We start from the raw sequence: 72,089 nt of genomic DNA, 5'->3' as shown, positions 1-72,089 counted from the left end.
ACCCGCGGATGGATCTCATCAGGTCCCGTGGACTTGTGCACCTTCAGGTTCGTCACATGTTCCCGAACCTGCTCTTCAAGTACAGTGGGCAGTTCTTCATCCTCGCAGTCCCTGCTTGTGCCTTCCACAGCTTGGGTGGCGAGACAAGAGCCCTTATCAGTGAAGACTGAGGCAAAAATGTCATTGAGTACTTCAGCCTTCTCCATGGCCTGGGTAACCAGGACACCAATTTCATTCCGGAGGGGGCCTACATTCTCCTTGGACTTTCTTTTGTCTCCTACATACCTACAGAAGCTTTTCTTGTTGCTTTTTATATCCCTGGCCAGATTCAATTCTGCCAGGGCTTTAGCCTTCCTTACCTTATCCCTGGCCACTTGCACAGCCTCTTTGTAGTCCTCCCAGGCTACCTGTCCCCACTTCCACCCTCTATAGGCTTTCTTCTTCACCTTCAGTTGGTCCAGGAGCTCCTTGCTCATCCACGCCGGCCTCCTGGCCTTTTTGCCTGACTTGTTCTTCATCGGGATGCACCTCTGCTGAGCTTGGAGGAGGTGCTCCTTGAATGTGGACCAACTTTCTTGGGCCCCTCTTCCCTCCAGGGCCATCTCCCAAGGCACTTTGCCTATCAGGTCCCTGAAGAGGCTGAAGTCCACCTTCTTGAAATCTACGGCTGAGAGCTTGCCGTGTATTTTCCTTGCTGCCCCATGGATCTTGAACTCCACTGTGTCATGGTCTCTGCAGCCAAGGCTGTCCTTTAGTTTCACATCCCTCACCAGTCCCTCCCTGTTGGTGAGCACAAGGTCAAGCATGGCACCCCTCCTTGTCGGCTCCTCTATCGCCTGCAGGAGGAAGTTATTGTCCACGCATTCCAGGAACCTCCTGGACTGCCTGTGCCCTGCCGTGTTGTCTCTCCAACAGATGTCAGGGTGGTTGAAGTCCCCCATGAGGAACAGGGCTTGTGACCGCGAGGCTGCTCCTATCCAGCTATAGAGCGCTTCATCTGCTCTGTCCTCCTAGCCAGGCAGCCTGTAACAGACCCCCACTGTAACATCCCCTGTCTGTCCCTGTCCTCTGGTCTTGACCCATAAGGTCTCTGTCAGCTCCTCCTCCATCCCCAGGCGAAGCTCCACACACTCCAGCCGGTTGCTGATGTAGATAGTGACATTCCATGTTTTCATGACTTTTTTTTTTAATACAAGGTCTAATTATGCACAGTTTGAATTCCAGTTTGGGAAAGGCTCTTTCTTCCTTTCATAGAAAAATCATGGTGTAATTTTTTTAATATCTTCCTGTCTCTACGGCTACTGGGATTCAATCTTGCTAGTCTGAAGAGGTCATTATTTTCTCAGTTAAATAGTTCCTTTTTTTTTTGGTATGTGTATTGAAAAACAGAACCATTATTATGTGGTCTGTGATTTAGGTATTTCACATTTAGAAGCAGACACTAACAATGTAGAAGAGAATGCTTAATGCACTCCACTTTTGTACTGCTTTATTCCAAAAAGTTACTGTGGGATAAAATGTCACTTTTTATTTGGAGCAAGTTGCAATCCAGTGCAAGACATATTACTGCCCATGTGGCAATAGGAAAAGGGATGTAGGAACTTATCATTTCCAACATCTGTTTGGCATGGAGCTTGGTGCTTCTGTCTAGTTTGATGAAGGGACTGTGTGAGCTTATTTGACTGTATCATCTAGCTAATAAAAGATGCTGTGTCTCCCAAAAAGCTTGGCTTTTTGCAATAGATATGCACAATGGAAGACCTTGCATTGCATGTAAAGTTGTCTTGATGAGTCCTTTACTTCATGGACAATAGAATGAGGCTTCATAAAAGCAAAAGCTTTCTACTCTGCAACTGCATTTTTGTTTCAGTCACTGGAGTAATAGCAGAAGCTTATATACCATTTACAAAGCAAAGAAAACAGAAGATAACCAAGAGTTGTTTCAATTGTATACTTCAGCTGTGGGCATTAATGAAGTTATGGCCACAACAAGGTCCACCAAAAGACAGGGAGCCCAATACACTCGTTCATCATGTTAAGGATCCCTTGTCTCTTGGAATTGCCTCCCAAGGGAATGTATGTCCATATTCAAGACAAAAAGCACGGTTTCCAGAGATACAATTAGTTTTTCTTGCAGCAACATACTTTCAAGACTCTCCCTGCACTACCTTCTCTGGTGAAAGGGAGTGGAGCTTTGTTACTGTTTGCTATAGAATCATAGAATCATAGACTTGTTTGAGTTGGAAGGGACCTTCAAAGGTCATCTAGTCCAATCGCCCCTGCAAGAAGCAGGGACATCTCCAACCAGATCAGGTTGCTCAGAGCCCCATCCAACTTGGCCTTGAATGTTTCCAGGGATGGGGCATCCACCACCTCTCTGGACAACCTGTTCCAGTGTTCTGCAACCCTCAGTGTAAACAATTTCTTCCTTATATCAAGTCTGAATCTGCATCCTTCTATTTTAAAACCATTACCCCTCATCCTATCACAACAGGCCCTGCTGAAGAGTCTCTCCCCATCTTTCTTGTAGGCCCCCTCGAGGTACTGGAAGACCGCTATTGGAGCCTCCCCTTCTCCAGGCTGAACAGCCCCAACTCTCTTAGCCTGTCCTCATAGGAGAGGTGCTCCAGCTCTCTCCTATTGTTCTGCTGATAATAATTCTGTGAGGAACTGAGAGGAGCAAAACATTTAAAGGACTGCTTTACTCCGACTTCTTGGCATCACAGGGAATTAGGTTTAGGGTTAAAAGTTACAAAAATTCTTGGGACTAGGGACTGCTCCATTAGCCCATTTTATTGCTTTCACATGTACTCTTCTTTTTCTTTATCTTATCTGGATCTCCTGGGAGAAACGGAAGGGACCTTTGCCTGGGCTGTATGATGACTTTACTAAGGGAGTCCTTTGTACAGGTATACACTTAGAGTTCATGTTTCCTGTCTGAAGGGTTCTTGAGAAATTTTTAGCTTTGATCCTATTTGAACCATTAACTTTTACCAAACTGTTATCTTTATCTGATACTTCCAATCTCTTAAGCAAGTCTGGGGAATCAGTATGACAGAGCACAGTGATTGCATGATATATTAATTTGGGAATGTGAAGATTATCTCAGAGATGAAAGCACAGAAATGCAATGCCCGTGCTTACATTCTGTACATCTGCTTTACTCTCAATAAACAGCTGCAATGATTCACACAGTGGTGCACTCTTGCATAATTGCCTTTGAGCTGCTGGACTTTTAGAAAGTGCTTTTTCTTCACATTCTCCTCAAATCCACTTTCTTTGTACGTTTCCCAACTTTGATTCTGAGCTTCGCATAACAAATCTGAGAGGAAAAAAAAAAATCATATGGGCATCACTGGAAATGACTATAATTCATTACTTGCAGCTGTTGTGTTCTTGGACATCTGCATTTGGGCAGGACTCAACACAAGGCTTTCTAACAGCATCTGAATTCCCTGAATGCAATTATTCTCCCTGTAAAGCTGAATCAAAATTGTTCCCTAAGGCTGTATCCTGTCACATCTAGGATTCCCTTAGGAACCCTGGACTCCCCTGGGACCATGCAAGTCTGGTTGACACCAAAGATTCAACAGTAACTGAGAGTCTTGTTGACAATATCAGCAGTAATACATTGAAAACTGAATACCTGGGAATGGTTTTGTTGAATGAGAGTTGAAGTCTATTGATGTGGAAGCTGCTGACTTGTGTTTCTATCTAGGGAATGAGAGGTACACTGCCTCTTCTGAGGGGATAGCTAAAAGACAGCATATTTCATATTCACTACCTTTACCTGTTTAAAAATATTTAGGCTAGCTAGGCCCTAGTTCTGTCCAATTTAAAGTGAGCTAAGACCATCATGCTGCAGTGACTTCTTTTTCTTAGCAACATGCACATTTTGATCACCTAGGTTGTATCTGAACCACTGGCTGAACTGACAGGTTCTGAGCTCTGTTCGCCAGCTAACCAAGAAATAATGTCCCCTCCACAAACATCTTTATTAGACCAAGTTGTTCATAAAAAGTTTTATTCGAAATTCCTGGCTTCTGATAAGTCTAGCTTTCTGACCTGGTCTGAGAGAGTGAAGACTGGCTTTTGTTCAGCAAAACCAGTGATAAGCACTCCTTCCTTCACTGCTTCTGACTGATATTGTGCTCCTGAAAGCTACTTTGTTTCTTAAGATCCAAAGCAAAAAAAAAAAAACAAAAAACAAAACCCTAGATCACAAGCTGATGTTAAATGTAAGTGTTCCACAGAAGTTCAGACATCCATTCTTTGGTGGATGTAATTTAATGGAGTGAAAGAAGGAGAAAAAATATCAGAATTTAAGCAAGAATATAGATGTTGGCAATTGTGTGTCACTATGTGATAGAAGATTGGCAAAAGCATACCAGAAGAGCCAGATGGGCTCTTCTGCCCTTGACTACATTTCCAGTAACAATTAAATGATCCAGAACTCCTTTATGGAAGATCTCATTGCCAGCTTCTTTTACGCAGGGTTATAAAATTAGCTTCAAAAGGAGGGACTTTCCTATAGATGTGTGGAGTCCCTCATAAATTTTTTACTGAGATCTGTGATCAAAGAAGTGTGACATGCAAAGTAGTAAATTATTGAATTTCACTGAAGGTGAGGGAGAAAGAGTTGGCAGTTCTGCAGTGCCCCAAAATTTAAAGCCTAATGGGGTATTCTCCAGCAAGGATTCATGATGTCCATGCTGGATTCAAGGCTCTGTTGCCTAAGCTGACATTCTGCTTTGGCAGCAATCCCACTGCAATCTAAAACCTTTTGCAGAGAAATTGTTTCCACTGAATAATGGATCAGGCAGTACCATGTTAGTATTGCAGATAAGAGCATGAACTAGCAATACATTTTACAGACCACTGCTCCGTTTCTCCTCAGATACTTTTTATGAACTGTGAGGAAAAAAAAACCAAGCACAAAAAGACCATCAACCTCACTGCAATAGTTCAAGCAAGTAAGAGAAGTTGCCCTCCTTGGTCTGCCTACTGATAGAGTTTACTGTATGCTGCTACATACAGTAAGCTGTATCAGTAGGAATTCAACAACAGCTCTGGGACAATGGTCTTTGAAAGTTAGATGACCTCTTGCAATGTCCTGTTGTTTCAGGGGAGTCACGTATAATAATGAAATAAGATGGGGAGTGAGGGGCCTGGCAGCAGGTAACAATGCCACTAACCTCTGATTTGCATCAAGTGTTGGTAAAGCACAATGAGACAAACTCCCAGCACAACTGCTGCATACAGAAAGTAAATGATGTATTTGTATCTGCTGGAAGACAAATTCAATGGCAGAAGTGTGTCATTTGACCCTTATTCAAAGAAATAGTCTCCACACCACAGAGAAGATTTGAACAGACTGGAGTGATGTAGGTCTTGGTTGTGCTAGCATGAGCCTCACACTCAGGTCCTGCAGTAAGGGTCTACCCTAAGTCTAACAAGATCAAGATAGTTTTCCTCTGTGTCATATTGTTCATCCTTAGGACTTCTCATTTTCATTAATTATCCAGTTCAAACCCACTGTCCTAAATTTGCAGATGGTTTCACAGTATTGGATGCCAGCAAAGTGTCTTCTGATTTGGTTGAAGTCATCTTTCTATATTTTCTTAGATACTCAATTATTTCATTAAAGATAGGGACTCTCTATAATACATCTCTGTGTTGGAAAGAGTCCTAGCAGCTCCAGAGGTCACAGATCCAGTATGATTTTTCCCTCCTGAATCAAAAGTAGAGGGAGGGGAGTAGACAAAGTGAGGTATACTTCCCAATGCAGCAGTTGGCAGGTGTCTCCTGTGGTCTAACCCACATTTGGGCCCTCGACTAGAAAGAGATTGAAGGTGCTGTTATTAACTCCCTGTCAGCCACCTCACTCTGCCAAAAGACAGCGGGAGCTAGACGCCACAGACAATCTGATACCTTGTCTGCTAGACTTCAGAGGGCAGGCTTCCAATGAGCGAATTAACACTCAGCTAAAGTTTCAGGTGAGCAAAACTGTTCCAATAGCAATTTTGGCTGCATGAAGCCCTGCAACTGGTCTTCTGAAAAAAGCATGCAGTACTGCATTTATAGGCACAGTTCCCCCAGGCTGTGAAATCTGCCTGTGGCGTTTCAGGACTAGCGGTTGTTGCTGGGGAGGTGAAAGAGACTGCTACTTCCAGGGCAGAGATGGAGGTTTCCATCACAGCTGCCAACATGGCTGCTTGCTTATGGTAGCCCAGCTCTTTCACCCTTTGTATTATTTGAGTTATGAATCCAGTTGTTTCTTTTTGCATGAGCAAACAAGACGCAAATATTCATCAGCATGCACTGTTGTGTTGTATTAATTTCATCCGCTGTTTCCTCCTTACCAAAAGGTCAGTGAAATTTGGCATATGCCCCTTCCAGAAATCAATTGTACAGAAGCCTTTTGCAGCAGAAGGAGAATGAGCTGGGAGAGCAGGATGCTGCCTGCCCAGCCTTGCATGGAGACCTTCCTTTCCCACCTCATTTTTTCTCCCCAGTCCCTACACTCACATATTCAGGATTCCCCCTGTATTTAACTGCAATCTTCGTACAAGTGACTTTCACGAACACACAAAAATATGCAATCGGACCTGAATGTTGATGAAGGGATATTAAGAAGGGTGCAGGGTGGTGGTGTGCTACTAAGCTGCATTTCTCTTAGTAACATTTCTCCCCCTTTGCTCGGCTGTCATGAGACCCATCTGGAGTACTGCGTCCAGCTCTGGAGCCCCCAACAAAAGAAGGACTTGAACCTGTTGGAGTGGGTCCAGAGGAGGGTCACAAAGATGATGAGAGGGCTGGAGCACCTCTCCTATGAGGACAGGCTGACAGAGCTGGGTAATGGTTTTAAAACAGAAGAAGGTATATTTAGACTAGATATAAAGAAGACATTTTCCACAATGACAGTAGTGAGGCACTGGAAGAGGTTGCCCAGAGAGGTGGTTGATGCCCCATCCCTGGAAACATTCAAGGCCAGGCTGGACGGGGCTGTGAGCAACCTGATCTGGTTGAAGATGTCTCTGCTCCTTGTAGGGAGGTTGCACTAGATGATCTTTGACATCCCTTCCAACCCAAATAATTCTGTGATTTTGTGACAAGAGCACGTAAAAGAAGCTAATGGATAATTCACATTCTCTGTACCCTCAGGGCAGCTTAATAAGGAAAAGTGCATTTTAATTCTTAGAATGTGGTCTGCATTACACTACTGCAAGACACTCACTTTGCACTATTTTTTAAATGCAGATCTAAAGGTGGTTTCATTCTGTTGGTGTTAGTCCTTTTGGGAACACCAAGATCCAGCTGGTTGCATCTCTACTGGTTCTGCTAATACAGTAGCAGAGGAAGGTCTCTTTTACCTTAATTTCTTCCCGTTACAATGTTTTTAGGTGTTCTTGAAATGATAAATCTGTCTGAATTTTGATATGCAATGTTCTGTGGTCACTTGTCAAGGAGGTTCAGATCTAATCTGACAAAGATACTAGACAGAAAGGCTAAAGATATTTCTATATTAAAGTAAAGCCAGTTTGAGGTTAATTACTTGATGGTTTGCAATAACTCTACTGATTAAACCTTACTCCTCACGAACATATTTTAATCATTTTTGTTTTTAAGAATACTTAATTTTCCCACAAGGAAAATTAGCTCAGTGATCCAGGGCCTCAATCTTCATCTTTCTCGGGGAATGTCTTCAATTTACCAGTGAACACTGAAAATGAAATGCTACTCTGTAACAGCACTGACCCAGGAGAAACAGGGAATACTTACGATTCCATTTCTGAAAGCCAGTCACATCCAGTAGCCATTACTCAATGTTTTACTTCACCTATACTCAGAGTTCAGTGTTTCTTCCCTTTGGCATTTCTCCCTTCTTTCCATAAATGCTATGCTGAAAGGCCAAACTGCTACTGATGTTGCAGAGACCAGCCCACATAACTGCAAAGAGATCTATCACACCAGATTTCAAATACCAATTAAAAAAAAAATCTTTTAAAAAGTCCAGTATGTAATGACCAAATTCCACATTTTGGCTGTAGCCTTCATGCTCCTAAGCCAGAGTGAGATAAATAATCAGATTCTGTGTTGCAATATCATTTTGCCTCCAAATCTGATAGCAAATAAAGACTACTGTACATCAAAGTACCTTGTATAACAGGGCTGTCACTGAACTGGAATGAGGGCAAGCTGCCATGCTTTATTAATGTTGTTTCTGAAACAAAAATAGAAGTATAAAAGCCAGAATCTACCCTGTGTGCGCAGTCTGCGCTGGCAAGCAACACACCAGAAGGGTTGTTCAGCCTATGGGTTCTGCTGCTGGAGGAATATTTAAAATTCAGCATCTTCTTCTCCAGATGATACTGCAGTAGAAGCATGAGAAGATAGCAGGATGGGAAGGCCATTTTGGCTTTCACACAGACCATGCTGGAGGCTGAAGACTGCAGATGGCTTATGTGTCCATTGGCCTACATGGAGCAGATTTTCTTCTGTATGTGTGTTTCATGTATTTTATTTTATACAACTAAGGCTGAATGAGAATTTAGCTCACAGGTAAGAATGCCACACATTCCAATTCCAGTGTGTGACATCTATGGCATGGTAGTCCAGCCTGGAAGTGTGTTCATCACAGCCCTTGGTAGCCCTCAGACGAGGTATAGACAGCTACAACCACCATGCAGTTTTGTATGTTTAAGACAAAGTTAACCATGCAAATCTATAACATACTACAGTAACAGCTGTAGCTAAATAATGAGCAAAAACTGGTTTCTGCTTCCAATTACATTTGCACAGCATGTCTTTTCTTTCCCAGGATTTGTTAGGCTACAGCTGAAACAAGAATCTGACCCCAAGATCTGCACTGTGGAAGATTTGCAGCTCTCTGTGTTAGAGCAGAAATAGAAAGTATATCTGAAATATATAATCAAGTAGCATCTACATCAAGTACTCTTTTACTACTTCGACTAGCGAATGCATGACATTTTATGTTTTTACAGTTTGCTTGACCAAGTTTCCAACTGAGAATTGTTTTTTCAAGCTAAGCACAACCAAGGCATAGATGAGCAACTGTAAAACGTTTACGGAAATAAGATGTCAGTCTCCAAAAACTACTTAAAATGCTTTGTGCCTATGCTCAAGATTGTCAGTAAAAACATATAGACAGGCCAAATCCTTGTCCCACTGAAATAAAGTCCTGTTATACTGGTAAAAAGTGGTGTTGCCTGTGACTTTTATCAGACAATTTTATCAATGTTTACTTGATCAAACTATACAACAGAGAAATTTTCAAGGCATCCAGAACTCCCTTCTTCCTTCCATTAGGCCACTTAGCCTAGTTGCTGATGTGGTGGTTCTTCCTAGACAGGATTTGGCAAAATGAAAGCAGTAGTGAGTGCCCCAAGAAGAATAAAAATAGCAAGTGTACAACAGTATACCAGAGAATCAGCAAAGCCAAATAAAATGCTAGCTTGAAAATTCTTTGCAAATACTACAAAACTCTGTCCATATGGAGGACCATGAAATGGAAATGATACTGCAAAAAATAGAAATGATCACTTTTTTTCTAGACAGAAGAGTTAAAGCAGGGTGTTGGTTTTTTTTTTTCTTTTTAACGTTGTCTGTTTTTAACGTTGTGAAGTTTTTAGGACATTGACTTTTTTGGCAATTACAACAATGAATCAAGGAAAAAAATGTTCTGCTTTGCTGTAGAACTTTGCAATGTGTTTGATTTCCATGATTTCTAATAAGAAATTTTTAATAGGATTTTGTTTTTCCTGTTACACTCTGTAAATTTTTTGTCTGGATATATCTTTTCAGCAAATGTAATGTCCTTTGTAAAGAGTGCAGTGATTGCCATTGCATTTACTTTACTATGCAATTAAATGTATAGTACAGTGGTAGTAGTATTAATCCTCATGAAGAACAGCAGCCATTTAAATTCCTGTTTCACATTATATGAAAAAAAAATTATTTATTAATTGCTATCACATACAAACACTATCTAACACTCCTTTATCAGTCCAGTTCAGCATTACATATGTGTAATATTCTAAAGCTAAAGTTTAAATCCAGTATGAATCCAGTACTTCTAGTCCATAGAGGTGATGGTATCAGAGCACAGGCACTGTCACCCACAGGCAGCTCTACTGCATGTCTGGCAGCCTCACATTGGAAGTAGCTGACAGTAGGCCAAAAGTCACCTTTGGACATCTGGACATAATTTCTAGTCAGAAAAAAACAATAAACTTTCTGGAGCATCCACAAGTATAACAGACGTCATTCTTCTGGTATTTGAAGAATACCATCTGCACTTCTTGCCAAAGAGGGGGAAGTATCCTGGTAGTTCAGTTTGTCTCAGAAATGGAAGTGATGATGAGCATTAAACATGATGCTTCATTCACAGAAAAATCGTATTCCGCCAGTAAGTTACATCCTCTACTAAACACAGATGGTAATTTTCCTAGGGGCAACACTAACACTGAGATTAAATCCTTACTCATATACAATCCCTTCTCCATTATATCAATTATCAGCATTCATCTGGCTTCGTCTGGCTTCCTGATGGAGAATATTAAGCTCTTACAAGTAATGCTTCAGCTTAGGCACTCAATGTCTCGAGAAGCTATTTTGTTCTCCCGAGGGTGTTTAAACAAAGGAAACTCAAGAAGTTTAAGCAGAAGGTATTGTGCCTATTCTCTCTGGTAACTGCTGGGACTAAGATGACAGGACCCTGCACACAGATGCCTAGCAACAGTAGCCCCATATATGCTACTGCTCTCATTAAGCCTGTCATGGGCTTAACTGCAACCACAAAGCAAAATAACATTGGGTTTCAGAGAATTCAAGCATTTTCAAAAAGCTACAGGTAATTAGTTTGGCTGCATCAGAGTGACTTACACCAGGCAGATACTCTCATTTTAAGACTTTGGTAGACCATTAAGTAGATAAAAGATTTTCCTGACACCAAGGCATTAGATTTGTTAGTATTGCAAAATAAACAGATTGCCAATGCTCAACGTACAGTGACACTTAATCTGGCATAGTGCTGTTGCAATGTAAAAATAATGGGGATTTTTTGGGTGGGAAAGGTCCATATAATGTAATTATATACATCAGTAAAAGTCATGCCATGTTGCACACTGTAGCATAGCGAATTCAAGTGAAAAGGACTTGTTTTTCAAGATATTTAGCAAGAGAGACTGTAGTGATATTTTTGAACTATAAAATACAATGTGTAGGTATTTTGCTTACCATTTATTCATATTTATGGAATGAAATGTGTTACAATATCCCCTTTTGGAATGACCAAATGCTTCAATGTGAATGATGCTGAGCCACGCACACGTAAGTGTATAGCATAACTCCGCAAATGTTCAAGTGGGATACCAACAAGCCACATACAAACACATGATGTGATCTTCTGAGCATGACTGGCCCTTTCCGTCTATGCTCTCAATCTACCCAATGTGTTTCAGAAAGTGCAAATTGCATCTCCTTGCCCTATACAGAGAGTGTGTCAAATAAGAGGGATGCAGTGGTGGGAGCTAGTGGCTAGTGTTTCCACCAGGAGAGTATTTTCTCATGGATTCGGTCACAGTCTGTCTAGACAAGGTGGCATTGGGAATGTGCTGCATATGTATCTCTACCAACAATCTTAACTGTCTTCTCTTCAAAGGGAGAAGCTCGCTTTTTGAACAGTTCTGGCAACCAGTTAGCCCCACAACACACAAGAAGTGTGTTGGCATCACAGCCAGCTGCAGGAGCCATCTCTGGCTTTTCCTGTGACGAGCCTCTTTGCCAGCAGGTATCATCCCTGAATTGATTCTGGACACTTCTGTATTTCTCTGTCACCTAGTGCCAGCCAGAAGGTTGATGCCTGCCAATGTACACTGCAATGATTTTTCTCTTTGTAAAAAAAAAGAAAATGTAAGTATTGGAGACAGAGTTTTTTATCTGCTGGTATACTCACTAATTGTAGCTGAATATGGAGCTTATATGTTGGCTGGGTTTGTATGTACTTTTCTGCTATCTTTAACTCACAATAAGGGCACAATTAGGGACTGAATATGAAAAAAAAAAAACCCTAGTTAAGAGATAACGATTAAAAATCCAGGTGTTTAGTCCCACAGACACGTCTGCCTGGAAACTGTGCTTCACTTCCAGAGTATTTCCAAGGATGCTACTAAGTGTTACATGCAGCTCCTGGTGCCGTACACCTTTCATATTTTGGGTATTCATCATAGGAACCCTTGCATGGTATTTATCTATCACGTGTGAGCAACAAAATTATATCTTGTCCATCTAGGAGTATGAGGCTCATTGGCTAGGCAGTACAAATAATTAGGTGCTTTTTAGTTCAGGAAAAATTAAGACTGACTCCTCCGACTTCATTTTTATTGCTGTTCTCCCCTGCCTTATCACTGTTCTTGCCCCCTAATATGTTTGTTTAGTTTAGATTTGAATTAAGTGTTCTGTTTTTCAGCCTTCTACAGAAAATAATAGATAGGACTAAAGGGTTAGATTCATGCTGTTGCTTCCCACTTTCAGTAGGGGAAAGCTACTTCAACTCTTGTCTCTGTCAGGGGTATTTTACCCTCTGCCTTCCAGGAGAACATCTCAACATTCATTTGTTATGGTTCAGTGAGTATTTGCTTGCATCATGCACAGTGGGAACAGGAGAGGGGGAAGAATGCCTGCTCAGATGTTGGTTGAGGGGAGGCTTAGGTTGGTCAATGTCTGGATGTCGGCTGGACCTGCTCTAGTCTGTGTTTACTGACTGAATTAAGGACAGCTTCAAAAAATACAGCATCTCCAAACATGCCACAGCATGCTGTTTGAGGCATTTTCTGGTACAGGGAAGACCAGAAAATCAAGTCTATGTCTCCCATATCCTAACTTACCATCAGGCTGTGCCCTCTTTCACTGTGAAGATAACACTGAAAATACAGGTTTCTTCTATTGCATGGGAAGTACTTGCTGAGATGGGCATATATTTGTAGGAGTTTTAGGGTGACTGAAGTGCCATATTTTGGTGAATAAGCTCTGGTTACCTGGGCTGCACCCAGCTGAAGTTGTGCAGTTCTCTTGGTCTACACAGACTCAGTTGCTCCACTGCCTGTGAGGACACTGTCCCCTTCCATGGGGGCCTCCCGTGATGGGGAGGTGGACAGTGCTGGGTTGCTTTATTCTGTTTTCCCCAAGATCCAACGAGCATATCTGAATCAGAACTAAGACCTTCGTCAGGCTCTTGCTAGGATCTGCTGACCTTGGTCCATCCCAGACACATCACGCTTCTCTACAGGAACTGTGAAATGGACTTCTGCCCCTGAGAGATACCACTGCTCCTGAAGGAGCCCACAGACGGTGGTGGTCCTTACTCAGGTCAATTAGAAATACATTTGGCATTATTTCATGTACTTCTATAAATCTGTGTGTCCTTAGTGAGGAACACATTTTAACACTGCATCCCAGGAAAGGCCACCAGCATGAAAAAGTCTCATGTAAAGTGTGGTGACTTCTGAAATGCTTTTACTCTTCTTCTACTCATTCCTTTTCTGCTGCACTCCTTACCTCCACTACACCTTCTGCACACCTGGCTGTTAAAACCAGACACACATAACTGCAGATATGTTTAATGCTGTCTAGACAACACCCTATTAAGCTGGACTGGGGCAGCAGTTGCCATAGCGATGAACAAATAAGATCTTTTAGCTGAAAACGAGGCAGCGGGAGATTCGTAGTTTCCTCACAATATAGTGGCGATGTCAGAGTGAATTTACAGTATGGGAAATGGTAACTGCGTGTTAATTATCAGCAGAAAAGCCATAAATAGAGAGTGATACAGTTGGCTAAGGACTAGACCTTGCTATTTCACAATGAAGGTGTAAAATCTGAGTTTCAAAACAACATCCTCAAAACTGCTCTGAATGGAAAGAGGACTAAGTTTGCAGTATTATGGTTTCTGTCGTGCATAAAGCATAACTTTATATCATATACTGCTTTTACTTCAACATATGAAGTTTATGGTGACGTTTTAGCTTAACAGGTCATCGTTTTTCACGGTTAGAGGGGCCCACAAAGCCCTTTCCAGTTTTCACACCATTTCTGACTGGAACAGCAGTGCCAGGAATTGCTGGGGCAGGCTCCAAGAGAAACCATGAGATTTTTCTCACTGCAACAAAGATTCAAGTGAAAAATCTTTCTCCTTTTCACTGTATTGCGTAATACAAAGACAAAAACACCTCTCATTTCTCATGGAAGAAGTTAAGCTACAGCAATCTGTTTGTGGGCTGCCAAGAGGAAGGGAAAGCAGCCTCAAAGCAGGAGCATGTCACGCCATCTCCAGCTCCCCAGCCACCCCCGCTGTGGTGGTCCCTGGGAGATGGCACTGCGGTAGCCCCTCCATGGCTCACACCTCCCTCTTGCCCCATGCATGCACCTCCCATGCCCCATGGGTGGGGTCCATGATAAAACCTTTTTGGCTGTAAAAGAAACCAAGCACAACGTTTGCATGGCATGTTTCCTACACAAACTGTTATTATTTTAATCCTAAATTCCTGAAATATGCTTCATTGAAGAGAAAAATATTACAACCTAATTGTGCTCAGAGGTAATAAAGCAAGGAAGTAGCATTTCAGATGGTATTATGGCATCCTTATGAGATCCTTTTCTTTTTATCCCTTTTGCATAATTTTTATGTCAGACTGTTACATGTAGCTAAGCTGTATATTTTAATATATATTTTAATGTACACAAGCCTGTGAGCTGTAAGAGAAAATATTTTCCTAATAGAAAAAGTTGAAACAAATATTAAATTACTACACTTAGTCGTAGTCTCAAATTTTTCACCTATAGAGTGGAATTCATTTCAGAGACAGATAGACGTGGGATCACAGATTTCAGAAGCAAAAATACACATAGAAGCCCAGATATCTTAAAGGGCTCTTGCAGAGGTGTATGCTTGACCTCAGTGCTGCTTGTTTACTTCAAAGGGATGTGAATAAGCTGACCATTTCTGGAAGTTTCACTTCAAAAGGGGAATCATAGGGATTATAAATCACCTAAAATTCCAGGGTATGGACTGACAATTAGCTATATTGGGCTAGACAATTCAGTTGTAATTATACTTTCAAATATTTTAGAACTACAAGATTAAAAATTAGCTAAAGTAGTAAAGATGCTTATTAGTACATATGGATAAAATACCCATGTTTTCCCAACCATAAGTCTAGTTTTATTCATGCCTGGTTGCTGACTGGGATGAAATGCATACTCTTAGAGATTGCTGTTTCCACTCATTTCTCTTGTTAACTTCTGACCAGTGTGAAAAGTTTGCTGGTTTTGGTGTACATCTGAGAAGGCTTGTTCATAGAGCAAGATATGCAGCAAGCATTACAGCTGATTGCAGCAAATGCAGTATTTTTTGCCAGTATATCCTAAACCAGGTCCCTAAGGAGTACAACTTGTATCTGAAAAAACTGAAAAAACTTTGGCAACAGGATAACTGAATTTGTAAAATCTTTCTGTCACCACAGCACTGTTGATGAGGCATGTATGGTTTCCTGGCGCCTTGCCAGTGTAGTTACGTGGCTAAAACTTGCTGGTGTGGCCTGCATCTCAAGACTGGATACGTACAGAGAGAACTGAGAGCTGGCACTCCTGCTCAGACACACTGCTACAGGGTCAGGCAAACTTGGAAGTGAATGAAATTTTCCTCAGGGGTATGTTAAATAAATTATTGTTGGATTTTCTACTGAAGTATAAATACTCAGGTTAGAAACTTCATGACGTATGTGGGCATTTTGCTGTTACTGAGGATGTATCATCTCTGCAAGAATGAACATCTTACACACTACAACATCTACCACTGTTATTTCCAATAAATGCCTCTGTTCAAAGATTAACTCCATCATTATGAATAGACCCCACTGGGCAGGGGACACTTCTGGATTATGTATTTACAGTATGTATTAAAACGTTATTTTCAGGGCCCCAGAGACCGTGATTTTTGAATCTGTTCACAAGCTGATTTTGTGCAAAATGAGAAACAACGCCTCAGTTTTGACCTGTGCTAAGGATTTTCCAAACTCCTAAAAATTGCTAGGTCCTTATGCATACCCCTGATTTCAACATGTTACTAAATCTGAACAATTTTTGACACAGTAGTATTTCAGGTACAGTTGTTTGGTCAATATATTTATACATCTCTTTCTCAGTAGATGTGCATTTACCAGAGTACTTCTGGTTTGTCAGTGTGTTTGACTTACCTTCACTAGAATTCATAGTCTTTTCAATGATCCTTCTTTGGTTTCTAAGATTCTGTTTCTAATTTATTATAGCTTAACCTTTCTAACTTGATTTGAACCTTTTCTCAGCAGAAGTGGAAATAGAAGCAATACATTTTGATTAGCCTTTCAAAACACAATTACAAAAGCTTCTACATATTTTTTACCAAGTTCCTAGAAAGCCTGTCTTCAAAAATATTATTGAGAAAAGAATCATTATTTTCCCCAACCTACACTATTTCCAGGTAAGTTTTTAATCTGCTTGGATAATCTATTTTGGAAATCAGTTTATTTTGCTTGCAATTCTATAAAAGAAAAGAAGAGCTCTCTCAGGCATGTAAAATTTAATGATTGCTCAAAGTTTCATCCCAAGTTATTGAAGTCAACTAGACTCTGGTGAGGTTAAATGAGTTTCAGATTAGGTTCAAGGTGAAATGTAAATGATTCACTAACTGAAGAGGTCCACAGTTTTACTGAGTACCTTCATGTGTGCACCTGCAGAAGGTGCCATAGTTCCTGCGTATTCCTACAGTACTAGCTAGTTTATCCCAATGTCAATACTACTGCCAGAAATGGTATGCAATAAGCTCTTAAGTTTTTCTCGATTGTTTCACTTAGCCCTGATTGGTTCTCAGAGGAGAGGAAAAGAAATAGGAATTTACTTCAGGGGAACACAAGTATAATATGCACTTCCAAATATATAGGATGGCTTCATGTAAATCAATTATTATGTCTGAAACCTTATATGCTTCCTAAAAACTGATGTGCCTTGTTTTAAACAGAACTCCTTATATATCTTTTAATTGGCTTTCTAGAAAAAGTCTATTCCATCTGTGATTTTTGTCCTTTACTCCAGTGCACAGCTGGAAATGTATTCAACCTTCTGTTCACCACCCATTTGAGTCCAACCTGTGAGGCTTCCCTGTCCCTCTGTCATTGCATTCTGGAAAGAACAACCCGGAAAGAGAGTAGTGGAGAGACTGACACATTGTGAAAACTTCTCTTTCTGTTCTGGAAGGAAGGCAGTCCATGCAACAGTGGATGCCTCAAAAAAAACACTTGCTAGCTGTGGCATCCTGCTCATTTTCTACAGGATGCTTTCCCACTGTCTTATGGTTTTCTGTCCCACCCTTAAATATCTCTGTGAGTTGATAATACGAAACAGAGAAATAATCAGTGTTCCAGTTGCCTGAAAAGTTTAAGAGAAGTAATGAAGAGAGAAACTGGGAGAAGAAGAAGCAGAGGAAAATGGCAGAGAAATTAAGCTGCAAGGGATACTGAGTCTAGCCTGTAGCTGTGACAGGTATCACAACATATAATCTCTTTCAGAAATATATCAAATTCTGTATTAAATATTGATGATGCTCTTTACTCCCACCACTTCTGTGGAAGACGTTATTGAAGAAACTCATGTTCATTCCTAGCATATCTCTGGCTACATCTTCTCCAGCTTGCCATTTGCCATCCCAGAGAGTGTCCCAAGCAGACCAGCTGGGAGCAGCACTTCTCTACTGGAGTGAAAATGCCACCCTTTGATGCAATGGCCTCCTGTCTTCCGCTCTCTCTGTCTCTGCAACCTTGATCTCCAGTCCTGGCTCATTCTGAAGGTGAGCTGTCCCATTAGTAGCCACTTCCTCTCTGGAGTCACAACAGTTAGCTTTTCCAAAAATATATTTAACCTGTAGAAACAACTCTGAAAATTGTCTTTCTCTACAACCTGCTTAGAAATGACTAATGCTATCTGTTGTGATTAACAATGGTTCTAGCAGGATTCTATTTTTTATTTTTTATCTAGAGAAGCTCCAAAAAGAGCAGTTCTCTCTTCTCACATTAAAACTAATGTCTGTCTCTTCTGCAGTGTGATGTGTTTGTTGTTGAACTCCACAGTCTTGGGATAACACAAATAAATGAAAGTCCTGCTTCAGAAGCGTACAGATCACATAGCCTTAAGATAACATGAGTTAGTATGAGCTCAGTAGTAAAATTTATGGCATATGTTATAATACTACTTCACAAAATATTTTTTCATTTATCAGCTGATAGAAGTGTGAGTTCTCCTGCTGCTGTCATACCAGAATTATGATTCTGATGTTGTTGCTTTCCTTTGCCCATTGTAAAATGTATATGAGGTTTTAGCCTGAGTAAACAATCAAGAAGATGGAGCCAGCTTCTTCCCAGTGGTGTACAGGAAGAGAATAAGAGACAATGGGCATGAGTTGAAATGAGTGTTTCAGACTGGATTTTAAGAAAAGCTTTTTTTTTCCCCATAAGGACAGTCAAGCAGTGGCTGAGCTTGCCCAGAGAGGCTGTGTAGTCTCTGTCCTTGGAGATTTTCAAGCCCTGACTGGACAAGGCCCTGAGCGACCCTATCTGACCTCAGATGCTGACCCTGCTTTGAGCAGTTCAGAGTAGAGACCTGCTGAGATCCCTTCCAGCCTGAATTACTTCGCAATTATGTGATGTGACATAAAAAAACACAGAGGTTGCCACAATTTCATGGCTATGAAATAATCACCTGCTACCAGGAAACAGATCATCTTTCCCTGCCAGGCTGGTAAGATAAGTGTTTAATTAGAGGTGCCTCACATCACGCCCTGATGGATACATTATGAAGATGCCATCCAGATATGAACTAAAGAAGTTTGCATGGCACTATCATTCTGTTATGAACATACACACAGTCTGCTTGTGGATATTTCTCTTCTAGGTGAAGAGAGCAAACACATCTTGGTCATCATCCTACAAGCAAGAAACTCACAGGTATGGAATAGTTTCTGAAGGAAGCAAAACTTACAGAAATTCAGATCTTGCAGAAATTCAGACTTCTGTATTATAATACAGAGGAAGAAATACAGGCCACTGAATCTAAGAAGCAGTGAAACCCAGAAGTCCACTCCAGGCAAGAGGTGAGCTGCTGTGGTAAACACTGTCTGAAGCCTTCAGTACTTTTCAAAACCTAATTAGTGGCAAAACACATTGTGGTCCAATGAGACAGAGCTGCAGAAGTGCACTAAGTGACCATTTCTGGATAAGGCAGTCTCTTGGCTCATAAATACAGTGAAGCATTTAAAGTCACCATGGTTACCTTCAAATTTAAGCTATAGTTATTATTTCGGTAAAATCCGGGGTCTGCAAACCACTCTGAGATAAGAATAATGAGCCCTTCATTAGCTGGGCAGATATACACCACTCTACCTATCAGGTTGCGTGACTTCCATTTTATATGGGGGTAAATTTGAGCTAAGCAGCTTGCAGCCGAGCACCTGTCATTCTCAGGCAGTTGGAAACCAGAGACCTCGAGTTGTTTTGCTGAAGATGAGACTAAGGTCTTGATTGAAAGCACCACTGAGTTCAGCTGATGCTGACAGGAGTGTCACCATAATGAAAGTACTGTAGGGCAAACCACCCAGTACTTTTTCCCCAGCCATACATTTAAATCCAGATTAAATTAGGAATATGAGGGGTGAATCTGTGACAAATCAGTCTGAACTTAACCAGTAGGAACTGTGATGTATTTTGGAAAAAAAAATATGCTCTTGCAACACGTTACCTTATATAGTTAAAACCTGTAAGGAGACAAATCAGATGGAAAATCTAAGAGTTCGGTTATTTTGTTTAAACACAAAAGTATTAAGATACTATTCACTATTAATTTTTTCACACTTCACTTCCTTAGATGCAGAACGTTTCAAATCAAAATGGATGGGTTTTTTTTTTCAAATACAGTTTTGCCAAGCAACTTTGAAAAATATTACTCAGAACCTCTGAGCAATCCTGGAAAGAACCTGACTTTCAGAAAAATATAACTATACTGTTACTACTTTCAAGCTGACCTTTGACAAATTGCAACTGACATTTAACTTGGGATTTAAAGTAATTAAATAATAATTTATAAATAGTGATGGGTTTGAAGTCTGGATATTCCTTATAAATCTAGGACTTAACACATTTTTTTTCTTGGTCATCCTAAAGATGTTTAACAGGGAAAGCATGGTTGTTAAATACACAAAGTGAGATTTTAAGCTACATAATCTACCTTTAGATTGCTGTTGTGTGGGAGTACAAAGTCTGAACTTTATCATTAGCCATTCCCAGGGCAACAGACTGTGATGATGTAAACTCAGGATTAAGACTTCACCATAGGATCAAGCAACAGAATCTGAACAGTTACGGTAAGCACTTATTTAAAAACAAATATTAGCAGTAAAAGTGAAAGGAAAACATACAATAGTATGTGTTCTCTGTTTAATTTAAAGTTTGTAAACAATGCCTTTATTGTGATAATATAACATTTCATTACATATCGTAGAGTAACAGAAGAGGACAATGAGATGGTCATGATCCCATGTGAAAGACAAGAAAAAAGCAAAAGGCACATGGTTACATGTCCCTCCATACTCCTGACGGACTGTCACAGCACTGACCTGAAGGGACTTTCTCAGTTTGTCTGCACTGCTTTTTAGTCCATCACATTCTTACTGTATCAGGAAGTGAGAATGCCAGTTACTCCTGACTGCGAGGACTGAGTGAAATAATATAAATTAGGAGCTAAGCTGATCTACCACGCCTTTCACACACGGTTGTTCACTTTGTGTCAGATGACAGTCTGGCTAGGTTCAAGAAGAGTAATGTACTGAAGACCTCCGTGACCTATGGTTGAATACTGGACTTCACTGCTTGGTTGATTTTTTCCTTCCTTCTCTCTCTTCACCTTCTTTGCCTTTCAAATTTCCTTTTTTTTTTTTTTTTTTCCCCAGGAGCACAAAATTTCCTTTAAAATGTGACACTTTGGCTTTAGATACAAACATGACCAAATGCAGATGAACAGTTAATTTCTCATAGGTCAAGCAAAGCGAGACTTGTACATTCTTATCAATCTGTACTGATTTGCAGACCTATACCAAATTAACAGTGCCAGACATCACGTGGATAAATGGAGTCATTATCTACACCAGTTTTCAGGTGAGATAGAAAAGTATACAGTTAAATTAACATAGAACACTTTAATCATATAAAAGGTATTGAAACAACTCACAATATTCAGTAGCAGCTCTTCAATATAATCTTTGTGTTCTGTCTTACTGCAATATATAACAGAATGACATCAGGGATATCCCCAAGGATAAAGACTCCACAGCCTCTCTGGGCAACCTGTGCAGTGCTTGGTCATCCTCACAGTGAAAAAAAATGTTTCCTGCTGTTCAGAGAGAAGCTCCTGTGTTTCAGTTTGTGCCCATTGCCTCTGGTCCTGTCACTGGGCACCACTGAAAAAAGCTGGCTCTGTCCTCTTTGCACCCTCTCTGCAGGTATTTGTGTACATTGATGAGATCCCTCTGAGCCTTCTCTTCTCCAGGTTCCCAGTCCCAGTTCTCTCAGCCTTTCCTCCTAGGAGAGATGCTCCAGTCCCTTCAGCATTTTGGTGACCCTTGGCTGGACTCTCTCCAATATGTCCATGTCTGTCTTGTACTGGGGAGCCCAGCACTGAACCCAGCACTCGAGATGTAGCCTTACCAGTTCTGGGTAGAGCAGAGGATCACCTCCCTCAACCTGCTGGCAACCCTCCTCCTAATGCAGCAGAGGATACCATCGGCCTTCGCTGCAATGGCACATTGCTGGGTCATGTTCAACATGGACAAAAATCCATCTCTGCCAAGCTCCTTTCCAGCCAGACAGGCCCCAGCCTGTACTGGTGCCAAGGGTTGTTCCTGCCCACCTGCAGGACTTTGTGCTTTCCCACGCTGAACTTCCTGACATTCCTGTCAGCCCATTTCTCCAGCATGTCCAGGTCCCTCTGGATGGCAGCATGACCCTCTGCCCTATCAGCCCCTCCTCCCAGTTTGGTGTCATCTGCAAACTTGCTGAGGGTGCATTCTGTCCCATCATCCAGATAATTAATGAAGGTACAAAACAGTATAATATTACAGAGCAACGTAATACTATGTGATACTATAAATAAGTGTGATTGAATGTAACCCTCCAAACCTCAGCTTCGCCTATTCACTTTAGCAGTCACCAGCCATTCTTTACCCCAGTAAAGGCACTGAGCCAAAATTCTTCAGATTCAATTCTATTGTGTCATAAAAATTGCTTCATAAAAAGATCAACTTGACCAATTTGAAATGCTTTTCAAAGTATTTCAGCAGTGAGTTATGTTACCAGATGCTGTCTCTGAAGAACCTAATGAAAGCGCACTGTTAGACATCACAAGGCAAAACACGGTACTCTAAGGGACAGAATAATTTCACAGTTATGTCATTACATTACTACAGTAGGGCATGACCACAGCGCCAGAACTGCACCCTTACAATAAACTGCATTACCGATATAATTACAGAGAAAACTGAAGAGCGCTACTTTTTTTTTAGAAACAAACATGTAAAGATTTTTTTCAATATTATATTAACATCTTAGTCTTCACATTATTTCTGATACTTCTGCATCGTAGTGTCAATGAAGAGCACATCAAATAAAAATCTTCCTTATTTTGACAGGTGGATGTCAGATTTTAAAACAGAAGGGGAACAAACAAAAATCAGCAAGTAAGAAAAAGATGTGACAAGGTCCTTACTAAGTAGCTAGCTCAGTATTAAGTTATAAAGTGGATTCTTCAAGATTATATACGGCATTCCAAGGTCCTAAAATCAATAAACAGTTGAGCATGGAATCACTTGGTGCCCTAGGGACAAAAGCAAAATTATATGAAGATTGGTTTAAAGGAGCAAAATACAATAGCAGCAGAAAGAACTATTATGATCAACCACCTGAACTTCCAATATCACACCGATTATAAGGACTTGACTGAATTAGCGCCACATTTACATTCATAACTAGACTCCTGGACTATAGCAACTTGCACATCAGATGCTGGGACTGGGTTTGGTTAGCCACTCTGCTGTAAGGGAGGATGGCCTTACTGGTCACATAAGGAGAGGTAAGTGGTGCTTCTTCCCCTACTCGTCCAGGTTTCCTTGACTTCCCTCTCTTCAGTGTGACAGGACAGCCTCGTGGAAAGCTGCATTCTCTTTCCTTCAGCACTTGTGTGTTGTGGAAATCATAATGAAATTGGCAAACCCACCAACACCGCCTTGCTCACCTGTGCCCCAAGTTTTCTGCTTCCAGCAAGCATTGTAAGAGTAGATGGGGAGCTTCTCTGTGTAACCAAGGTCTGTCGGTAGCTGAGTTCTCTGAGGTAAAGTCTCTTACATCAGCCCACACTAATATTTAAAGAGAATACTCTCCCATTCCTTGGTTGCCAACATCTTACTTGAGACTCCCCTGACTAAGGCTTAGACAAAGCAGTGACCACCATCAAAGTGGCTTAATCCTGTATCTGTTTGTCAACTAGAGATATAACATTGGGGAATGATGAGGTGCAGCACTGATCACTCTGTTTGACTGACGCTTCCCTTGAATTATGCACTATGCACCACTCCCTGCAAACTTTAACAGCAGCTCTTCTCATTCTAGAAACAAAATCTCTGATCTATGCTCAGCAGTGAAAGGCCAACAGCCACATCGTCTTTCAGTACCTGCTGATTTATTTGTGCATAATTACATTTTGATTGCTAGCAGTTAGCTGGGATTTCATCCAGGCCACGGGGATTTTGAATTTCTTTCACTTTGCAATCAAAACATTATGAGAGCCAAGTCACATGCCAAACAGAAGTCATTGCACCAATTTTATTTGCTTTATCAGCCAAACTTGTACTCTCCGTCAAACAACTATATCAAGTTACTGTATGCAAGATAACAGTTCACCTTTCTGGCATTGCAAATAGACCTTGCAGTAAGTGTCAGTCAAGTCTGCTTTAGAAATCCATAAAATGCCAACTGTTAAATAGAATCAGGATCTTAAATTCTTCATCAGGCACAATTGGGTCAAGATGTGCACCAGTTTTCAAAGACAGAAAAAACCAGTAGTTTTTAATGAAGTAAAGAAGGATGGTATGTGTTCACTGCCTTTACAAATCAAGTCACTTCGTAGGTATACAACTTCAGACTCTCCCATTGTTTTCTTCACTGGTTACTTTGCTTAAAAAAATTGCTTTTCAGTCTAATCAGCTGGTCCCATGTTGGCTTCTTAGCAGAGGAGCTTGTCCTGCTCTGCACAGTCCTTCAAGGAGAGGTTGGTGGCAGCCATGCCCATTGCCTCTGGCAGTTCTCCACTGCTTCAAGTCCCCATGTGCTGCCTGTGTCCCCTTTGGCAGCAGCACGGAATCAAGAAAGAGCCTTTGGATACCACAGGAAAATCCCTAATGAAAAACTTCCACTCTTAATTGCCAGCCTGCATCTCTAGGGCCCTGCCTTTGTTTTTTAAAATATAAATTATGATTAAAACTAGCCATTTACAAAACCACAGAACTGAAGGGAAGCACAGCTTCATGGAGTTCACAGCTGGACTGAAAATTCTGCAAAGTCTTAGCAGAGATGCGTAATTATTCTTCATTGCAAACCTGATGTTGACTACATTACCTTTTAAAAAATTTCCTTGTTCTTGCTTCTCATGTGCAGTGTCTGACCCAAAGTGCATTTCCCCACATAAGGCTAGAAATAAATTTGACAAGATGTTTTTGAGATTTAGGACTGTGAAAGGAAGTCTGTTTTTCATTTGGGAGAAAGTCTAATATTTTTAAAGTTTTTTTTTAAAGGGCTTACAGTTTTCAAATGTGTTTCTTATTAGTTCTTCATAGAAATAACACTCAAAATAACTAAAATTCTGGAACCCTACACTATTGCTGCTGGAGAGAGTTCTGCTTTGAGAGTAAACATTTTTGCAAATTATGTAAACTGTGTGATGTTATCATAGTGTGTTCACAAAGACAAAACACTTGTCAGGCATGCTATGAAGGAATGATTCAGAGGGGCCAAAGGAGGAAATTTAACATCATTAACATCCAACCTTTAATTTGAATCTGTACTACTGCTCGTCAAATGTTATTCCACAGTTACAAGGCTGTTCTTTCCATGCTAAACTTTCTCATAAAGGTGTGGGGTTTTTTTAAGGTAGAAATTCCCCTCAGCTGTGTACACTTTTTTTTCATAGTGGTAAATAATAAGCTTCAAGCACTCATCAGAGATTAGATTTGCTTCTAGAACAGCTCTATATAATGACAAAGTACTCTTGCTGAGTTAAAAAAAAAAAGACAACACCAAAAGGATGATCATGAACAAAGGTCTTTTTAAGTAGTGCCAGATACAACTCAAGAAAGCTTCCACCAAAAGCCACTTGAAATGCATTATTGACTTATTAACAGCAAGTAACCATTGCCATCTGCAGAGGTGACTACACTCTGGATTGTAACATGCAGCTGCCTAGGCATAAAATGACTTCCTGCCCCCAGTCTTCCATCTCTTGCAATTGGTTTAAATACTTCAGTTGCAGCTGTTCAAGAGGAGGAAGTGCTAGTTTAAGAAGAACTAACCACGATTATCCTTGATAAAAATCTTATGCAGTTAAAAATAAGCCACTAGATTGAAGGAAGCAGCACACTGTATTTTTATGGCTCTGTTACAATGTAAGAATGAAAGAGTGATTGAAGTCTTTTGGTGTCAGATCAGAAGTCTATTTAACCCAGCACTAATTATGACAATGGCAAAACAGGCATGTAGGGAAGACAACACATGTATAAGAAAAGTATGTCTGATATTCTACATAAGATATCTGGCAGATGGCAGGTGGGGTAATTACCTCTCCAGGACCAGAACAGTGTAAAATATGATGTAACTGAACTCATCTGGTATATCTAGGAAGGATTTTGCCATTAGGATTTTTTTTTTTGGTTAAAAATGCATCATTTCTTTTTATAACATGCTGGGATTGCTGAATCCCAGGCTTCATCAAAGTGGTAAAATAGAAAGACAGAGTTCTGCAAACACCCATACACGTACACACATGCGCATGTGCTTTCACACACACACACATGTGTCTTTAAGGAAGCAGCTCTGTTCACCAATTTAAAAGGGATCTTTTAACTTTTTCTTCTGACTTTAATCTTTTACTGCCTGTTTCTTTGGTCATTATTATATGAAATGTCAGGAAAGAGAGAGAATTATTAGATGAAGGATAACAGACTGAAACTCACTCTCTTCAAAATGAATGGAAGATGTGGTGTTGGTGAACAGTGTTGTGACTCTTTCCTGCAAAGTAAAACTATATGGCTTTAAGAGAAGTTCCAGATAAACCCTGCAAGCATTTAAAAGAGGAAGAAAGTAAACAATGATACAGTTAGTGACAGGAGGCATAGCGCAACGCTTTGGAAAAAAAAATTAAAAAAGGAGAACTGTGAGGCAATCAAATTCTGACCGTCTCTTTCTCTAGTGAGAAAGTTGCAAATCATTATGGTTAAAGGGAAAATTCAAGTTTTGGTTTTAAGCCTATCAAGCTAGCCAAAAAGAAGTAATTCATTCCATACCCATCACTTCCACAGCTTCACATTTTCTTGATACAAGTCCTGAAGCACTCTACAGGAAATGTTACGGCCTACAATATAGCATTAAGGGTCCCCTGAGCTGTAGCAATTTCACTTATTCCCTAGGTACAGGTACACTGGCTGATTTTTTTTTCCCATTCTGTATTTCCCAAACACAAATATTTATGTTTGTGTCTGACTTGAACTGTGTTCTCTCTTATGATTACTTTTATAGACCTTGCTTTCCATGTCTGGGTGCAGAAATTTCAAGGATATGTAATTGTTTTCTAATGTAATCACAATGCTGTTCTTGTAGTACAGTGAGGCCAGATCCTCAAAACTGTCAGCATGATTGGCAGTGGTGAACCTGAGTGTTTTGTACTTTTGTAGGACTGAATATATTTACTTCCACTGTAGTGAGAAAAAAAAAAATCCACACATTTGAAAACAAGCTGACAGAACTGATTCAAATCAAACTCCTATCTTTTAATCCTGCTTTTCAAGAATTGGCGAACTAGCAACAACTGATCCTCTGTTCTTGCATTCCACTCAAATTAAATTTAATCTTAAACTCAGCTTTATCGCTAAACTTAAATTGGGCTTACATTCATCAAGTGTTGACCAAGATAATCTTGCAGGTTCTCACTCAATTGCTGAGAATAATTGAATGCATTGCCCATAACAGAAAAAAAACTGTAGCTTGCATTTTTAATTAAGTGAATTATAATGAATTTAAATTAAGCATACTGTGTTTATTTAATTGAATTGAATAGAAAGACTCATCTCTCGAACCATTAGCTGGAACAGCATTTAACACGCTGTCCTCAGTGCAATGACTAGTGTGAATAAATGCTACTTTAGAACTGAGAGTTACAGAGTTACGCTTCAACTCAGGTCTCTTAAACAATGCAGGTATGACAATATTGCAAGTACATAAATCAGAATGACATTCACAGAGTGTCAGCATATGTTACGAAAGGTCTCATGCTGGTTTGAGCAAAGTGCACACATGTACTGCTCAAACTGCTCCCTGCTTCATATGTGATTTAGTTGGCTACTTACCAACAACATACTCTGTAATAGGCATTTTAACTTTTCTTCTGAAGTTGATAACATCTGAGACTTTCTCAACTGTCTCCCTTTTCTGCTCTTGGCCTCTCCTTCCAGCAAAGATATCCTAATTCTTTATCCTAGTTGGCAGAACTAGCACTTTCCAGTCACTCTTAATCAGAATTACACGTTTTGCCACTGTACCTGAGTTTGCAATGAGTCAAACCTAAGCTGTAAATTATTTTCCAAGTTTCTGAATCTTTCTGTCTTGTTCAAGTAATTTATTGTAATTTCCTTACAAGAAAATTCGGCCATGAAGTACACATCATACCATGCTCCACAGAACTTCGGTTAATGGTGTCTCTGTAACATTCAGACACTAAAATGGCAGTGTCATACAACAAATAAAGCTTGAGTGACCACACATAAGGGTCTTCTTTTGAACTCAGGAGATTCCATGTTCCCTGCATACAGATATTGCTTTGAATATTTTGTCAATCCAGCTGTACTTACTTAGCAGGGCTTACTGATTTTATAGGAAAACACAAGCTCAAGGTCAATGTCAAGCGAAGTTTCAAATATTTAGTCACGCAATTCTTGGTTAGTATGCAAAGTTTCTTCAAAATTTAACCCACTAGTCATGAATATGTCTTTTGATCTATCAATGTTTAGTATTTTGGTACAAATATTTGTATGAATGGAGCTGATAACAAATAAATCAAAGTGCCCCAGAAGTAAAATGCACATGCTCTGCAAAGATAAATTAGACAGACCAACAGGTTCTAGGTTTTGTTACATGATTCACTAATTCAGGTAATTGTCCATGTCTGCATTTTGAGTTTGACTCTACAACAGAAACCCTAACTTCCTCTAAAAGCTGCAGGAATTGTGAACCCTGATTAGAGAATAATTATTCTGTTTTAATCAAACACAAGAATGAGAAGATAATGAATGGACTTGCCAGGTAGAAGATATAGATGAGACACAGCCTTTTTTTTTTTTTTTTTTTTTTTTCACACAGCAGAAACAGCCACAATCTTTAAGAGCCAGCCTGATAACTGCTATAGTTTAAACATGACTAGGGCTTGCTGGACTTAACCAGATCACAGAGGCAGTATGTTTCAAAGGAGCACCCTTTAATTAGGATCCAGGAAGAGCAGCTGCAGCGGAAAAGTGGCAGGCAAGCAAGCCACTGTAGTCCCTTTTTTCTGCTCCTTGTTCCGCAAGTGCAAAGCATGACTTTACATGAACTCTTAGGCCCATACTGGTACTGTGGCGACTGTTTTCCAAGTGCATGACTGCAAAGCTGGAAATCATTGCTACTGACTGAAAGGAACTGATCACAGTCAGTACTGGTATCTTTTTATTCCCTTCTACAGCAGCTCTGTTCACCGCTCACTGTCGCTTTTGGAGCTCTGCTCACTTCACCATGTCTCTGTGCTGAAATTTGCTCAATTTTTACTTTTTTTTTCCCCTCCATAGCCACAAATCATGATCAAATCATACTGTTTTTTCTTCTACAATATTCTGAAATTATTTGTCTGTCTGGTCTAAGGGAAAAAACACTTTATCCCAGTCCATAGCAAAATTGCCAAGATTTTTTTGTGGATCTAGAATTTCACTTTAACTTTGATACACTTAACCTCAGCAAGGTGCTTAACTATATAAATGGATGTAGCTTCATTGACCTCAAGGGAACTAAGCTACACTGCACAGGCCTTGCCATGATTTCCCTTCCTTTGGTTTACTTTTCAAGTATTCTGCATATTTTACATCTTCCTGTCAAATGTCAGTTGTTATTGCAGAGGAACTACAATAGAAGAACCAAGAATCCATTCTGGAAGTGTGAGGAATTTCAGCTTGTTGAAAGTGAACACGTTCATGCAGCAGCTGATGCGTAGTTCTTCAATCCAAGCTGTCCTCTCTGGGAGCACTAGTGAAAAATCCTTAACATTTGGTTCATTTAATGACAAACTAATCTTAATTGGAAATCTTCCAGGCAACTCAGTTTCATCAGTTATTTATGCATAGCCTATTTTGTTTGGTAACAAAAATAAATGAAAACAAAATTCTCATAGATTCGGAGATAAGCAGGAAAAAAAAAAAAAACCCTTTGAATCCAGCCCCCAGAAAACTAAACTGGAAATAGAGCCTACAGTTTATATCTTCTTAAAAAGTCAGCTGATGAATAGCCTTCCTCTGTAACTTCAATCTAGCTCCCACAAAAACGTCACACACAATTTCTGATAGCTAGTTTATAATCTACATTGCCCCCTTTATGGCTATGAAATTTTGTTCAAGTCTTTTTTTGGCAGTAAGGCAATTACCCACTTTCTTTCTTGAATCAATTTATTGATGAATAGAACTTAAAAGCAGGAATAGCACAAGAGGCAAAAGAATCCATAGGAAAGGAAAGCTTTCATTAGATGCTGTATCTTTATATCTGCATGGTGAGTTTCTTTTTAGTGCTATGTGGTGCTTTTAGGATATATGCATGGAAGTGCTGCAGTGGTGCAGGTATCATTAACGGAAGCTGCATATTCACAAAACCTGCAAACAAGTATGAGCAAATTTGGGGTTTTGGACAGTTTTACGAGTTGCATGCATGACCTGGCTTCAGTTGCCAAATCACCAGCTTCACCCAGCTTCTCATGTGCCTCCCTCCTGCTTTTTCGTTTCAGGTGCTGCAGGTAATCCACAACCAATTCATTACATTACACCTTGAATCCAACCCCTTTCCAGACCAGAGTCTTACTAGTTTTGGATGTTGTGCACAATGCTGCAATTGGATGGCTGAAAGATGGAGGTGAGAAAATGAGTGGGAATTGTGGACCACAGTGTAGAAAACAGCTTCTCTGCTGAGTGTTAAAACTGGGAAGAACAACTTCAGAGTGATTCTCTGGTGACTATTTTATACCTATTCATTGCAAGCAGTGGAGTTTCCCAGCTGCTGATTTATTAACAGTACATCCTTGTAGCTTCTGCTGCTTTTACCTTCCCCTCAGCCAGAAGGGCCTGTTCTACTCTGTCTGCTTTGCATTTTAGGCTATTTGTATCATCATAATACTTTGTAGGTCAGGGCTTTATACATTTTAGGGTTAATAAGTCAGGCCGAAGAAATAAAGGGAAAAGGAATCAAAGGAAATGATAACAGATGAGAGGCAGTAAAAGAAACAAACTTTTCCTCCTCATCTACAATCAACTGCAGAACAAAATCAGACTAGTTTAGGTAACCACAGGGTATAAAAATCAGGCTTAGGGTTAAACCTGTTCTCCGGAAGACAGCAGGACAATTTACCTGAATGTCACATTTTTAATAATAATGTTTTATATGAGTGATTAGAGACTAAAAGAGGGAAGGCTGGACTCACAGTCAGGCTGAAGGTCTCAGGTGCAGGTACAAAAAGATTTCAATTTCCTCACAACATAGCATTTTAGAAAGGGCAATATTTTTCCGTAATAGGCTGGTCACCTAATGGTGTTTCTCAGCACCCTAATGCTCTTTACCTCTTTAACAAAGACATGATCAAAAACTGTATTTCTTTTGATGTATTTCTTTCCTAATAATTTCAGTAAAGTGTTTTTCAAGGATATTTTCAGTTCACTCTTAACACTTGGCATGAATTGGTTCTTAACCTGTCTCTGTTTCCACTTCATTGTTTGGGGCCAACATCCTCCATGTTAAGCTTTTGTCTCATAAACCTCCACTCATACAAACCTTGGACATGTTATTACATTTCTAGAACCAGGAGTGGCAGAACCTCTCCTGTCCCATGGTTGGGCCAGACTGCCTCTTTCTACTGCCTCCTTCTCTTCTCCCATGTAAGCTTTTGCCCTCTTACTCCTGTTACCTTTGTTTCCTAGTTTCCATTAGAGCTGCTAATGGCAGCTGGCTAAGGGAAAGGAAATTCAAGACACTGCAGCCAAACTAAACAGTGCAGACTCTGAGCAGATCCTAGCAACTTAGCTTGCCACAGGCAACAAACAGGTAGGACTTTCCAGATACAGTCAAGTACAAACAGCACAGCAACCCAGGTTGCCTACCTGGGGTAAGAAACCAAGTCACTGGGAAGAAAATGAAGGCTGTAAGGGCTCAGATGGAGGTTTACATCTGTCCACAACCAGTTCTTGGTGGCTGCAGTAGGAAATTCAGGGTGTGAGTAAGTTTTCATATGGGGTGTGGGGAAGGAAGGGGTATATATGGAGAAAGGACTACAGGAGCTAGGCACACAGGGTTTTGAGGCAGCAGAGGAGGGAGAAAGATACTACAGACTGAGCTGGGAGCTCGTTTCTCCCCTCCCCACAGCTTCTCAGGAAATGCCACGTCACGTCCAATGTACTTTACACTAGCTTTGGCATGTTCAGTCCACTTCAGCACTTGTGACCGGTACCTCCTTGTGCTGGTTTTGGCTGAGGTAGAGTTAATTTTCTTCACAGCACCTAGTATGGGGCTACATTTTACATTTGTGCCGAAAATAACTGTTGACAACACAGAGATGTTTCAGTTCTTGCTGAGCAGTGCTTACACAGAGTTAGGGCCTTTTCTGCCTCTTGCACCACCCCACCAGTGAGCAGGCTGGGGGTGCACAAGAAGTTGGGAGGTGACACAGCTGGGACAGCTGACCCCAGCTAACCCACACGGATATTGCATACCATATGCCATCATGTTCAGCATACAAAGCTGGGGAAAGAAGGAGGAAGGGAGAGACGTTCAGAGTTACGGCATTTGCCTTCCCAAGTAACCGTTATGCATGACGGAGTCCTGCCTTCCTGGAGATGGCTGAACACCTGCCTGCCAATGGGAAGCAGTGAGTGAATTCCTTGCTTTCCTTTGCTTGCATGCATGGCTTTTGCTTTACCTATTAAACTGTCTTTATCTCAGCCCATGAGTTTTCTCACTTTTACCTTTCTGATTCTCTCCCCCATCCCACCAGGGGGGAGTGAGTGAGTGGCTGTGCAGGGATTACTTGCTGGCTGGGGTTAAACCATGACAACCCTGCTCCTGACCCCTGGTACTGAGGTTAGCATAACTAACACCATTTTATAAGGCAAGAGGTCATTCTCTGTGACCACACAGGTCACATATTCATTTCCTTTCCCTCATTATCAGGCCCTGAAGGTCCTGTGCATGAAGTAGACAAACCAAAGAGATTCTTCTTCCCCCCCCTACCAGCCTCAAGGTTCCTGGGCACCAGGCCGATTACTCCTTCCTTACCAGCCTTGAGGGTCCCAGGCACCCAGCCAACAGAGTGGTGGTGGTGACAGCCCCACCACAGAACAGGGAAGCATAACAGCACCCAGAACACTTTCCATAAAACCATGCAGCTACGAGTCCTGAGTGAGGAACCTGGGCTGTAGCTGCTGCTGGACAGTGAGACCTGGGACCCACCGGTGGCCAGGGACACCTCCACTGGCATCTGCTTCCTCCGTGGACTGAGTGAGTGCTTCCTATTCTTTTACATGATTTTTGAGTCTAGGTTATGACTGTTACATTGATACAGCAAACCATGTATTAAGACCTGACCCGATCAGCAGAAGTCATAAGCTGAGTTAGGATCTAGGTGATGAGAAATTATAAGTTAAGTTGTATTATAAATTCTGTATTACGCTACTTACAGATTGTACCATATTCATTCTGCATGGAGAAATCTTGTGCCATTCTAATAATAATATCTGTGCTATACTAATCATAATATCCTGTTAAGAATACAAAGCTTTAATTGTAACTGTGATTTAGTGCCATCATCATTCTGCCAAGGATCACTAAAAGAACCAGTCTGTCCCCTTGGTGTCGGGTGACAGCATTGTCCCCTTCAGCTTCTTAGGGGCTTCATTAATGCAAGTTTCCCACCTCCTGCACAGTTATGTCTTTGTATCTAGCTTCATTCCGCAGCGTCAATCTCTGGTGAACCTCTGACACTTCAGCAGCTAGGGCACGTACTCCCCAGGTCAGTAGATGCACCTAAGCCAAAGGGAACCCACTGTTCTTACCTGAGTGAAGGGCTATCTTAGTGAAGGGTTTCTAGCCACACTCGGATAGTATTTGTTATTCAGCAAAATTTTACATTTACATTTACAAAATTTTACTTCATTATCTCAAGATAAAGTTTAAATGTGCAACCTCTAATACACTTCAGTCCTAATGTGCTTCAACCTAATAGCTGATTGGTGAGAACCTGCAGGAGAACAGACACCACAGTAGTGACCGTGTATTTCTCAGGTTAATGATCTGATCCTAATGCACTGAAGCCAGAATTACTATCACAGCTTGCCAGGGGTTTTAGTATCAGGGGCTGCTTATGTCTCACATTTTTCCCTTCCAGCAGCCGAATTTTCCTAAAGCAGACAGGCCTTCCCAGCGGTGTAGCAGCTGGTCAGGAAGGTGCAGAGAGACACACTAGCAAGCAGATTCCACTCAACAAATGGAAGTCGTATGTGGCCCACGGAAGAATGGGGTTTCATGGGGAGTTAAACAGAAGTGGATGTGAAACACAAGGTTAGTTGCTCAAAACCTAGGCCTAATAGAGACGGTTTAATCTTCTACTAACCTGCAGTGAGTATTATTTCATACCATTTTAACCACTCTTGCCTCAGATATTTTAACCTTGAGAAAGGTAACTACACATGCTGCAGGGTAACAGGCAATTTTGCTTCCTGCCACTTGTTTCTCTATTTTTCGGCCATATAACCCTATATAGCATTTTAGGGAGAGACACCATGCAGCAACGTGCCGTCCCTGCTGCTCTCCATCAATGTGTTCCCTTTCCCCCGGTACCTGTGCAGCAGCACCCTTCACGTAGGCTCTCCTGTCGCGACTCTGCCCTTCACTTGGCTGTTTCCCTCCCTCGTCCCACGCCCGTAGCTACGCTCAGAACTGGGGCCGGTTATGATAACGTACGAACCGACCCCTCCCCGACAGACCGTGCTTGAGCCAGCACACACCGCCCGCGGGATTCCGCTGCGCGCTGCCGGGGAGAGGCTGCCCTCGCAGTGCCCGTCTGTGCCCGCACTGCGGGACAAGCCCCCGCTCCCTCCACCCCGCGTCACCGCCTCCTGTCCCCGCAGGCGGGGCCTGAGCCAGCCCTGCTGCGGAGGCCGCCGGTACCCGCGGGGCCGGGGTTGCGGCCCCGGCCGCTCTCCCCTCGCGTCTCCCCGCACGGGGCGCCCCCCACGGCCCGACGCTCCCGCGGCGGGCAGGTGGCCGGGGGAGCGTGCCCCGCGCGGCACCCTCCGCGCCCGCCCTCGCCGCCGGGGGCCGCTCCGCACCGCGGCCCCCGGCTGCCCTGTCACGGCGCGGCGCCCCCTCCTCTCCGCCCACCATTTTCTCCCCTCCCAGACCGGCGCAGGCGAGGCGAAGCGGCGGGCGGATGCCTCTCTCTCTCTCTTTCCCCTTCTCCTCAGATGCCCTTTGCCGCCGCTGCAGGGTTATTATTACAGTACGTGGCGGCTCCCTCCCCCACCCCTCCGCCCCGCTCCGCGCCGCTGGCCGGGCGCCGCCGCTGTGCAGCGCCTTGGCCCCGCTCCGCGCCTGGCCGCCGCCCAGGCCCGCGCCGCGCTGCCTGCGAGGGGGGCGCCGGGCCCCGCGGGGCGGCGCGGGGACACCAACGGCCGCCCGCCAACGGCTACTAACGGCTACCAACGGCTCACTGATCAACGGCTGTAACGGCTCCCCCGCCGCCCACGCCCCCCCCCGGTTCTTCCCTCAGCGCTTCGGGGGGCGCCGCCGCCGCCACCGCCGCCCCCCCGCCCGCGGCGCTGCCCGGTGGAGCGCGGCCGGCGGCGGGGCGGCCGCTGTCCTGGCTGCCAGACAGAGGGGGGACGCGGGGCTGCGGATTATTGCAGACTAAGCAGTCTGGCGCTGCAGCAGCGGGCGGGGGGGAGGCGGGCGGGAGCGAGCGGGTAGGGGGAGTGTGTATGTGTAAGGAGGGGACGGGAGGGAAGGCGGGGGGGTGGGGAAGGGGGGAAGAGCTGGCAGCCAGCCAGCTGCCATCAGAATTAGCTCATTGTTCGATATAACCAGCACTGGCAACCAAAATCCAGCCTGAGAGAGAGGGGGAGAGCGAGAGAGACTTTCCCCCAGCCACCCCCACCCCTTTTTCTTTTTTCTCCAAGGCTGCACTTTGGAAGAGGTGCAGTCATTCTTCCCCACACCCCCTACCCTCTCTCCACTCCCCCAACTATAAATTCCCTTCTGTAGCATGCTGCCCTTTTTTAATCCACATTTGTGTTTCAGATCATGTAGAAAGGACAGAAAGTGAGCAGGGAGCGGGGGCTTTTGTCTGTAAGTATATGCAATTCCAATCCACAGAATTTATTTCTTCTTTTTTTTTATTAATCCTTTTTCTCTCTCTTTCTTTGTTTCTTTTCATTTCCTTTTGTCCTTAGCTGGACTTTGCTGCAGCTTGCCTTTCCCCATCTCGGTGCACATTTCCAAACAGGCTTTCTTAAGAAGATGAGAAAACGTGCAGTATATGTATTTAACTCTTTGTCTTTATGCTTTAAAGGTGAATTTCTAGGATGGGGATTTTTCTGCACACATGCAAGGGGAGATGAGAAGTGATTTTCTAAAACAGTTTCCTTTTTTTCGCTTTTGCACTCCACAAATACCAAAATGCATTTTTGAACCTAATGCACTTAGCTTTTTTAGCATGCATGCAAGGCGCTAGGATTGGTTTCTCGTCTCTTTTCTTCTCCCTTGTAAAACGAATCTCCCTCTTCTCCGCCCTGACACTGGATTCCTCTCAGGCTGCTGGGGTTTATTTTTAGAAAGCAGTCATTCTTGCAACAGCCTTCTGCATTTTTGCATGTGCAGCAGTTAAATTTTGGGTGGTTCTTTTGAGAAAAAAAAAAAACCAAAACAAAACCGAACCAAACTTATATTGGTAAACGTTTAGTGATGTGCTTTCTTTCAAACGTTTCTGTGTACATTTATAGATATATGAGTTTGCAGTTTTAAATCAAATATGTATGTGTGTGTTTGTGTGTAAACATATGACTCATACCTAATTACATTTTATATATACACACTATAGGTAAGAAATATATAATCAATAGAAAAGAATTTTTATTTTTGTCACTATATGAAATCTGATAAAGGAGGTATGCTACAAACCCAATCAATTAATAAAGTGGTAATTTAAGGTACCATTTCAATGAGGTGGGACCTACTCTCTTTTTTTATCTCCCTGTTTAAAATAGGGGGGTGTGTGGAGTAGAGCGAGAGAGAAAATGAGGTTATGTAATGCAGTGCCGTTTCCAAAAATACTTACTCTCTGGGCCATTACATTGTGAAAGCCTGACACTGTTATACTTGTTTCTTGATTGCAAAAAACACACTTTGTCGTATGCCTGGGAACAATGGACCACCTTTACAGTAAGCATATGGTGACAGTTTTTTGTCCTCTTCAGTGATTTTTATCTGTATTAACCACTAGGTATAGTGCTCTTCAGGGATGTACCAAGTGCTAAGAATAGCTTAGGGCTCTGTAAATCCAGGTACCAGGGATTCCTTTGTCCTATATTTAAGCCTACAGACCACTGAAATGCAGACATGCATGATATATAAGCATACATGTGGCTAGAATAATTTGCATGACTTTAATCTAAACCACTGAAGCTTATACTTGGCTTACCCACTGTTACACTGGCAAAAAAAAAATCCTATTAAATATTGTGACAGTTGGAATTCTTTTTTTTTTTTCATTTTTTATTTTTTAAATTGTTTTCAGGTTGTTCTCCTTGTGCTACTTGAGAGAAACTGCAAGCCCAAGACTTAACAGAATCTAAAAATGGTAAGAATTAGTTGCTTTAGCAAAGAATAAATAATTTTTTGTATAAATGCAAACCTTCTTTCCCCTTCCCCGTTACTAATTTATAAATATGACCTTTATAAGCATACTTTTTGAGGCTCGGGAAGCCATATAATGATTGATGTACTCTGAAAACCTTCGTATGTTGGATCTTTGATTTTCTTGCATTTTTTGAATAAAAATCTGAAATCCCTCTTTGTGCAGTAAGGCTTATTTAATTGGAACAAGAAGTGTTTAGGTTACTATGAAAAATACACATCATAACACGTGTAGGAATACATGCAGACAAAGCAATATCAAATGATTTCAGCCCTGCCACCTTCTTCCGAAAAAGAAGAAATAGGTCATTGCACTTAGTAAGTGAAGCACATTTAATGTTAGTCTGTCAGGGAAGTACGTAAGATGCAAACTAAATTTTCTTATTATTCAGTAATTTTTTCAGAAGGTAAGCCTTTCTTTGTGACACGAGTCCATTCCGGAAAAAATATCTAGGCCTCAGCCTAACTGAATTTACAGGCATTTAGCTGAAATACATTTCTTGAGCAATATTCAACAATGACCCATTTCCTTCAGTGTTGTGTTTATATTTTTACTGATTAAAGCCCATTTGTTGTAATCTCAAATACTACTGCTGACAAATACCTAATTTTACAAATGAAATGTTATACATCTAAAGATTCTCTAAATGTAGTGCTCTCTGAGAAGGACTGTCTCAGAATCAGCAAGAAAAAAGAAGAAAGTACATAAAGTAGGCAGAATTAGTTTAGATGCTGTGTGGTCATATAGCATTCTTGATTGAAGATGCAGCTTTCACTGAAGCGTATCTGAATACATGTACTGACATAAATGTGATATATTTTGGGTGCTACATAATAATATCATGGTCAAAAAGCTCTTAATTTGTATGGGGCAAATTTTCTGAAGTAGTGTCGCATAGGGTGTGCATTAGCATAGAATATTTTCCAAAGGTTCTCAGGGACATATTCTTATTAAGATTGGGTTAAATTAAGAATGGATTAAATTATATTATTCTTGTCTGGTTCTTTGGGGTTGTTTTGATTGAGGGGAGGAGGACTGATCAAAGTATGTTTAAAATAAGCAAGTATGTAATCTGCTATGAAGGCTTTTTTTTCTTTTTGGCTCCTTGTTTTATATCATTCCTATCTGCAAAAATAAACTTGCAAATTCTGGAGTTTTAGTCTATTCTGGAACCTACTTCCATCAAAGTACTTTGCTCATCTGTGTATAAATGAATAGTTGGGGGTGGGGAATTAAAAGGGAAATGATTCACTTAAGCTGTGAATAGAAATAATGTTAAAATACATTTTGTTCACACAACTGTGGAATATTGAATAAGGCAACTGTTTTCCTACCAACACCAAGGTGACAATCAGCCCACATTTTTAGATGGTGTGCAGGCTGTTATGTGCCATATATGCCTATCTATGGAACAAAAGATTATTTTAAGTTTAGTTAAGCATAAAATAGCCACTGATTTTTAGCAGCAGATGGTTCTGTACATCTAGCAAAGTTCCTGTAGTAGTCAATGAAATAACTTTTGTAAAGCCAGAACATAAAATACAACTCAGAACTATCCAAATGCAGTAAATAAAATGTAGTTACCCACTTGTCTAGTCCTATTGTTTGTTTTGCAGTGTAACATAAACAAGCATCTAATTTGGCTGGTTTTGAAAAGTTATTTGTTATGAAAAGGCCTAATTCCACTTTTTTTGTCACTGTTGATCAGAATTTCAGTGTAAGAAAGACTATGTTTTACCCGCTTGCAAGGTTGCTTGAGAATCTTTTTCCTTACCACCACCCTTTTTTCCCCCTTTCTTTTACTTTTGGCACAGTAACACCAAATGTAATTTTAAGTCAGGCCACTGACATACTTTCCTTGCAGTAGTGGATGCACTTGTCTTTGGCATATTTCTTGTATTTGTTGCAAGTGCCTTAAATGATTTCCTCAGATTAGCCATTCTAATTTGCAGGAAAAATTCTTCTTTACATATCAACACTTTCTACTCTGATATACACGATTGTGAAAGTGCTTACTTTGGTTTTAGTATAACAGCATATGCAAAGGCTCTATTCTGCTCTCATTGATCAGTGAAAATTTAGCTGTTACATTTCACCAGTCTGAACTAAATCTTAAAAAATGGGGGGAAATGGCCTGCTCATTCCTTTGATAAACTGAAAGTTCATTAATTATTTAGTTAAGTTTACAGTAAAATTAAGAGTGATTAGAATAAACATATTGAGTGAGAAGAAATGAATTCTTGGTTTAACTTCACCATCTTACCTTCTTAGTTTCTTAATGTTCTTATTCCATAAAATGCTTCTTAAACTGCTTATAAGTAAAAGCAAATAACTTAGCAGGTTAGTTTTCAATGCTGCTTCTCCTTTTCCTAGACTTGGAATTGTGATTTCCTCATACCTGGTTAATTAATCTTTCTTGCGGCTGTATAATAGTAACATCATCAATAATTTAAAATAAGTAGAAAGGCAGAAAATTGTACTTTCGATTCTTCTTATAGTTTTAACTCATGGACATTTTGAGCCATTTTACAAGGTGGCCAAGATCACCTGCCGTTCAAGGATCTGTCCTTACTTGTGTATAATGTATTTCCTTAAGTGGTCCTCTAAAGGAAGAAAGAACTTATTGTATTTATTTGCAATGTATAAAGTTCTCAGGTGATTTTAATTCCTATTTTTATTTGAAAAAAGCTATAATTTCTGTATACCATCTTGATGGAAAATGCTATGTGTCATAAATTACAAATTTAGATTTTAGAGCTAATTAAGGGGCAAAAAAGAGTTCTAAATAAAAAGGAAAAAAAAATGTTTTTAAAATTTATTTGGCCTGTGTGATCTAGTCATTGAAATAAAGGATCTTGTCAGAAGAGTGACAGTAAGGAAGTCTTAATTCCAGTTTTCGTTGGCCTCAAAGAAGACTTTTAGCAAAACCAGGAAAGGCTTTTTTTTTAAATGGTAAATATTTGTTTTTAAAGAAAGAACTCAATCAGGCATTTTAGACACTTGAGAAAATGGTCTGCTTGCTTCTAAAGCACCCAGGTGTGTCCTTTTCCCCTGCTCTTACTGCAGTTAGTTTCTGGAATTCAGTTCTGAGAGTTTGCAGTGCAAATGCTAAAGAATTTAGTAACACTAATAAGTGTATATTAGTAAACAGATATATCCTTAATAATTTAATTTTGACCTACATGAAAATAAGCAAAAGATATTATAGAGCAGCTGATTAATTTACTTCTGACTTACGACGTTAAGCACTAGTGATGTGGAATCTCTAGGCTAGGTGTTGTACAGTATAGCTGTGTCATCCCAAAGCAAAAAGGCCCAAGAAGGAGAACGTGTGGGCTGAACACAGGCTGATACACTGTAGTGTATCCTTGCCTGAACTGGATCAGTTTTGAGATTATTCTATCATTTGCATTTCTCTGCGTTTTGTGGTCTTAATTTGAGGAAAAAGAGAAAAATGGGATTATGACCTTTCAGAAAGAAAACAGTTGGGGGAGAAGCTTTTCTTCATTAAGTCAGAGAGAAAGAAATTACAAGCTGCATTTGGTTGAAGAGAAAAAAATCATCATCCCACTTCTTTTTTTTTTTTTTTGAAGTTCATAGGGAAATGCACAACTTAATTTAGAGTTGGGTAAAAGTATTTATGAGATAAAGCATGTATTTAATTTCATCACAGTTCAGCCATTACAAACCTTTTTACAGTGAGTTATGTGCAGATACCTTTACACATTCTGTAATTTTCTGTGTCTATAAAATGACTTCCCCTTGGTTGGAATAACTGTTCATAACTACAGGATTTTGTGTGGAGAATGAAGCCTGGGATTAGTCTGGCAGAGGCAGGCATTGTTTTGAATCTTTTGTATCCTCTGAGGAATAAGAACAACACCAAACTAGGATGCAACATTATGTCCAGCCTAATAGTAGATAACACACCCGACAAATGCTGCTCCTGGTCTGGCATGAGAAAACTCATACTTCTTTCTTGATTATCACCAAGTCTGGAACTGGAACAGAACCTCTTTTATGGTACTTAAGAACTGCATAGGAGCTGTAGGACTCTGTCAGATTCTCTCCTGTTTATGTGTAGCCATGGGCAGAATTTCGTCAAGAGAAGTAATTAAGAGGGAGGAAAGCTAAACTGTTTCGTCCATATGAATGTGTATATTGTGTTTTTTATTACACTTATGTGTGGTGCATGAAGGAGACGTTGGGTTCAGTTTGCTCAATGATACCTGATTTCTGAAAACTTAGTGAGAATTAAAGCCTTTCCAGCTTACAAAATAAATAAGCAGAAATACAAAATCACTTTTTTTCAATACTTTTGCCAAATCAGCTCTTCAACTGTGCAGAAAAAACCCCACCTTTATTTGATTATGACTACAAAATTTGAAGTAGGGTTTAAAAAAAGTTATTTTTGTCCAAAGCTGTAGATACTGTGGATATTTCTGTGATACAGTTCATACGCACATTAAAAGACAAACACTGTCTATATATGTATTTCTACCCAGTCACAAACATGCATGATCTGGGTTAAAAAATTTTGTAACTATCCACCAGCATACTTTACCTGAACGGAACTGTGTTGACACATGGAACTGGGGGTTTATGTAATACTTTGTCCAAGACAATTCTTTACGGAACTTTTTTCACAAAGGCTGAAATCTTGGAAAATGAGAAATAACAATTAATGTACACCTTGTAATACTACAGTCATGACATTGATTTTTAAGTCTTGGGGTCTAAAGCCTTCACCAACAATCTTTTATCTTTTTTTTTTTTTTGCATTGAATACTGCTGCCCCACCTGAGCTCTGACCCTTGTGTGTATGGCTGAAGAGAGGGGAGAGGGACTGCATTTAATAGGCCTTGGACAACTTCATAAATATAATTCAGATAGTATAATTGACTAGGAGAAGATATTTTAATAAAAATATTTTTAAATATTTGTATTTTGTTTTTATTTCAAATATTTGTTCACCTCATTAAACCGTATTGGTTGAGGGTGCAATCTGGAAAGGTGCAAAAATGTTCTTTTCAAATGTTTAATGTAGAATGATGCTATGAATCACTGTTTGAGTGTTACATGAAATTCAATTTAGACTGCTGGTCTGGCAAATTCAGGGTAGCACTACTGAATGAATCCCTGTGTAGATGTTCCTGGGAGGATTCCCGATGTTTCCTTCTGTAAATACTGCATTCTGAAAAAAAAAAAAAAAACACCTCCCTCAGAACAGGTCACATTTTCTCATCCTGCAGGAAGAAATGTTTCTGGATTAATTTTGTTGACACTAACCTTATTGTCTGTCTACTAGCGTAGCATACCTGGTAGGAATAAGTTGAAAAAAGTTAAAAGAAATTTGTGTGTGTTAAGCCTTGGCTTAATATGGACATTATTAGGAAGAGCTCTTGAATTTTTACAGCACTAATGTAAGGGCACACTGGCATCACAGAGTTACTCAGTAAGATTAAGATAGAGAGGAACAAATCTTCCTTCTTTCTTTTAAGATGTCTATATCTGTGATAAATCTCCATCATGAAAGAGAATGGGTTTAATAACTGTTCCTACTGGCAGAAAAAAATGCTGTGGAAATATTGGTAAATGTCTTTACTCTTAATTTCTCAGCTAAGTAATTGTATCAGGCAATATGAACAAAACCCAGAAACAATACTTGGCAGGAAAAGTTCTTTTCCTATGTTTCTCCTCATTAGATGTGTCACAGAACCCACGGATATTTTATTACTTTCAGCCTAAAGAACATACACGATAGAGTTTGTGGTTTTGCATTGGGAGTAGCAGTTAAACTACATCAAATGATACCAGATGCTGGTAATACCGTGACTGCAGGTAAAGGTACCAGAATGCTTTCAAGCACCTGTTACAGTATCGTCAGCTGTGGTCATTACATCGCTTTTAATGAGGTAAGTACTGGCTGTACAGTGTGATTCTGCCTCCCATTTCCCAGAGTACCACTGGGGCTTTTAATACTTGCCAGAAATACGCTCGTTGGGCAAGGGGTTAGTATCTCCTGAGGGGAAAGGCTTTAGTGGTTGGACTCTGCACGAAAGCAGTTGGCAGAGGCATTGAGCTTGCCGCCACTTGGAGAACAACATCACTTGTTGGATTTCTGGTTTTCTTTCTGGTATGTGTGAGAAATTTAAACAAAGTTAAACAAAACATTTTTTGTCCAAAGCAGTGTGTTAAGTCTTCTGTAAGTTACAGTATTCAGGCCATTAATTTAGAAAATTTCTAGGAAATTAAAAAATGAAACATGTTTTGGAATTCAGTTTGATGTGTACGTTTTGTATACCCCAAAATTGGAAGGAGGGAACTAGGAGGAGCGTACAGGAGAAGCATTATTCTGGGATGTCTCTGTTCTTGCTCTTTCTTCAGGATTCCCCTAGTGGTCACTGTTCTTCCTGGTCTTTCCCTTAAGATCCAAACTCCATGGAGCAAGGAGACTGGGCTAAATGGACTTTTTGGTCATCCTGTGACCGTGCTGCTTTTCTTCCTCCTCTCTTGCTTCAGTAATTTGCCAGTGTTCAGTATGAACCTGCTGAAGAACTTAACTGTGCAGCCTTTGGTCTTGAATTACGCTGCCATACTGTGCGTTCTCTTAACTTAGCAACCAGAGACTTGCTTCGGCCCCTTGTTCTGCAGTTACCACTAGGTGTAGATACAAATGGTTACCAATTAAACTTTCCATTACCTTATTGCAGTTGAAGACCAAATTACAAACTCATACGTAATTGACTGAAAAAATAAATACTATTTTAATTCTCAGGCTTTTTACTGTTTTTTTTTTCTATGCGTGCAGGTTAAGTAAAATAACAAGAGCTACCATTGCAGTGCAGAGGCACACAAAATGAAGTGGAAAAGGTGCTGGATTGTGCTGTGTTTGGAGTTTGGTTTTGGAGGGCTTGTTTGGTTATTTTGATTTCTGTAGTCTTTTACAGTTTCAGAGTCCATGCACAGAAATTTACTGGTGGAATAAAGTAGTTTGCAGCCATTTCACTGGTTAATGGGACTTTCCCTGTAACATACATTTGTTTCTTAATATTGTTCCAGAATAATTGCATTTCTTCTCCTTTCAAGGAGTGTGATACTCTGGTGATGAGTGTCTTTGTTAAATTAGAAAATTCAGTCAGAGGTTGGATGAGCATCTATGACAGCATTCACAATGTATCACTTGATTTCTTTTTTTTTTACTCTTCATATGCATGGTAAATACTAACAAACCTCTGCAATGTTTTTTGAAAATTAATGAACTCAAAAAGCAGCATGAGAGCACTTGTAGCACACAAGCTAGATTCCTCCTGACTAATGCAGAAAAGTGCAAATTGATGTCTCTACCTAAAAATTGCCTTACACTCAGGTGGTGTGGGAGGATTCCTCTCCAGGGAAAAAGAAAGTGTTTTCTGTAACTAACCTCATTCAATCATGTATGCTAGAAGACAGCTGAAGTTTCTGTTGAGCATTCTTACCCGCTACAGAATTCGGCAGGAGTGTGCTGACTATATACTCAAGCTAGATTAGCCTGTGTTTTTCCCCTCCTCAGCTTGTTGTGTTTTGGAGGCCAGTAGAACATAAGTGACCTCTTGGAAAAATGTACCTGCTCCAAGTGCTTATTATCTACCAGCATCCTTTCCTGCAGCAAGGGTCTCTGCAGCAGTAGAGCCCATTAATCTTAAAAGCATGCTTTAGCAGATTTTGCACAGTCACTCAGGTAGTTTTCTTATATATGTGGTGAGATTCTGTAAGTACATGTAGAAAAGATGCAACATATGTAGTATGGATGGGGATGGGAATGAATTATTTGAAGAAGCTGATACAGATGATCCAAGGTAGCGGAGTACATAGGAGCAGACACTTCAGTGTAGCCTGGAGAATAGAAGCTTTAAGAACAATGAAAGAAACAATGGATGAAGATGGGCTTGTATGAGAGGTTTTGTACTTAAAACCTCTCCTAGCAGAGTACATAAGAGCAGACACTTCAGCGTAGCCTGGAGAATAGAAGCTTTAAGAACAATGAAAGAAACAGTGGATGAAGATGGGTTTATATGAGACGTTTTGTACTTAAAATCTAGAAAAACTACTTCCAAGGTCAATTCCTTAAGTTGTGTAGGGAAGGAGCAGATGATGTCCTGTTCTGTGAAACCAACAGAAATTGATTCATCCAGAAATTGTTCATCCAGAAGTGATGAACACGGACTGCAAAAAAACCCTAATGAATAAACTTGCTAATTCATGTGCAGTGTGGAGAGGGGGATGCAAGGAAAAGCATACTTGTCTCATTTAGGCTTTTTCATCACTATGTGGCTGTGAGTTTGAGTCATCAGATGGGGAGGAATAAAAAGCAGCAGTAATATCTTTCTCATGAAAAGGCAGAGCCAGCAAAGGGTTCTGATGCACAGAAGTCAAAGTTAAGTTCAGGTGTGCAGTTGTCCTGCTGTGTTCTGCTGATATACTGCTATGTATTAATTCTCACTGTAATGGTAGATAAAGTCTCACCAAAAAGGTGGGCCACTTGGAGCAGTCCCAGACAGGAGGGGAATGATCGTGTAATTCTTCGTCTGTTCTCTCAAGCGATTTACCTACCTTTTTCTGCTGTGTGGAATTAACCAAGTGAGGTGATTGCAAATTATTTTTTTCCCCCACTAATTTTTGGATGTTCATGGCACTGATGTGGAAAGCAGAACTGGTAGAAAAACCTGCTGCCCCAACAGCATCCTGAAAATGTGAAGACACATTATTGGGGATAACTGTTGCTGTACCTTGACCAGAGGCTCAGACTTGTGATGCTAAGCCATGCAACAAAAGCTATCAAGTTCACAAAATTGGTAGGCCTCACACCTGCTAAACCACATGTTCACAGTACTTTTAAATAATTAAGCTAAGGTAATTAAGTTGCATTTTAACTTGAGCAAGTTGTGGTTTCTGATGTTTCAATAGAGAAAGCTTCCTCTCTGAGCCTGTTTCAGTCAGCCTATCACAACAGCAGCATCTCATGTGATTGTGAGTACAGGTTTTTACGTGTAACAAAGGTTCATCAAAACACCACTGACTCTTTGAAATAGGGAGTAGTGACGAGCACTCTTGACGTAGCCCTGTCATTGCCCTCTCCAGAGGATTCAGAAGACAAAGCTGGTTGATAGGAGACTGACACCCAACTAAGCTCTTGAGAAGCAGCAGCCATCCAGCTGACAGTTGCTGTATGTATGAAATGCTGCATGCAAGGTTTGGAACATGGTGGATATTAATATTATATGCGTTCATAATGTTCCCCTCACAGTGTTCAAAGTAAACTGCTGCAGACGGGAGCATTAGTTTACCCTTTGCACTGAGGTAAATGCATTCATCTTAGCACAAGCTTGCCTTCCAATTTTGCTTAAAATGAATTCATTTTTTTAAAGAGCATTATTTATTTGGTGCTCAATTTGGGATTTTCTGTTTATGCATCTGCATTGTGATGGTGGCCTGTTGGTTACAAAGAGAACTTTTTACTGCAGTGGAAGGTATTTGGGAGATTGAGAAGTCCGTGGTGGTATGTGCTGGGAAAAGTCACTAGGTTCAAACCAGCTGGTAACTAAGAAACTTTAAAAAAACCTACAAAGTTACAACTGTTTCAACTTAACAGGCAACTGTGTTACTTTTTTTTTTTTTTTTTTTTTTTTTTTTTTGTAAAAGAAAGTGCAACAGTACTCGATTTGGAAAGAAAATCTGCTAGACACTTTCAGTGATGCTGAGACCAGCTGCAAAGGAAATAATCTACAACTTTTCCTCTAGGACCCTTTATACCATTGATTTGTGTCATTGCAATAGTGGTGAAAAATCTTCGGACTACTTTAAAGAAATACAGGTGCATCAGTGTTCCTTTCTGGCCATACGGCCTGTCCCTAGGAGAGCACGGCAGGAGGTCGGGTGCTCTCTGTTCTGGATTAGGCACTGCAGACACTCAGGGCCTTCAGTCCTCACCACTGCACAAGTGTAGTCCTAGTGCTGCACAGGGGAAGAGCATGCCCCTTTCTTTCCTCTTCAAGACATACCTCTGTCGTTTTACTCCCCTGTTCCTCAGCACATGGTCATCTGTGTCTGCTAATACGTATAGTAAAGTTTTTTCTTTTATTTATCTTTTTTTTCCCTCTCTTAGGTAGGCTAGTGCAGAATTCCTAGAGATGGTCACCTTTTATTTGGAATTAGGAATTTCTAGAGAACTGGTTGTAATTTCCTTTTTGTTTTCATTTTTTTTATATACCTGCAGAATATGTTTATATGATAAAGAAGTTACCTGAAACTTCTCAAAAGATAATTGCCGATCTACTCAGAACAGTTGGTCATTTTCATTAAGCTTGTGTTTTGGAAGTACAGACTGCAGTTGAATTCAACTCCTGTAAGTCTTGAATGAGACTTGATGAACAGGAATTCCGATGTGGTACGCGTGAAAAAAACCCCACAACAAACCAAAGATAGAAAAAGTAACTTTGAAAGCTTTCTTGCTTGTTTCTTAACTAAAAAAAACCTTACCAGGAATGTGCTTATTTTAGTAAGTTTAGCGTGCCTTAAATTTGTTTTTTTTTCCTCTTGGTGGATGGATACATCTGAATATTTGAAAGATGCTCTTAGTGAGTAGGACTGAGGAGTGGGTAGCAAGAAATTAATTTTGTAATTTTAATGTGACTGATACAGTAGGTTTGGTCCAGCTCTGTTAAGATTATTTTATATATCTGTTACAAAGCTGGGAAAAAGTTTGTGCTCCCCTACTATTGCTCTTAAAGAGGACACGGCTTAAAATGGAAGAATAGGCATTAGAGTTTTGAAATGCTAGTTAGATAGAGCCTTTGCAATAGCAAAAAAAAAAAAGAGATTTCTTGGGTTTTTGGGCAGAGGAGAAAAAAGAGTCAACTCTAGAAGTCCTTCTGGTTTTGGGAAAAAAAAAGTAGCAGTAAGTATTTCTGGAGTCTGGATGCTGTAAGACCTGGTAGACAGACTTGACATTTACTTCCCTCCACCTTTGTTTTTTTCTGATTGTTAATCTTAATTTTTATTATTTGCATATATGCAAGAGAATGGAGGCTAAAGAATTGAAAACATATTCTTCATAGATCATAATTCCCTATTTCAAGTTGGCCTCAATATTTCAGGCAGAATTGCTTGCTGTTGTAGAACACTATTTCAGTGAAAACTTCCCAGATCAGTGGGTTTCTGTCCCCTTGAGTTCTCAAAGTGGGAGTGAATGGTTTAGTATATCGTATGTTCTGCCAGGAAGGCAGGCTTCCAAGGGTAGTAACACTATTAGTCAGATGTTTAGAGGTGATCCACTGTGATAATTTATAGATGAAGTTTACTAGCTTGATTTTTTTCCTAATTATTATCAGATAGTGAAGCTATCAATTTGAGTCAGCATGCAAGTCTTGTGCATGGTATAGATTTGCAGTAAGTTTAGTCCATTTTAAAGTTCAGTAATTCTGTTCTAAATCATTTGGTTATTTAAGCCAAGCTTGTACTCACATAATAATCACACAGGAAGTACTAAGAAATGAAAATATGGTGTGTATCAATGGAAGTATTTAGTGAGAAGTGTTTGCTTCATGCTAACAGCTGGAACATTGTAAGTCTTACATCCTATTCTGTAATGTAGCATTACTTTGCACTTTTTCTGTCTCTATAGCTCATCTTGCAACATTAATAGCAGTTGTTTTGAGCTGCTGTAATTGTCTAAAAGTTCTTGCTATGTTTTTCTAACACCATATTTATCAGTATTTATGAACATCTAAGTAGTTTCTGCATTTTGTAAAGCGTGTAGCACGGCAAGATGTCCTTTTCATTTATTTATTCTTTTTTTCCGCTGGTGGGTTGTAGTAAGTTCTGAGAAGACTTTTCTACACTAGCATCTTTTTTTTTTCCATTCCAGAATCTTCCTCCACTTAGCCAGGATCCAAAACATGGTTCCCTGGCCTTTCAGTATTGCTCACAAGGCAGATACTTTGGTACAGTTATAGCAGAATAGTTACTATATATGGAGTAGGTCCACATGATTATTATCTACCAATATCGGCCACAGTAGTTGTTTTTCAAGAGATATTAAGAAAACACGACATTACTGATTCTTTTTTTTTCCATAGAAATTTACTATGAAAGATAGCTGGGAGGTTGTGTAGGGTTTTTTGGTGGTGGTGGGTTTAGACTGGGTTTGGTTTTGTTTTGTTTTTAACCCTGGAACATAGTTGTGAGTATGTTTTACAATTTACACCTTTTTCCCCTTGCCCCATGCCCAAAATCCACCCTCAAACTGCAGTTCTTATGGATTTAAGTTGAGGACCCTTTCTTTGTCATTTAACTGCAGGTGCTTGTTTTATTCCTATTAAATTGCCAATAGGGGTGACAAGACCTACAGGCTAACTTAAATACATCTCAGACTCCATGGAAAATACAGAAGCTTATATTCATCATAGTGATTAATACTGTGTTCTGATGCTTATTCCTTCATCCTGTAGTAAAAATACACATTTTTGTATACTTTGCTGGTTAGGGCACACATGTCCTGTGGTAGAGCTGAACTGGTATTGCTGTTTCCCACCATGAGTTTCAGACAAAAAAAAATATGACTACACAATAAAATCAAGACATAGTTGCAGGGTAGGAAATCAGGGGTTATAAATAGCAACAGGAGAGCTCAGGGGTTACTTGGTATCTTTCATTCAAGTGTCTCAAATATTAAATTTGAACCTTGACTGATGAATTCACAGAGTCCCCTGTCCTGTGTACTATTCTATGTCAGCCATACCAAGAGTTCTTAACTCTCTTGTCTGAGATAACGTAGTAATCTAAAATATAAAATAAAATCTGATGCTTTAATCAGTAGAAAGCACTGTGGTTTGTACTGTGGAAAATCATGGGAGAGTGTATCAGAGCAGGCACTGCCCTAGGCTCTGTGTTCTAAATTTCCCTCCTGTTTCCTACTTTATAGTAGAGTTCAGGATTTTCTCTTGGAAAGATGATTCAAGTAATATTCTGATAATTTCTCCAAGCTACATCTAGTCCAGTTGTGACAACTAATAATCAGCATGCAACTCCACAGAAATGAAAACAGTCCTCAGGTTTCACTGAAAATACGTAAGCAGGTGAGAAAAGCTGTTCTGCCAGGAATTTAAGTGACAATGCAAGTTTTGATTCCCAAAGTGCAAACAACTTCAAATGGTGTAATTTATAATACCAAAGACCCAGGAGGCAGACACAGCATGAAAATAAATTTAAGATCTTCAGCATTGTATGCAACTTGTACTTGACCACTTCAGTGTTTAATGAGAGCGAGATGATGAAATGCTCTCCTCTTCATCCTGAGGTTGAGAAACTGAAGCACAGGAGGTTTCCAGCTCCTATTCCCTGTAACTGAGGTGTATTAGCCTGGCATTAACTCTAGCTTCCCACTATAGTCAGTGGCCAGCTTTGGATCTTACCTGTTTTCCATAGTAAAATTTTTCTATAACAGTCACAGGCCAGTACCTTAACCATTAAATTCTGCTGCCAGCTATTTTATCATATGTCTTTTATAATATGTTGGAATTCCTTTAATGTCTAAAATAAAGGTTGCTAAAACAGAATTACAGCTATGTCAATGGTCTTAGAAAGTTCTAGTTCACAGTTCATTGTGAAAAGATTATCAGAAATGTGTTGCCCTTGTCTACTGCAGTCATCAGCAAAGGTAATAATCTTCGTTAAATAGTCTTTCACCAGTGACTTGTGGCAGAAGAGAATGGGCATGTGGTCTCAAAATATCCTCAGTAAGTTTATTAGACATCCTCTTATATAGAATTTCTTAAAGAGATTTAAAAAAAAAAAATCCATTCTCTGCTCTTTTTTAAAAACCTGTTGAATGCAGATTGCCATAAACAATATAGCTGAAACACTCTAGGGACAGATCTTGTTGTCATGGGTACTCAAAAATATGTACTGAGCATAATATGCAGCTATGTCTCTGGGCCAAGCTCAACTGACATTAGACTCTCAGTTTTAGTAATGCGGTCTGTCACATGAACACCATTTGATTGCATTTAATGAATCTCTCTTTGTTAGTAACAAATTGTATATATTTATGTCACTACAGGTTTATCAACAAAGGTTAATGATTTGGGTAAACCAGAAAACCTTTCCAACCAGCCAAGGGGATGGGGGATTTCCAAAGGTAAAGTTATTTATGTAAATTCTTTCAACTAATAAATAGTTTGCTAATATGAAAGTTTTCTGGAAAACAAAAAAAAAAGGAAAACACTGAAAGTTCAATGGATTTTATTTTATGACTGCTTCAAGAGAGAAGCGAGCTCTCAGGATTTCATCACGAGTCTCATGGTATTCTGGTTTTCTTTTTTTTTTTTTTAAATTTCTTTTCTGGCTCCTTGAGCCAGGCAGTTAACTGAGGATTACAGCTTTCATTTTAAAATGATGTTTTTAGCCTTCAGACTTGCAGAAAACATGGACTTTTGTTGGCTACATACCAGAAAGAAAACATACTAATTTTCAAGAGCTCATATTTCTTAAGCCTGTCTCATGATTTTACAAGCTTGACATCTGAGTTTTGAATGCTTGATTTTGGCTGTTCTCTCTTAGCAATACAGATAATGCAGGAGGAGGAAGGGGGTGTTGTTGGTTTTCTTTTTCTGTTGTTAAGTTTTCTGCTTGTGCTTTACTTGCCTTGAGTATCAAGCATACATAGCATGACGGTTTTCATCTGAATTTGACAAGTGCTCCAACATAAATGCAGAAGATGTGGCTTGTCAGACCAGATTCATAAGATTTTGTTACCATTGCTGGTTTCATAAAATGTGAAACTGGATATGAAATTTGAGTAGGAAAATAAAGCAGTTACTCAGAACCACAGAATGTACATGTTTTATTTTCATATTCCCTTTCATTACTGACTCAAAATCTGGCAAAAGAAAATGGCAGGTAAGTAAAGGAGAGAGCACGTGGAAAATTGTTTCAATTAAGTTTCAATTATTATGTAGACTCCAGCTCCCTGTTATACTCTTCTATTTCATCTGGATAACACTGTATTTTCCACAGTTTTTCTTTATAAAGGAGCGCCTAAAATTTATAGCTGGGCTATTTGCAGTCTGGTATTTGTGCCAGCATGCCAATCTTTAAATTAACATATATGGCAGTACTGGCATTATTCACATTTGAAGTATTTCAAATATTCAGCTGAGTAGGCTGATAGCAATGCCAGATTACAATGAATGTTCTATATATATGGTCATACTTATATTAAATTAATTTGCTTATTTTGTGAATCAGTTATATGTTAACTAGATGATTTTTATTCAAAATTTTAAGTTAGCAGCTTTTAGTAAGTTGTCATTCATCATTAAACTAAGTCGCTTCTGAAACAGAGGAATGAAGCTGTGAACTATGTGCAGCATAGTTAGTAACAATGCTGCCTTATATTGGATTTATGAATGGCCATGTTTTCATGCTGTACATAGCTTAAAAAAAGTTTATCAAAAGGGGTAATTGTTTTTCAACAAGTCAACATTTTTTTTTTCCCCTGTAAAGTGGTTGGATTCCTGCTTTTTAAATATGATGCATTTTTTTGTAGCCTTTATGTAATTCTTCAAAAGATATTTGGCATATGCTTAAAAGGACCAGTTTTTAGAACTAGCTCCAAATTTTATTTCACAATCGATCTTCAAAAGCAACTTGGATACTAGCTGTACACAATCTAGCTTCCAGCCTTAACAAAAACTGGGTGTCTTTGGAATGTAATTTTTTTCACCCACCTTATAAAATTAATCAGGGTAAATTGCTGAAGAAGATTGGAGAAAGTGCTCAGTCCTTCAGCTCAACAAGTTTATATACTCAATTCTAAACAGCTTAAACTACTGAAAGAATAAAGTAAAATTAATAGATTTTTTTTAAACTCTCAGATAAAAGTGGGTTTTGTTTTCATGCAACCAACAAATATAAAAGGATGCATTTCTTAAAGACAATTTCTTTCCAGACCTAGAAGGGTCATATGGGACTTTTCATCTTATGATCATATGGCAGAATTTCAGGGCTGAGATTGTTTTCACAGCTGAAAAGGAACTGCCCAACACAATGCTTTTGGAAATCTGCCCAGACCTTTGGTCTGTGTGCTGTGCCTGTTTGCATGTGTAAGTTTCTAGTTTTCTTCTCATATCCTGTAATGATACACAAGTAGCAAATTTAGTCAACAAAAAAAACCCAAAAATATTATCACGTGGGTGGAATTTTCTAGAGTCCTGTGAGGAAACATGTTTGTGCAGTCACTAAAATTTAAACTTTTTTTCTTCATTTTGAAACTGTCTCTTGCAAAACCCCCAGTTTGGCTGAGCAAAGGCAAGGTATGTTTCTACTCCTACTTCTTCTCCTGGCTTGCAGAGCCTTTCTGCATGTGTACTGATCGAAGTCTGCTCAGTTTCTCCATTTCTGATGCCCCAAAGGGAGAGGGCACCATTAGCCCCTAGGAGAGGATTTTACTCTTTTTTCAGCCTGAAAACTGCTCCTGGCTGCATGCAGTGCAGAACTCTGGGGGAAGTTCATCTACTCAAATGCAGAATTTATCTGTGATAAAGACAGTGGGAGAACCAGGGGGTGGCTTCATTCCCAGCACAAGTAAATGTAGCAAATATGAACATTCCAGTGAAAATTATGGCTCTGAAGAGCCAAGAAAGGAAAACTGTTGAAAATCACACTTTCTTGGTAGTTGTAAGACTGTTACGTGTTTAACTCCTAATTCAGAAATTCACAACTCTCACATCAGAAAAATTGAACGTGGAGAAGATAACTTTAACTTCTTAAACAGACTGAAAGCAATCTGCTTATACCACAAACATGTCCTAAGCAATAAAACACCTTTACAATTCTGATCTCTTAAACACAAAACCCACAGATTTTTTTCCATAAGTTACAATATATTACTAGCTAAACAAATTATTTTTGTTTAAGATCCCATCGTGACATAGCATCAGCAAAGTGCTTTGGGCATGTGCTTAAGCTTTAGGCTTCCCTCTGAGGCTTAAATGGAAACATTTATTGAAATGCTTTGCTGAATAGGCATAGACTTCAGCCAGTGAATGGTTAAGAATGAATGGTTAATGAAAACCTATCTGAGGCAGCTGGCTGATATGGCACACCATCCCCTTACTTGTCCAGAGACAACTAACACACTACGGTGTCTTTAGAGTGCTCTTTTCAATGAAGTACTATAGGAAAGTCAGTCATTAGTGTATGCTAGCTGCTTAAGCAGTAAGGTGTTTAAAAGATGAGAGGTCCGAGCTGCAAAAGGCTCTCTTAATAATAAGATGATCTTTCATAACTAAGATGCACTTTTATGTTGAAGGCCAAGTGGAGCCATAAAATGGAGCTTGTGGTTAAAAAAAGCAAGCAAACAAATTAATTTGTTTGTAGATACCATGAACAGGTTTTTGATTACACATGTTGGTACTGAGTTCTGTTTTCAAAGGAGCTCGGTGCCATCTGTAGATCAGTGGCCATGAGTTTTGCATTCATGACACCGAGACACCGTGTCTGCCTTCTGTGCTTCACAGGTGCAAAGCAGGTAATTGCTCATTTTCAGCCACGTTTCTGTGCCAGAACTACTGCACACACAGCACCTGCAGGTGCAGTTTCAGACCTGAGCTGTCCCAGCTATTATGGAGGGTACAGACATGGATTGGTTTGGCAGGAGTGAGAAAAATAATTTTGAGGACTAGTATAAGGATGTACAGCTGGTGGTGAGCTGCAGAAAAGGTTGTCACTCCATAACTTCTGTCATTTGCTGGGATGGCTGGGGTCTCCGTAGCTGCAGCAAGTGTCCAAATTCACCAGTTCAGCAGTGGAGGATGGTTGTTGCCTCAACTCTTTTGCATTTTGGCTTTTGGGGCACACTTACTCATCCCCAGCTGATGAGTTTTCATCAGATGCTGCAAGGCTTGCTTGATTTTTAAGCGATCCTTTGCTCTCTGTGCTGTTAATATTTATAGTTGATTCAGCCTTGTTTAGTAGATGTTTACTTCTGAACTAAAGCTAGAGAACTATAGAAACCTTAGGATAGGAAAAGGGAGGACCCCATCTAACAGACTTCATGAAGCACAGCTAATACCATTTTTTCCTCTCCGCAGGGAAGTCTCCCGATCTCGAAGGAAGTAAACCGCAAGAAGAAAAGAGAGGGAGAAGGGGCATACCTGGTTCCACTAAATGGCTATGGGCACCATTTCACCAAAATCAATTACCTCTACTCTTTCTAATCATAATTTCTCCATTTGTATTACATATGGTGTATGGGTTTGATGAGGTCATGGTGTCATATATTGGGAATTGTTTCTGTGTAAATCATCAAGTGTAAGAAGAAACTATGGGACTCTGAGCCTTGCTTTAGAGAATAACAATGGACAAACGTGTACCATAAAAAATAGTTTAAAAAATTCTGACTCAAGCGAAAGCTGTCAGAATTTCACACTGTGAATCCATGTTTACAAACATTACAGGTGGGCCCTCAGGCCTAGTTCTACCACAGCAATGTCTTCCACTACTCAAACTCCACAGCTCACACACAACTGGTAAACTGCTCTCTCCATTTCCACCATCCCCAACTGCTTCTTGCAGAGGCTGAGAGTCCCCCTTTTTTTTTCATTTAGATGTAACAAACCTAGTAGTTTATTTTCATCAATTGTCTGTATATCTCTATATTTTATCCATGTACTCTTTTGATGTATAGAAGTAGTATGAAACTCATGGTTTCCTTGTGGTAAGTGATTGTGATGCTGCCACGGGATTTGAGACACTGATGAATGGTGCTATTTTGGACTTTAAATATGCTCCTTGGCAAGGTAGCTCTGATGGAGTTATTTTTTATTTCCATGTTCTGAGAAGGTGTTGGTATTTTGTTTTTCTGAATGTTGTTCTTTAGACTGGATTGACTTGTTTACTTGTGTCTTCAGTGTGGCTTTCTTATTCAGTGCTGTAGGTGAGTAACTACTTATAGTGTACAAGTAAGGAACCGATTCCCTATCAGGGTCCACTGACAAACATGCAGTTATAGTGGGAGCAATCACAAAACTGTAATTTACGTAAAATCTCCTTTCTGACTCCTATCCACCTAATGGAGATAGACGAGCAATAATTTTCCACCAACCTCTCAAAATATCTTTTGATTTTTGTCTTTTTTTTTAAAAGCCTTTTTTTAAAGAAGGGACAAGTTTTAATGTCCTCTTCAAATCCATAAAATAGGGGATATAGTAAGAAAAACACAGGAAATTTCTGGGAGAAGAAGTCCTAAAGGGGAAGAGTACATTTCCACAGTACTGTCAACATGTGGACTTTACATTTTTGTTCTTGCTCCCAGACTACTCTCAATACAAACCAACACAAAACACAAAACTAAACAGTATCATCTACTCATGGAGTGTTGTTGTGTTAGACACAGTCTGAAAGCCCACCTTAATTTTTTATATAACTCTGTCTTTTAGCTCTTCCTTTTACAGGGCAGGCCTTGTTCTGAACTGTTTTAGCTTCTGACTGTTAAATACCGATGCATGCACTGCACTTCCTAGATTTCTTTCCTTTCCCCACCTTCTGTATCCCTTTTCTTGTACGTTTTATTTTCCAATAGATTAGATATGTTACTGTGCTGTATATAGAGCAAGAAGTAATATTCAGCAGTTGTGGCATTTATGTATAGTTGCAATTGTGTACTGCTGAAAATGCAGGCTTTTGTAACAATGTGATCTTTAATAATGCACTACAAGTACCCAATGTATTTTAGCTACTTTAGTAGGATTTGTTCAATAAATATGCAAGCTCTAAGGGTGGCCATGGTGTCTCTGTTTCCTTTTTACAATAAGGTGAGGGCTCCTTTTCTGTTTGTTTGCACCTGTTCTTTATGTGACTTCTGAGGATTTGGGGTTTTTTTTTTTAATATCTGGTGAAGTAAAAGGTGCTTTCTTTTGTTGTCTGCTGAACAATAGCTAAACCTAAATGCCAGACGTGGATCTGGGAAATGATAGTTGCTGGACAATGGTAGTCATGTACTTCACTTTTGAGGCTGCTGAGTGGCTGGGTCAGATGTGACATTTGATGCCATTTTTAGTAATCCCAGGAGAAAACTGTGGGGCTATGCATGGCAAATACAATATAGTTCATTTTCCACTTCTGATAAACTGAACCAAAAGGCCATTTTCCTAGCATGTGTAATATAGCTTAAAAGAATATTGATACAGTCCTCTTTAAAAAATCACTTCCGTTGGGGGAAAAAGGAATATCTGCATTTGTAAGTTTTAGAACATATACTGGCTTCATTTTAGCATAGGAAACAGATAGAGCAGCACTTTTTTAAAAACACAAGCAGTGATCTACCAATTACTACCAGCTGTAGGTCTGCCTCAGAAGTTTTCCAGTCATGCAACCAAATGAGTGCCATTCCATATGCCCTATCTGTCTATCCCACTGAGTGAATTTACACAGCGATTGAGTTTGGTTTGATGACTTTGGCTGTATCACAGAAAACTGACCATGCACGCGTAGCACCTGACCCAAACGGCCACTGATCTCATCGTAGGAAACACAACAAACAGCAGTGTATTTGGGCTAGAGCTAACTCTCTGGTTAGAAAGCAGTTTTATCTTATCTCTCCGTAGTATATGTATATACTTATAGACATTATATAGATACACATCTATATACATATGTAAATGATGAGAAAAAGTTAATAGAATTAGAGCAATGATTAATTGATTAATTGATCTTATTTTTTTAACCTGTGATCCCCTGGCTTTTGGAATCAAGTGAACCATTTCTAAAAGAGATATGAAAGGTGATTAAAAGGTCTTTAAATCCCAGCCCTATTGTTAGTAATATTTACATTACTACACAATAAAAGCTTTTAAAGCTGAAATATTTTAAAGGATTGCACACTCCTTTGGAACTTACAGCTGCTGAAATAATGATTCACCTTTGGCACTGTTTTTTATGCTTCATAGCAACATGTCACATTTTAATAAAAATACAAAGATCTGTGGGTTAGGGTCTTTGATTAAACTACAACTGAAAAGCCATTCTTGAATATCACAAGTAACAGGGTTTTTTTTTTTGTTAATAATTATAATGAAGGACTCCTTACTGTATGAAACAACTTTTAATATGCTAACATCCTAGAGACTGAATTTTGCCAAAGATGTTTCATATACATTAGGATTTAGAGAGTCTTCCTAAATAGGCAGGTGACATACACTTTTGCATCGGCGATAGTGGCTGTGGCACTTAGGTAGCATCAGCTTCATAAGATAAAAAAAAAAAAAGAGAGAGAGAAAAGTTACAGAGTGACCATACCTAAAAAAACCCACCAGGAATACCTCTAGGATTTCATACATGTCTTTCCTGTAATGCTCCATGAATGCTCATTATTAGACGTGTTTTGAAAAACTATACATTTTGACTAGCTGAGACATTAGCTGCATGCATCACATGTTTGCTCCTGTCTGGTGTACGATACGGGTTGGGGTGAGCAGTGTGCCTTGCACCCCTACATCAGGGTTTGGGGCTGGGGAGCCAGGGGAGGAGGCTGGAAATCTTTCCCAACTGTTTGCTCGGAGCAGCCAGAGCACAACCAAACTATGTCACATCAATAGCAAAGGTAAAAGAAGTCCTCCTGTTCTCATCCTTGGGACGGCAACATTTAATTTTGCCTACGGCACTAAGAGACATTGAACTGGATCTGCGAATCAGCAGCATAAAAGCTGATCTAGAGAGGTGGTGGTAGGACAAGGGTGGGGAGTGGAGCAGGTTGGTGCTTCTCAGGTTGGCAGGGAGGCTTCCTGTAGCTGGAAAGTTGATTAAAACAATTAGAAAAAAAAAGCAGTTTATGTATCGCACAATCAGTTGATGCAATACAGGATGACAAGCTGCCTTTTTAACCTGCTCATTAAATAATTACTTGTGTAATAGAAAGGCTAGTGAGAGAATTTTTAAAGCACTATGGTTGAGTAGATTGATTCAGGAAATGTTGGTTCTAACTGCCAACCTTGTAATAACATGCCATGGAGCATCTGGTGAATCAGTCTTTGTAGCTCAGCAAATCAAACAAGAAAAAATAACAAAGATGAATTCTGCAAAATAGTAATAATAATGGATACTTGTTTTTCACAAAGCATTTTAAGCTATGTAGATAAAATAATTAATTAGGAACTAGCTATTGTTACTACCAAGCATCACATTTTAAATGAAAAGTAGGGCAGAACAGGATGTGTTATCAGTTAAATTCCAGTACTAAAAAACCTGCATTATTAATCAGCAAATGAAGAAAACATCAAGCCTTACACCTTGGAGTTTATGCCACCAACAATATCCTGAGAAGGTGGGTTAAAAAACCTGATTCGTATTCTTAAATTTATTCAGTGGAAGATAGCTAAATTCCATCTGCCTGTATATAAGACCTATGCAAAAGAACATTAACAGTTTTAAATCAATATTATTTTAATGCCAGACTCCAATTAAATAGATTAAAATTAAATTTCCACTATGAAAGCTGTACTACCATATTACAAAAGAAAAAAAAAGAATCAATATTCCAGATCAGAAGTTCAAACTCAAAAGCAAATTTAAATAGAATGAAAAAGAGCTCAGATTCATCTCAACAGCATCATGTTCCTGTGGGGAAAAAAAAAAAAAGAAAAAAAAACCCATGATACTGGAAAAACATGGACTATAACCAGCAACCCAAGTGAGGTAATAGTTTAGCACTACTCAGCGTTGGCGAGACTACAGCTGAAATAAGACATCCTGCTCGGGCACTGCAGCTCAGGGTGTCCAGGGGAATGTAGCAAGGGCAGTGCAAACAATGGCAAAGTATGTGTCTGATGGGGAGTGACTGAATGAAACGGGTTGGTTTGGTCCAAAGTGAAGCTAATGAACTATTCTTCATGGGGGTAGAGCAAGATAGAGTAGTCTGCAGTGTCATAAAAGAGGTTGTGGTAACATTTAGACGTTTGGAAGGTGGAAAGATAGGAAAGTGCTTGAGTAGGGTGTCGAGGGAGAGGTTCTGGGATGTTCATCTTCTGACATCTTTCAGAACGAGTTGGCAAATATCTGTTATTTTTTCTATTACCTGTAACTCAAAGCCAGATCATCTGATAATGAAGTAATGATAGATTAGAATCGGGAATTTCTGACATTTTACGGCTTTCTAAAAATTTCACTGGCAAACACAGTGTGGCCTTACACATTTCCAAACCCATCCACACAAGTCTTGCATTCCTCACTCACCTACCTCATGCTGCAGACTGATTCCAAGCCTATGAGCTATGTATTAAGGCACAAGACACCTTTTTGTGGTCCCTCAGATGCCTGTTTGCTAAGATTCATTTCAGTCCCTCTGGGTTGGGGTGCCCAAGTCACAGAAGGCAAAAGCAAGGACTGGGAGAATGAAGAACTGCCCACTGTAGCAGAAGATCAGGTTTGGGAACATCTAAGGAACCTGAAGGTGCAGAAGTCCGTGGGATCCAATGAGATCCATCTGTGGGTCCTCAGGGAACTGGTGGGTGAAGTTACCGAGCCACTGGCCACATAATATTTGAAAAGTCATGGCAGGCTGATGAGGTTCCCAGTGACTGGAAAAGGGGAAACATAATCCCCATTCTTAAAAAGGGGAACAAGGAAGACCTGGGGAGCTACAGACCAATCAGTCTCACCTCTGTGCCTGGCAAGGTCATGGAGCACATTCTCCTGGAAACCATGCTAAGGTACATGGAATATAAGGAGGTGACTGGTGACAGTCAACGTGGCTTCACTAGGACAGCTCGTGCCTGACTAATTTGGTGGCCTTCTACAACAGGCTTACACCACTGGTGGACAAGGGACAAGCAACTGATGTAATCTCCCTGGACTTGTGCAAGGCATTTGACACTGTCCTGCACGACATCTTTCTCTCTAAACTCGAGAGGCATGGATTCGATGAATGGACCACTTGGTGAGTAGGGAATAGGCTGGATGGCCACACTCAGACAGTGATAGTCAATGGCTCAATGTCCAAGTGGAGACTGGTGATGAGTGGCGTTCCTCAGGGGCTGGTATTGAGCCCAGCTCTGTTTAACATCTGTTCTGGTTTTGTTTAGTGAGACGGGGCCTAAGGTGGTAGCTTCTGTAGGAAACTGCTAGAAGTCGCTCTCCTTTGTCCAATGGACTCAGCCGGGCCTAGGGTGGACCCACTGCTGGCCAAGGCCGAGCCAATTGGTAGCAGAATGTTCCGTGATAACGCCTCTGCGATAACATATTTAAGAAGGGGAAAACAGAAAAAAAAAAGAGAAGAGAAGATGTGAAGCCGCTGAGCGGGGGCAGAGAGGGGGAGGCGCGAGCCTTGTGGGCCTTGCAGGCCTCACCCTCTGGCCTCCTGCTGGGCAGCCGACTGGGCCCAACTCGGCCCAGCCCGGCTGCAAGAAGTGGAGAGGAGATGAGAAGTGAATAAGATGTAAAAAAGACCCTGAGAGGCGTCTGCCACCCTGTTGTGAGGAACGGCTGCAGGTGCCAAGGTCAGTGAAGAAGGAGGGGGAGGAGTAATGCAGCTCCTGGCCAAGATTCCCCTGCAGCCTGTGGTGATGGCCATGGTGGAGCAGGTTGTCCCCCTGCAGCCCATGGAGGTTCATGGAGGGGCAGAGATTCACCTGCAGCCCGTGGAGGACCCAACGTTGGAGCAGGTGGACGCCTGAAGGAGACTGTGGCCCGTGGAGGGCCCACTGGGGCAGCTGTTCTGGAGGGACTGCACCCCGTGGAAGAGATGACCCACGCCGGAGCAGTTTCACGAAGGACTGTGGCCTGTGGCAGGGACCCCACACTGGAGCAGAGGAGGAATGTGAGGAGTTCTTCCCCTGACGATAAAGTAGCAGCATAAAACAACGCGTGATGAACTGACTGCGACCCCCATTCCTCCTTTCCCCCACCATGCTGCTTGAGGGGGGAGGTAGTAGAGATAATGTTAAGCGCGGGAAGAGGGAGGGGTGAGAGGAGGTTATCTTGTTCCCTATGTCATTCTCCTGCTAGTTTTAGTAATAAATGAATAGTTTTCCCCAAGTCGAGTCTGTTTTGCCCATGACGGTAATTTTAAGGATTTCTCCCTATCCTTATCTCAAACTTCCAGCCGTTTTTCTTACATCATCTCCCCCTATTCTCTCGGAGGGTGGGGGGAGTGAGAGATAGACTGCGTAGTCTGGTCCCAGTCCGGGCTGAACTACAACAACATCTTTGCCAGCAACATAGACAGTAGCATAGAGTGCAACTCAAGCAAGTTCACTGATGACACAAAACTGTGTGGTGCAGTCAACATGCTGGAGGGAAGGGATGCCATCCAGAGGGACCTTGACAGGCTGGAGAGGTGGGCCCATGCAAACCTCATGGAGATCAAGAAGGCCAAGCTGAAGGCCAGGGCAATCCCAAGCACAAATACAGGCTGGGTGGAGAATGGATTCACAGCAGCCCTGAGAAGAAGGACTTCGAGGTGCTGGTGGATGAGAAGCAGGCAATGTGCACTTGCAGTCCAGAGAGCCAACTGCATCCTGGGCTTCATCAAAAGAAGCATGGCCATCAGGTTGAGGGATGTGATTCTGCCCCTCTACTCCGCTCTGGTGAGACCCCACCTGGAATACTGCATCCAGTTCTGGAGCCCTCAACATAAGAAGGATATGGTTCTGTTGTAGCAAGTCCAGAGGAGGGCCATGAAAATGATCAGAGGGCTGGAGCACCTCTACTGTAAGAACAGGCTGAGAGAGTTGGAGCTGTTCAGCCTGGAGAAGAGAAGGCTCCTGGGAGACCTTGTAGCAGCTTTCCAGTATCTAAAGGGGGCCTACAGGAAAGACGGGGAGAAACTCTTCAACAGGGCCTGTTGCAGTAGGATGAGGGGTAATGGTTTTAAAATAGAGGGAGGTAGAGTCAGATTAGACATCAGGAAACATTTTTTTACAGTGAGGATGGTAGAACACTGGAGCAAGTTGCCCAGAGAGGTGGTGGATACCCCATCCCTGGAAACATTCAACAACAGGTTCGACAGAGCTCTAAGCAACCTGTTCTAGTTGGAGATGTCCCTGCTCCTTGCAGGGTGGTTGGATTAGATGACCTTTAAAGGAGTTTTTTATGATTTTTATGAATTTTATCATTCTAAATAAAAGACAGAAATACAATAATTTACTAGGGCTTTGTGGCTACTGCTGTGAAAACATGGGTAACTTACATTCTAGTTAAGAGAAAGGAAACACCAGGAATAAAAAAAAAAGAAACACTGAGAGAATATAGCAATTAATGGGAAACAGGAATTTCAGAAGTTGTTCCTATCTGACCTGGAGCTCAAGAGACATAAGTTTTGCAGAGACAAAACACAAATGTTAGACTCCAATTTGGAACAGATATTTTCCTTTTCAGATACAGAGCTCTGAAATAACTTATTGAAAACACACAGGAAGCAAACTTCTCTTTAGAGGAAAGTAGTTGATGGTTTTTGTCCCTGTGTTTTGTGAGTGGGAAGCTGCAGGTGAGGAGGCAGGCTGGCAGCCCCACCAGGAAAAGAAGTAGCAGGAGATGAGACTCCTGGTAAGCTGTGAGGGGAGAACAGATTAAAAAAAAACATGGTAAAGCATAGTAAAACAGAGCAGACATGTTATAGTTTGCATCCTCCTGAAAAATTTGTCCAATATTTGGATACTCAAATACTGCCTATCTGTGCTGCAGAATAAAGATGAAAATACATGCTGCATTTATAGTTTAATTGCTATGTAAACATAACCCAAAATCCTCAGGTAACCTACTAACATACTCACAATCCTGGCTGCCTACACCTATTCACCTGAACTGTTTTTGTAAATGCATCCAGAGCTCTGAGCCACCATCTGCCTGTCAAGGTATGGCCAGAGCTTCAAAGTGCCGTGTAAGCTGGCGTAAATTATCTCAGGAAGCAGTGTAACTGCAAAATCAGTGCTGGTTTTTTTTTTTTTAAAGTAAAAAGTCAGAAGGATGCTCATGCTTTTTGTGCATTCATTTCTACCTTGCCCTGTCTGATATTGCCTGAGCATGTCAGCTTGATCTCATTTGTCAATTTGTAACACAAATTACCTTTCAGAGCACCTTAACTCTATTTTTGCTCTGTACACTCCAATTTGGCAGTTTAAGTTGTGTGTTTAAAGACTTCACCCTGTATGTCACTTAGTGTGTGCTGCTTTTCAAAGCTCTCAACTCCTTGTGACTCATCTAATATTTTCCAGCTGATGATTCCAGAGGAAGAGATGTGACCCAACAGCTGATGTGTTATACAAAGAAAGAGTATCCTGTTTGCACAGCACTGTTTCAGATTAATATTGCACGTGTCTGAAGTAAAACCCATGAATCTGTTCAGATAGATAATTGTATTACTGGGAAATTTACTTTTTGTAACTTAGAACAGATCCTTAAACGTTTCAAGAAGACACAGCAGTAGGGACTTCTTTCTTCCAAGACACATTCTCAAGACAAAAGTGCTGAGTAGGTTTCTTATGCATTTTTTCACGTATCCTCAGGTGGTTTTTGCAGTTTTGAGTCTTCATTTCATCTCAGCAGATTCCCATTAACAAATGTAAGAACTCAGAAAGCTCTTTGTGTCATGACTTTTCCTTTCAGCACCTCATCTTACTAGAAGCTGCATTTCTTAGCTGGACATTTCAGGGTATTTTAAGTTTCTATTAAAATCCTCTGTACCCATCCACTCAAGACTTACCATTGACCATCCAACTTGCTACAACAAAACTACTGGACAGCAAGTCTTAGAGGTTGCTAAGTTTAGGACTAGACTGCCACAGGTTTATGGCTATATCGACGTTTACTTTCCCACCGGTTATGCAATAAGTCGCATCACTGACTGTACCGACATCTGCACAAGTGTTGCTAGGGTTAAGTGCGTTAGCAGGCTGTCAAAGCAGCCTTGTCCCTGGAGGTTTCATTTCCCTGTGAGTCATTTTGGCTTGGTCACTTTTTCCTCACTACCGTTTGCTTGGAGGTGTGTTTCTGCCCATGAGTCACTACTGCAATTGTAAAGCCCTGTCTGGAGAAATCCCCTGGGAGGCTCTGGAGCCGTAATGTTTCCGGCACAGACTTCAGTCTGCCGTTCAAAACCACCTGTAGCTTCTAACAAATTTGCAGTCCATTTACTTTCTTTTTAAGCCTAACAAATTCTCGGTGTTTCCTCAGTCTCCCACTTGGGCTGGCAGTGCTGTTCACAGGAAGGTTGGGTGAGGACAGGGCTGTATGGAGCAAAAACACCCTCCAAAAAAAGAAAGGGGGAGCAGGTATTAAAAGGATGCCTGAACATTGCATTTGTAAATAAATAGCAGTAAGCTAACTGTAGCAGCAGGAAACGTTTCTGTTGGATTCTGGAAAACTAACCATGGCAGGAAACTGTTATGTAAAGTGCAAAATTGCTACTATTTAAAACTGCACTTTGATCAACAAAGTGTGGAAAGGTGTATTTTGTGCTTTTCACTCTGAAATATGGCAATTTGAGCAATTTCAGAAAGTTATTTTCAGTGGGGAGCCCTGAGTTAGCAGACTTGCAATTTGCTATAACTGGAAAAGCTCACAGCATTGCCAGATCACACATGAGAGCAGAGGGAAAAACAGGGCACTCTTCCCTGAGTTTCATTTGCAGTTTGTCCTTTTGCTGTAAGATCTGAATATCTAAATTCAGATGTGAGGAGCGGGGCACTGGCAGGGATGCCAGTGCCAATGTACAGCTGTGCACCCCACCTCCCATCTTGCCAAAGCCAAATGCTACACCTCTCCACTTTTCCTATTGCCTCTGCCCAAAGGGTCACAAAGAAGCAAGTTTTAGCAACAGGAGCCCATGTCTAGCAGCTGTGTGAGCCAAATAACCCACCCACACTCCCCAGGTGTACTTGATAACCCAGGAAAATACAGCACACAAATGTCCTGGGGCTGGGGAGAAGCTTTCTGAAGTGAAATGAGAGGAGTGGGGTTACCCCAGTCCCTGAAAGCAAGATGGGCAAAGATGTGGGATGTAGGGAATGATTCCCAGTGACAGAAAAGAGGGACCTTAATCAAATCCCTTTCTATGATTAATGCTATCTATTCTAATTTTCAAGAACTCAGGTAGAAGGAGAATCCAAGAACACTGCGTGCCTAAATTACACGCCAAAACACCAAAGATGTTGAAACAGTAAGTCATCCCTCTGATCTCACACAACCGTAAATCCTGAGCTACTCCACTGTTGTTACTGAGCTGGATAAAAAAGATCAAAAGCAGGTTCATGGGCCTGACACAAATCTCTTGATGCATTTGTGAAGCAGACATTTCAGCTGAGTGGTTGAAACCACATAGTTCAGCTCTCACTGTTTGGACGGTGTCACTGGCCGTGTTTTACACACAGGCAGGCTTTGAGCAGAAGGGCACGACTGCGCTGGGCACAGGCGAGCTTCCCTCCGGTGGGCTCTGCCCACTCACACTGCCCCTGCCCTTCTCCTTCCGTTGGACTGCTGAAAGGCAAACCTCCAGTTTCCTCTGCTTTCTGGGGTGCTTGGCTGCTACTGACTAGATATTAAAGCTCTTCATGCATTTTAAGTGAAGGCACTGGTTAACAGATTTCCTTTATTATTGAGGTGATTGCACTGTAATGTTCCCTCTTCAGAGACTGCACAGCTCTGGTGTAGAGGAACGACATGAACCACAGCTCTGCCTCTACTGGGACATGCTGGGACCTGTAAGTCTAAATCATATTTAATCAGCTATCAGGCAGTTTCTGGACAGGGAATAATTTTGGACTGACTTAAGGATTACGGCCCAGGGAAGGGAGTCATAACACAGGTTCCCTGAAAAATCATTTTTCCCCAACTGCTTTAATGGGCTTTGCACTGCTCTAATGTGCTTAAGAGATGAAGAAAACCTGGGACTGGCATCAAGAATGGGTCTTTGTTCTGCTGCGCCACAAGGAAGGCACAAAGGGGGACACAACTCTCTTCTCTTGTAGTGATTCCTGCCTGGGCCCTGCTGCAAAGTCAATACCCTTTTATTTTACACTCTTGCCTACCGTATTTGTAAAATGCTAATCAGGAATGTGAACAGCAATTGAAGCTACCTATAATGATGAAAACAGACACCACCTTGTTTGCTGACAGTGCAGTAATGTTATGTCTAGCGGCAAGTAAGGTTTGTTCCTACTTCTGAAAATCATGCAGCCCTTTTTTTTTTTTATTTCAGACTGGTACATGTGCACTCATTTCAGAAAGCTTGTAATCACACATGAAGCACCAAACCTGCTCCTGCACACCCTGTGACCAGACCATCCACAGAAGCATAAACTCTCTTGAGATGATATAGTGCTGTTAAGTAACAGGATTTTTGATGACTAGTAGAATATTTTCCTATGTCCTTTTTTTTTTTTTTTCCCGTTTGGAGAATAACATGCTGTTTCTGGATGACCTTAAAGTCTTAAACCCCAGAAAACACTAAAAAATACATTAGATTAGGAATATCATGCAAACTCAAGAAAAACATTTCCCCAGAGTTCTCACAGCAATAACAAACTGCTGGGGATAGGCAGAGAAGTTGATTTCAGAACATACAATTTCAATACTGTAACTAAATAATAAGAGCACTTAGTCATTTTTGACACTACAATGAACAAAATTGTCTACACTCAGAGCAGTAGGTATATCAGAGACAAAATAAGTATTTAAAATATATCGTGTTGCTACATTTTATGTAGACAACTTTTAGCACTAATATTCTGAAAGCAAACTACCAGAAGTAGGATGGTGAACATCACACTCTCCTGCACTATGGGAAACCCTCTCTGGGGCAATGCAGACAGCAGGCCAGAGTTCTGCTGGATTATAAATAACCAGATTTGGCCTGGCTCTCTTGTGGATTATGCAAGTTCACTGTGGAAGAGGAAAGCTGATTAAGGGCCTCGTGTTGCCTGTTTCTGAGCCAGGAGTTTACTTTTACAATACAAGCAGGAGGCAGAGGAGCAGGAGAGGAATGACTGCTGTCCCTCTGGGAGTGGGCAGAGAAGTGAACAGCACAAGACACCACACAACTTCCTATGCACAGCAAACAACCCCTGTGCTACAGAACAAATCCTTTTCCATAATCTGGGATCTTAGAGGGCAGAAATTAAAGTGCTGTACCCTCAGTATATCAATGTACCAGGGTAACTGAAGGCCACAACAGGTGCCTTTTATTTGCGCTTGAGAGAGGGGTGACTTCTGAAATGGTTCTGGGTAGCATTCAGCTTCTTACTGACAGTATTCTGGAGGCGTGTATTTGTGGCTAATTGGGACTGCACTATTCACTTCCCATCTGGCAGGTGTCAACTTGTACCACCCCAAAGTACACTGTTTCCATACCAAGCCTGTGCCACAAACTGATTTTCTAATTTAATTCCTATTTCCAGAATGATATGTGGATGCTACTGAAAAAAAAGTAGTAGGTCAGAGAAACTATCTAATGTACTCAGAACTCCCTTATCTTCTACTAGATGCTAAAAATATCTTTTTTTTTTCCTATGAAACAAAATTACATCGTCGCTGTAACATTTACAGGATTATGCACCTCACCTTGCCAATCTGAACAGTCATGTATGTCCACTGCCATGCTATTTTCTTTATTTATTGCTGTCTTCCCTGTCACTCATAAGAAGTAGAGAGAAAACCTAATGGTGAATGAGCTACACGTCCCAACTTGATATCCAATCCACACAGTGCTCTCTGAGCATTCACAAAAATTACTGACTCTAATAAAAGCAAGCAGTTGCAAAACCAGAGTGAAAACCCCTGAAGGAGAAAGTTAATGGCAGCACCAGATGAGCCAATTCCCCAGCACCAGCATGCCCATGCTGCTTGCTGCAGAAAAGCCAGGAGGATGCAGGGCAGCTGCTGCTGCCTGTCTAGTAACAGGTACAGAGATTGTAACGCCATAGTTCCTGACACACCAGTGGGAAAAGTTCCTTTTGAAAATGTAGCTTTAGCTTTTCTGTGTCTCTTTTTACAGATGTAAGCGGAGATACTACTGAATATTTGGTTTTGTAATGTGAGAGGCTGCAGAGTTAAAAATAGCCCAAAAGCCTGAGTGTGACAGTAAAAAAAACACAAGAAACTGGACAAGTTCACCGATTTCTTATGCAAACTAAGGCAACTTATGCAAACTTTTGGATCTGTGTCAGATCCAAAAGAAAAAGACAAAAAAAAAACCAAAACCAAACCCCCTAAAAAGAAGAAAAAGGAAGCCACCTACAAGTTCCGTGTTGGAGTGTACTTTTTGGCACACCAAATGTGTAACCCTCACCCCACCCTGCCTCCCTCCACTTCCTCATGGCCCATTTTTGTTACAACTTCTTTATAAAACACTGTTCTCATCCTCCACAGCAGCGCCACAGGGACACCTTAGTGACTGGAAACACCAAACGCATGGTGATCTGACTCACGGAAGTATGGAAGACGTATGTAAAAGTCACCGTTATTCTGTCCTAAACGCTATTACTACAATGATTCAAAAGACTGATTACTGACACTTCCAATCTCTACAACTATGAAATATCTGCTATACCTAACAATACTTGCCTCAGCCCACAAGTTTTCCCTGAATTATATTCCTTTATTCTAGTGGTAAAGTTTTCTAGGCTCATCAATACTACTTCCTCCTCCATGTGTGTTCAGTCCTGGCTTATTTGTCAGGAACATCTAAACGTTGTCTCCATTTGAGGTTTTGTTGCTTTTTGAGTCTGCTCTTAATGTAAGCTATTTCCTGACCGCCTAAAGAGTTTAAGTTACTCATGGCTTTCCAAGACATCATTGCAAAAATCCTGTTATAGCTTTTAATAACAATAGTCAGTATTGGTAGTCAAAACTCAGAATAATTACCCTGAATAATGCAACCAAGTCTTTCTATGACTTTGTTATTCTCCACGGGTGAGTTGCTAACTAAGAGCCTAAGAGCCTATTCTTATTGCTGGCCCTGAGGTATGGAATTTGGCTGCTATTTTATCATATGTCTAAGTAATCTGTTTCTTAAAATCGTCTGGATAGGCTGATCTTTCTCTAGAGTCAGCAATGCCTTGCAACAGAATTTTCCAAATCCTGTAATACACTGCAGGGTATTGTGCCTGTACTTTGAGCTGTGCAAGCTAAGAGAAGTTTGCCTTAGCCAATTAAACCAACGTATCAGAAAAAGTTTTTTTTAAAAATGCTGAAAGTTTGAAACAAAAGGATTTACTGATATTATACAAATGATTTTTTTAACAGTAAGGATTCCTCATGAATAAATTTGCACCCTACCATTCTCATTTCCTCTACGATAAGGTAAAGGGCTTGTCAATAAACAATAGAAGCCATAAATCTTGCCTTTCATTGTTTTCCACATTGCCTGATGTGATCTTTTTATAAGTAAACTAGGCAATGCAGGTCAGGATGAAATACTGTTGGGTGGGAGCAAAACTGGAGAACTATACCAGAAAAGTGCTCAGCTGTTTGCTACAAAATCACAGACATAGATTAACTCCTTGTCTTTGTGTAATCAATATTTTCAGCAACTAGGACACTGAACTAGGAAGAAAATCTACTGAATTTTAGACCCTAAGCTAAAGGTACAGGCAGTGGCACTGGTGAATACCATGAACACCTAAAGTTATCTTGACAAATTGATCTTTTTTCTTTTTAAGCAGGTTTTCTTTTCAATAAGAAGGAGGTACTACATGAAGACAATTCATCCAGTGCTTACACAGATTCCCAAATTTCTGTGTAGTACTTCTATAGAAGAGGCTCTGAGGGTTATAGCGGATCTGAAGCCAGCAGGAGTTAATCTGCTGCTGTTGCTAGAAAAGCAAATGCTGTACTGGCATATATAAACAGAGGAGTATGCTACAGGGCTTATACAATACTTGGTCCACGGCAGTCAGCATTTGCAAAACCTCAGCTGAGGTATCTGCTGTATCCAGTTTTGGGCAAGGCACTTCCTGCAAGATGAGGAGAAGCTGGACCGAGTCCAGAAGAGAGTAGTGAGTGTAGCCAGAGGTCTAGAAAAAGAATGAGCAATCAAGGAAGAAAGACTGCAAGAAATAAGACCATTTAATTTAATGTGAGGGGAACACTACAACACTCCTGAAGTCTACAAAAGGCAGCTGCAAAGGGGCAGGGGAAAACCCCTGTTTCCTGGTCCATGAGAGTTATGGCAGACAAAAAAGATCCTAAATCCTGGTGGGGACTTGAGGTTTAATGTTAGGAAGTGTTTTCTAACAGCTTTGCCACTGCTGCAGGACATAATAGAAAATCTTGTTACACAGAAGAAAAATTGCACAAATTTCATACTGCAGTTCATACTGCTGCAGAAGGCTGAACCTCTTAGGAGACCTTTCCAGACCAGTAATTACCAACAACCATTTCCATTTAGTGTACAGCACACACACAAAAAAGAGGAATGACAGAAGAAAGGTAGGTCCAAGATTTTAGACCCCACTGGAAAATAA

The 72,089-nt window shown here is 40.6% G+C and overlaps 1 protein-coding gene across 2 annotated transcripts; it reads left to right on the top strand.

Annotated features, from left to right (window-relative positions):
• The first annotated feature begins 35,757 nt into the window (after positions 1–35,757).
• NREP (neuronal regeneration related protein) lies at positions 35,758–57,419 on the top strand. Of its 2 annotated transcripts, XM_086771328.1 has the most exons (5): positions 35,758–35,880; positions 35,985–36,032; positions 37,480–37,542; positions 51,698–51,775; positions 55,731–57,419. In XM_086771328.1, exons 3-5 carry the CDS (start codon positions 37,540–37,542, stop codon positions 55,854–55,856), a joined length of 207 nt encoding a protein of 68 aa, XP_086627454.1. In that variant the 5' UTR covers positions 35,758–35,880; positions 35,985–36,032; positions 37,480–37,539; the 3' UTR covers positions 55,857–57,419. The 2 variants fall into 2 exon arrangements, with proteins under 2 accessions (XP_086627454.1, XP_086627455.1); XM_086771329.1 differs by lacking the exon at positions 35,758–35,880 and having other exon boundaries at positions 35,892–36,032.
• Positions 57,420–72,089: the final 14,670 nt, after the last annotated feature.

Source organism: Chlamydotis macqueenii, chromosome Z (genome assembly GCF_036417535.1).
Source record: "Chlamydotis macqueenii isolate bChlMac1 chromosome Z, bChlMac1.mat, whole genome shotgun sequence".
Lineage (NCBI taxonomy): Eukaryota > Metazoa > Chordata > Aves > Otidiformes > Otididae > Chlamydotis > Chlamydotis macqueenii.
This window is presented reverse-complemented; position numbering and strand designations above follow the sequence as displayed.

Coding starts and splice junctions, on each gene's coding strand:
- NREP (XM_086771328.1), top strand. Junction 51,776..55,730: donor GGGATGGGGGATTTCCAAAG/GTAAAGTTATTT, acceptor TCCTCTCCGCAG/GGAAGTCTCCCGATCTCGAA.